The 72,089-nt window shown below is 44.3% G+C and overlaps 2 protein-coding genes across 4 annotated transcripts in view; both read left to right on the top strand.

Moving 5' to 3' along the window:
* Positions 1–16,690: 16,690 nt before the first annotated feature.
* Positions 16,691–55,886, top strand: PAQR8 (progestin and adipoQ receptor family member 8). Of its 3 annotated transcripts, none has more exons than XM_043450512.1 (2): positions 16,691–16,783; positions 51,167–55,886. In XM_043450512.1, the coding sequence occupies exon 2, from the start codon at positions 51,186–51,188 to the stop codon at positions 52,248–52,250; it is 1,065 nt and encodes a 354-aa protein (XP_043306447.1). In that variant the 5' UTR covers positions 16,691–16,783; positions 51,167–51,185; the 3' UTR covers positions 52,251–55,886. The 3 variants fall into 3 exon arrangements, 2 of the variants coding, with proteins under 2 accessions (XP_043306447.1, XP_043306446.1); XR_006266160.1 differs by lacking the exon at positions 51,167–55,886 and adding an exon at positions 48,323–49,387 and having other exon boundaries at positions 16,708–17,024; XM_043450511.1 differs by having other exon boundaries at positions 16,758–17,024.
* An 11,867-nt stretch (positions 55,887–67,753) lies between these two features.
* The window catches only part of EFHC1 (EF-hand domain containing 1), a 43,816-nt gene continuing 39,480 nt past the window's right edge, over positions 67,754–72,089 (top strand). The window contains exons 1-2 of the mRNA XM_043450627.1: positions 67,754–67,947; positions 70,277–70,498. Of these exons, the coding sequence (XP_043306562.1) occupies positions 67,885–67,947; positions 70,277–70,498 (285 nt within the window). The 5' untranslated portion in view covers positions 67,754–67,884. The remainder of the gene's footprint in view (positions 67,948–70,276; positions 70,499–72,089) is intronic.

Genomic DNA, 72,089 nt, shown 5'->3' with positions numbered 1-72,089 from the left:
CAACAGAGTTGTGTAGCATGCTATGGAAGCACAAAGAGGGAACACATAAATTGTCTCAGGGAATTGTGGAAGGCTTTTCAGGGGGGTATAATCTACATGGAGACTCAAAGGATACATAACCAGGCAGTGATGGTGGGGAAGGATAAAGAATGTTTCTTGTAATGGAAAATAGTAAGCAAAGGCTCAAAGAAAATAGCACAGAGTATTTCGGAGACTTGTAGAGAGTACATTAGAGTTCTAGGGAGAGGGGCTATCAAAAGTGTAGAGAGATAGACAAGCTAAACCACAAAAGACTTTGCAAGTGTAAGGAGTGTGAGTGGAAATATGAAAGGCTTTTAGCACAGAAGTGTGTGAACCTTGTCACCAACCTGGTTTGTGACCCATCCATTCCCATATATGTACATGTCCTCTTCTTCTGGGTTGATGATATTGAAATCTAAGTCTCAGACATCTGTCCTGAGCTCCAGATACACAGTTCCATGTGGATATCCTATGGGAACTCCAGATGAATATCTTCATCTTCCTTCTGTCTTGTTCTGAGTCCCCAGATTCAGTCATAGCACCATCCTCTTTCCAGTCACTGGCTCTCAAGTCCTGAGTCACTTGTCTCTCTTCCATTTCCTGCAGCATTGTGCCATACTCGGTGGTTGCCAAATCTCAGCAATTCCATTTTCAGAATCTCTTTCATATTCATGTGAACTGAAAGAGCCCAGCAAGCTTTCCCATCCCCCTTCTTCTGGTGACTGAGTGGGTATATGACCCAGGCCTGGCTACTCATGATTCCTATGGCAAACAGATGCCAAGGTAACCTCTCATAGTCCCCCCTTCCTTGTGCTCATGCCCCTGGGTGGCCCCCTCTCTTTGAGTGTGGGTGGGACCTGTGACTTGCTTCTAGCCAGTAGACTATGACAAAGTTTATGGGCTGTGTATTCATTATGTTATATAAGACTTGTCTTGCTATAAGACTTGCTCTAGAGATTCTTCTGGCTGGCTTGATGACTAAGTGGCCGTGTTGGGGAAAGCCCACTTCACAGGGAACTGTGGGTGGCCTTTAGGAGCTGAGGGCAGCCTCCAGCCAGTAGCCAGCTAGCAAGCAGGGACCTCAGTCCCACAATAGCAAGATGTAAATTTAGCCACTCATTCACCCTGAGTGAGCTTAAAAGCGGACCTTGCACAAGTTTAACCTCTAGATGAGAACCTAGTGCTGTCTGACTCCTCGACCGAACATTTCCAAAGAACCCAGTGATGATGTTTTGCCCAAACTCTTGACCTATAGAAACTGCGAGATAAGACATGTGTCTTATTTTAAGCCACTACGTTGGTGGTAAATTTTTTATTTTATTTATTTAGGGCAGCAGTGAGTCTTCTTTGCTGTATGTGGGCTTTCTCTAGTTGCAGCAAGCAGGGGCTGCTCTTTAGTTGTGGTGCGCAGGCTTTTCATTGAGGAGGTTTCTCTAGTTGCAGAGCACAGGCTCTAGGTACGCAGGCTTCAGTCGTTGCAGTGCATGGGCTTAGTTGCCCCCAGGCATGTGGAATCCTCCCAGACCAGAGATCGAACACATATCCCCTGCCCTGGCAGCTGGAGTCTTAACCACTGGACCACCACGAAAGTCCTGGAGGTAAATTTTTGTGCAGCCCTTGAAAACTAATACAGTATCCCATTCTCTGTAGCATGGCAGATACGTTGGTTGCTTATCAGCCATTTCCCCCCTATATTCCTTCTGTCAGAACACTGACTGTGTTTTAGGTTTTGAGCACCCATGTGCTTTATGGGTCCCTCTCCAACCCTTTGAGGTATAGGTCGTTTGGTCTAAGCCGGTCTTTTTTATTCCATTTGCCTCAGCAAAGATTGACTGAACGTGCATCTATGACACAATCTTAACCAATGAGACTGAAGATGGCACTTCTGGAAGCTTTCTTCATCCTAAATATAGATTCAAGTCAAGGACTTGCTTCTTCTTGCCCGGGAGCTTGTTATATGAGGAGATGATTCTTAGAAAGTCAAAGGACAGCAGAGAAGCCCATCTGGGACCCTGTCATCATAGAATCACTGATCATAATCACTTAATCAAAGGTAACCAACCTCAGAAGTTCATGTGAGTAAAATGTTATATTATCCTCAACAGTTAAGCCACCTAAAAATGGATATTCTACAGCTCCCAGCCCAAAGCCCTCTAACTGAAATCTCGTAATAGGTTCAGAACAAGGAATGGGCAGGCGACCAAAGCAGAGCCTCTCGGAGTCATTTACTGGGATTGATGACCTGATTCTGGACAAAGTCCTGTAGGCTTGCTAAGCTGGAGAGGGAAATGAATCCAGCCTGCTTGGGAGCTGTCTTCACCACCACATTGCGAGGGCCTCTGTGCACGGGAGAACGAGGTCAAGCTCAGAGAGAGAGGAGAGGCTTACCAGCAAGGAGTCCCCACACCAGGAGTCACCAAAGCTCCGCTTTCCTGCAGCTTATAACGTTTAACTCTCTGAAACCCCTCGTGTTCTTCTCAGCTGTGCCAGCAATAAATAGACTCAGCTTCTCTGAGTTGAATTTCTGTCACCTTCACAGAAAGAACAACTTCTACACTCTCTTTTCTGCCTTCTGGTACCTGCTGTATCCTTTCGGAATTCACTGCCCACCAAGGGGTCTCTCGCCCCCTCAAACTCTTGTTTCCATGTATCTGGTTACACCATCTCCTTCCTGAAAAGTCCCCAGGGTGCCACATAGAAGGCAGCTGTAAGCCAGAATTCCTCAGACTGACATGCACAGTCTAGCCCCAGCCAACTTTTTCACCATTACAGTTTCTTAAACTCTTTACTTTTTATCATCACCCATAGTAAGAAAGATTATAATATATAATACTACCAACTATATATAAAATATAGAATATATAAAAAGAAGAGAATGTAGTATATTACACATAGTAAGGGTAAATACTGTTTTGTAAAACATTTGTTTTTGTTATATGTATGTTTATATATATATATACTCAAAATGTTTAAAATGCACATATTATACATGTCTTTATATACCATATAATGTATAACCATGTATTATATCTTATATATACTAATTATGCTTGTATATATACACTAATATATAGTGTATTCATTATACATTATATATTATAAAATATGCATTATATGTATAATATAATATAATTTATAATTATATAGTATATATAATCTAAGTGAATATATATGTGTATTTATTACATTATAACCCTATAATATATGTATATACACACATATAACTAAAGATAAGTTTTACAAAATAATGCTTACCATTACTATGTATAATACATTACCTTTTCTTTTATATTCCATTCATTCTTTTTAAAAATGCTGGTTGTAGTAAAAATGTTCCTTTATCACAAGAGTGAGAAATGAGATTGCTTCACTGCCTTGAGCTACAGTCTTTGTAGGTATAGGGGATTTGAGATGTTCCATGCCATGAGGAGGGCAGATGAGGGACCAAGGACAGAGAAGGATGCCCTGGCTTGGTCTCCACACAGTTCATGGTGCCTCAGAGGCATAGGAACGCGAAGTTGGCATGAGGGCTGTAGTTTTCCAACTCCTTATTACAGTAAGGTAGTTGCTATATACTGTTTGGGTGGCTTGAAGATGAGAAGACTGATGTTGCTATGATGCTCTTTGTCTTTCCCTTACGGTCTCAAGGTGACTGAGTCAGCTCCAGCCATAGCCCATGTATTCAGGTCAGAAGAGAGGAAAATAAAAGGGATCCTGACTTTGTCCTGTACTAATAGAAGTTTTTCCAGAGCCAAGTCCAGCAGATTTTCTTTAAGTTGCATCACTCTCAGGCAAAGTCTTTCAAAATGGTGGTGATGATCCCAATGGCAGCATTCAGTTTACATGGTTCTCAATAAGCAGATGATGCAGAAAAAAAGTGTGTCTCTTTATTAGTGATTCTTGCTAGTCCCAGAGACAACACCCAATGGTCCATTTTGGGTTATATATTCATCCCTGCTGCCAAGGGGTTAAGAAACTCTGATTGGCCAGTCTGGATCCATTCCTGACCCACAGGCCAGGAAAAGGGAAGGAATGTGACTGTCAGCACTGCCATTTGAGGGAGGCTGAGCTTCTGAAGGAAAAGATGCCAGTAGAAACCATCACCAATACAGAAGGGAGTTGATATATTATTGCTAAATTGAATTGAGGTATCATTAAGAAGTAGTGCTTGGGAATTCCCTGGTGGTTCAGTAATTGGGACTCGGCGTTTTCATTGCCGAGGGCCAGGGTTTGATCCCTGGTTGGGGAACTAAGATTCTATAAGCTATGCCATGTGGCAAAAAAAAAAAAAAAAAATAGTAGGAAATAGTCTACTCAAGATTTTGCTTGATTTTTAAATGCTTTTATTTTTTGACAGGGTACAAAAATTTGATAGTATTTGCTTTTAAGAAATTTATAGCCTAGGGTGGACAATTTATAGCAGGGTGGACAATTTATAGCCTAGGCTAAATAGAATTCTTTTGGTGACAAATAAAAAAGTATTTAATGAAATACATAGTGTAGACAAAGAAATGAGATTCTGAAGAACAGGGACTCAGAAGTAAGTTAATGGTGTCATTTGCATAAACAAATTGAAACCAAAGATTTAAATGATGTACTTACAGTTGCACTGAACGTTGTAACCCAAGTGGGGTCAAAATACAGGATATTTACCTTGAGGGGGTCAACTAAACCTCTTGAGTCTATCCGGCTTGCTATTTTAGATATGCCCTTAGGTGAGAGGTACTCCAACCTGGCAGACATGGGGAGTGTCTACAGCCTGTAATCGTGTTTCACCTTGGCATGCTCAGAGCACCTGGCTAGACCTCAGACATTATACTGTGTCTGGTATTCCATATGCTGCCTGCAGCCTGGCTGGGACTCAACCAATCAAAGAACTGTGTCACAGCCAGTGATAGATGATGCGAGATATTCTAGGTTTCCTCACTTTCCTCTGATGAGCTTAGACTAAGACAGAGGCTGCAGAAAGTGGAAGTGGAAATCATAATGAGAAGACAGTTGCTGGGCATGGAGTTATCAGGTGGGGAGGCTCAGATGGCTTGGCAGTTGGCAAAGTGAGGCAGGAAAACCTCTTAAAACCAGTTCAGTGTTGCCTTGATTTGATCAAGTATTAAACCACCTTTCCACAGTGTGCATCAATTCTTGCTTGCCTGCAAGACTCAAATTTCCTAGCAATTCGACAGATAGGTTCAAAGTGGCTGTGCACCCCCTAAAATGCAGTCATATCTCCCTATGAGTGATATTTATTAGGGTAAGTAGTATAAGCATTAATTAATATTTCTCTCATCATTAAATAATGTGTCTTTCATATTTGCCTGAAACCACAGGTGTGAGATTGAGAAGGCGAGAGAATGCTAAAGCAAAGACAACTGAAGGGAAACTGAGGCCACAGCCTCCACTCAGACATACCTGTGTGATATCACTCACGTATCTTTAGCTTTCTGGACCTGAGTATTCTCATCCATCAAATCATGGAGTGATTCCTAAAGTCTCTTCCAATTCTATTCCTAATGTCTCTATTAAAATCATTCTCGATTTAGAAGTCTTTTTGTGACCAATAACGGAAATTCATAACTTTTATTTCTTGGAGGTCTTACAAAAGTGAAGACAAGAGAAGGGGACATGAGAGGATGAGATGGTTGGATGGCATCAGCAGCTCGATGGACATGAGTTTGAGTAAGCTCTGGGAGGTGGTGATGGAGAGGGAAGCCTGGTGTGCTGCTGTCCATGGAGTTGCAAAGAGTCGTACATGACTGAGCAACTGAACTGAACTGAACAGAAATTCGCATGAGCTAGCGAAAGCTAAAAAGAGATATTTATCAAAACACCAGGGTGTAACAGATGGAACCTTGGTAAATTTTCTTTGATTCAAACAGAAACCTGGTTCGGATCCTCCATTCCATTGTGCTTGCAGGAACTGAAGGATAGGGTGTGTGTAGGTGCAGGAATGTGAGTTTGAAAAGCAAAGATGATATTAAAAATATCTAACAGCTGCTAGAGCCACAAAGGTACATGCCAGCTGATCACAGGCCTGCCTGAAAGGGTGGGAGTTGGTGGGATGGAGGGGGTGGGGGAGAGAGAATAAATAAAAGAATAAAACACAATCTCTTTTCCTTTCCCCACCCCCAAACAAGAATAATAGTACCTCAATAAATTAACTCAACACATAAAGATACACAGACATTTAAGGGAACCCAAGGGAAAAGATGCAACCAGCCTGCAAGAATGAATTAGAACCAGGGGCTTGTTGGGCAGCAAGACTCTAGATCCTTCTCTTGTGGGCTCTTCTCTGTAGGACTCCCTCACTGGTTTGTTTTCTCTTTCATCTGTTCAGAGTGTCTTTGTCTGGTTTTCCAGTCTATATGCTCCTATATTTACCTTTTGTGGTCCTTCTAAATATCACACAGACTCAAGATGAACCAGATCCAAATTCCTCTTGAAAGGGGTCTAATTGGCAAAGCTTGGGTCAAGTTCCTTTTCCTGACCTACCCATGACCGGGATGATTTTGTCATATTGGGGGAAAAAAAGTAGCTGCTGGGAGCCTATTACTGTCAATGTGGGTGGTAGTGCAGGAACAATGTTGAAAATACTTAACTGGTGTGAGATGGGCTTCAATCACTGAGAATGGACACCAGCCCTAAACAACCAGCACCTGGACCAGTCTAGTCTGGAATGGGGAAAGAAGAGGACCAGTTCCCAGCAGATGGAACATAATCATGAATTGGGCTTTTAATCTAAGAGTGATCTGTCCAAAGTCCATGAAAAAACAGTCAAAGCCCATGTTAAAAGCAGAGTGTTCTTGAAAACTTTTTTTTTTTTTTAAGCAATTAGAGGGATTATTTAAGTGCCATTTTGGTTTCTATCAGTACAACTATGTGCTAAATGCTGCAAACAATAAAAGGAAGATACAGCACAGAACACTCCCTGCCCTCTGCCTCCAGGAGCTTTCACACTGATTTGAGAAGTGAGACAGGAAGAACTTACAGAACCAGGCACTGATTATAGAGGGCACCCAGTGAGTGCCCTGTGAGACAGGGGGAGAAGAGCTTCCTGCGGACTGGAGAGTCAGGGACACTGACAGAGGGTGGCTGAGAATGCTTTCTGCGTCTCCTCTCAACATAAAGATTTTCTAAATTCTGTGAATTAATGAAGGGACCCATCACCTGGACTTTGAAGGATGTATTCAAAAGGTCCAAGGGCTTTTTTGAAGTCAAGGATGGGACTGCAAGAAACTTTGCTCAAGCTTAAACACCAGCCTCCAGAATGAGGTACTGACACATGCCACAATATGCATGAACCTCGAAAACATTATGCTGAGTGAAAGAAGCCAGACACAAAGTCACATATTGTATGATTTCACTTATATGAAATAACCACAGTAGGAAAACCCATGGAAATCGAAAGAGATTTGGTGGTTGCCGAGGGCTGGAGGGAACAGGGAATGGGGAGTAACTCCTAACACGTACAGGATTTCTTTTGAGGATGAGGAAAATGTTCTGGAGTTAGTTGTGACTATTGCACAACCTTGCGAGTATACAATAAAGTATAACTATACTTCAAATGGGTGGATTTTATGGTATGTGAATTTTATCTCAACAAAACAAAAACAATAGCAAAGACACATTAAAAAAAAAAATCAGCCTTCTGGTTAGAAAAAGTTTCTTTCTCTTCTTTGCTTCTACACTTGGGTGTGAATGTTTCTTTTATTCACTGACAGTTCCCTAATCTGTTACACCAGCCTAGGACTCCCCTGCAGCTGAAACCTTCCCGGAGGTTCCCCATAGGTACCTCAAACCCAACATAATGAAAATAAAATTGCAATGTTGGACCCTAACTTTCTCTTCTTCCTGTATTTCCTCCTTCAGTTGATGGGTTTGCTGACCATTCAGTCATGTAAAGCATCCATGTGTGAGTCATTCTTTATGTCATTCGATCATTTGTTCATCCATTCAGCAAATCTTTAAAGACCTGTCACATATCGGGCACAGGCTTGTGCTAGACATGTAGCTGGGAACGAGACACATATGGTTCCAGCCCTTGTGGAGGACCGTGGAAGATAGATCAATCATTCAGACACAGTGAGATGAGAACAGTGGCCTGGGGGATACAGGGAGCCAACTCCTACCTGTGATTATTCACCAAATGCTATTGATTTTGCCTCCTAAATACCTCTCGAATCCGGTGTTTGCTCCTCATTCAAAATACTCCTGTCTTCCTTCAAGCCCATCTACATGACCTCAGTTGCTTACTAACTGGTCTCCTTGTCCCAATTTATCATGCCAACCAGCCTTGCTAGTCTCAAATCCCTCTCCCACCCTGTTGCTAGAAAGAACATTCAAAAACAAAACACCTCCTCATGCAATTTTCTTGTTTATAGTATTTTGTCTCCTACAGTGTTCTAACACACCTGAAGGCTATAATATGCTCCCACCAGAAGAGGGGCTGCGGTGACTGATGATGGGGGTTGGCCCTCTTCCTAACTTGGATGGAGAATCACTGTGTAGTTCAAATTCCTTCCGGACATACCATATCCTTCATAAAATGACCCCTGTTTACCTCTTCAATCTCACCACCATGGCTCCTCCCATGTGGTCAGAGGATGGATTTTCTTTCTCCAGTTTCTCCCAATCCCCATAGTCTACTCAACACCAAGTTGAACATGCTTCCCAAGGCAGATGCATTGACAGACTTCATTTTAAAATTCACCAGTGCTCTGTTGCCAGGTAGCTGAACTAAGGCACATTAAAGTTCTGAAGACCTTTCAGGTATTTGACCCTGAAGCCCATTCATAGCCCCTGTCAGCCACCCACTTGACTGAAGCCCTCATTCAGTCCAGCAACAGAAATGGATGGAACTGAGTGATTGACAACCTCCCTAAGCCTCTGTGCAAGACGAAGAGGGACCCTAGGCAATGCAGAGAGAGGAGGGAAAAAAAGAGTTTAAATGGACCAAAGAAATGAGACAGAAGAGAAGAGACAGAGTACCAGAGAGGAGAGATGGCTCCCCGCCCCTGCTTCCTCTGGGTGTGGACCATGTTGCCACTGGGCGTGCTGACACTGAGTCTTGTGATGTGAGTTAGAGGAACTGGTTGGGTAAGAAGAGCCGCCCCCCAGTGTCTCTTCCTGTGAGGGTTTTATACAAGTTGGAACATGCCCAAAACCAAGAGCCGCTTTTACTTTCTTTTATATCCCATAAGTGCTGACAGCTGTGCATGCATGCTGAGTCGGTTCAGTCATATTCGACTCTTTGCGACCCTACGGACGATAACCCACCAGGCTTCTCTGTCCATGGGATCCTCCAGGCAAGAATACTGGAGTGGGTTGCCATGTTCTCCTCCAGGAGGTCTTCCCAACCCAGGATAGAAGCCATGTCTCTTATTGGCAAGTGGGTTATTTACCACTAGCATCACCTGGGGAGCCCGTGCTGATAGCTACAAACAATAAAAAACTACTTGGTTGGTTTGGTACCATCACATGAACGATCAGGTACCATGGCATCCTTCCATTGAGGAGTGCGACCATGGCATCCTTCCACTGAGGAGCGTGACCGTGGCATCCTTCCACTGAGGAGCGTGACCGTGGCATCCTTCCACTGAGGAGCGTGACCGTGGCATCCTTCCACTGAGGAGCGTGACCGTGGCATCCTTCCACGGAGGAGCGTGACCGTGGCATCCTTCCACTGAGGAGTGTGACCATGGCATCCTTCCATGGAGGAGCGTGACCGTGGCATCCTTCCACGGAGGAGTGTGAGCAGGGGTTGCACCCATGTGTGCCCACACACTAGCCATTGCCATTCCCTCAACAGTCGAGCTGCTGAGCCTCTGCTCTCTTTCCTGCTGTCCCCTCAGGCTAGAATGCTTCTGTCCCGTCTTATCAGTTCGTTCAACCTCATACTTCATGGCTCACCTTGGAGCTTTTACTGATCCTCTTAACACAAAAAGTTACTGACTGGGGGCTAGGTGTCTGTCTGCTGCTTTTTCCATCACATTCGGGGCACCTCTCCTACAGCCTTTGTGATGCTGGAGGGCAATTATTGGCTTAAGTGTGTCCTCACCGCTAGATGGAGGGTGACGGCTATATCATGCTCATCTCTTTATCTTTAGGTCTTACCAAAGTGCTTAGCGCCTAGGTAGTTTTCAATAAATCACTTCTGAATAGTTGAAGGAATGAAGAATAGAATGCTGCATATTGAAAAATTGCCACACATCCCTTTGACCCAGACTAAATCTTATTCAGTATCCTCAGGGCATCCTAATAAGGTGCTTCCCTTCTCACCTGAACAATTTGCTGGCCCCCTTCTTGGAAATGTAGAAGGGTTGGGCTAATTGGTTTTGTCTAAAGAGAAGAGAAGGAGAATGATGGGAGAGAAAGACTTAAACAGCCAAGGCTCATCTCGCTGCAAAGTTCACTGGACTCAATCTCGGTAAAATTGAATCAGTTGGCACCATTGTCCTCCAGCCCTGATTTAATGGTGGGACGAGAGCTGTTGAATGCACTATTAAAAGGAAATGCAGGAGGAAGGGATCCAAAGGAGCTGGTCAGAAGAAACAGTCCTGCCCGTTAGTGGCTGTGAAGAGAAGGGACACGTTGTCCATTGCACTCGTGTTCCCCGCAAGAACCTCGGGTTCCTGGAATCTGAGATTGAAGAGACTGACCTCCCTGCCGCCTGTTCCTATCATACCACTGATGAGGGAGTGATTCTGATAAGGTTTATGACTGCCTTGAGCAAGTTACCTCTTTTAACATCTATTTTAAAAAGAGAATAAAGATTCTTGTTTGTTGTTGTTATAAGCTCAGAAGCACAATGCCCACACAGCACCCTACAATTGCTATAATTAACTTTATTATATTTCCATCCTGTAATAATCTACTATAAATTATAGCCCATGAGAATTATACTCAGGTCCAGAATAATGAGCAACAGCCATTCATTTGTGTATTTATTTTATTAAGGCTATTTTCGAAAAATATTGAGAACTGTGAAAAGGAAAATTAAGTTTTCTGGCAAAACCACCATTCAGAAAAATCATTATGAGGGTTTTTGTTGCTGTAAAGTCGCTCAGTTGTGTCCAACTCTCTGTGACCCCATGGTGTATAGCCAGCCAGGCTCCTCTGTCCAGGGGATTTTCCAGGCGAGAATACTGGAGTGGGTTACCAGTTCCTTCTCCAGGGGATCTTCCAGACCCAGGGGTGGAACCTGGGTCTCCCACATTGGAGGCAGATTCTTTACTGTCCTAGCCACTGCAGAAGCCCCATTAGGAGGATACAACTTTCATTTTCTTTTCTTTTCCCCTTTTGTAGTGCATATTTCTGTTTTACTAAGCCACAGAACTGCAGGCACGTGTTTCTCTGATGTCCCTGCGATTTTTGAAGACTGTGCAGTATTCTGTCTCATGCACGGACCCTTGTTAATTTGGTCAGGCCTCCCTCAGCCATTATATCTTACCCACGGACTACTTACCTTGTAAACTTCCTGCTAGAAATTTTGGTTGGCATTACCAAGACTCCATCATTCTTGTAGTCTCTCAAGAGTGTTTAGAGAGACAGGCCTGATGAAGTTGGGTCCCGCACCTGAGTGGCTTTCAGGTTCCTCCCTGTTGTCCTCAGAGCTGAAGGATTCCAGGCTGGTAGGAAGAGAAATGAGAGAAATTCAACTTAGTTGGGAGGGCACGAAGGAGGAGATTTTTGTTTTAGTTGGAATTCTTCTGGATGTTCCTTCCAAAGGCTACATGCCTACATGTCACTTTACTTCAGTTCCATTCGACACTTGAAAAAAAAAAAAAAGAGCTGTCTTTTCTGTAGCACATCCTACTAAGTATTCAGAATTAACTCTGTTAATCCTTTGTCCTTCTTTCTCCCTCTCTCCTAGATAGGAACGTGTTTCTCCTCAATTGTTTTTTTCATGCCTGGGGCACTTGCTCTTCTAGTTCATTCCTAGATTGTTTTAGCATCCTCTAAGAGTTCTGGAGTAAATGATCATGGACTGAATTCCAGATATGCTAAGTATTCATGTTATATGGCTTCCCAGGTGGTTCTAGTGGTAAAGAACCCACCTGCCAGTGCAGGAGACATAAGAGACATGGGTTCCATTCCTGAGTTGGGAATTGCAACCCATTCCAGTATTCTTGCCTAGAGAATCCCATGGACAGAGAAGTCTGGCGGGTTACAGTCCATGGAGTCCACAGAGTCGGACACGACTGAAGTGACATAGCACATATGTTAGTTCATTTATTCAGCAATATTTTTCAAGCCTGTACTATGTGTTAGGTAACATGAGTTTGGAAATTAATAGCATGTCCATAAACCTTGTTCTCTAGAAACTTACATTCCAGTGGAGGAGCTAAAGAAGTAGATAGGGAATTAAAAAATGAGGTAGCAAAGTAAGAAGTCAGCTCAAGATGCTATGTCTCAAAAAAAGAAAAAGATGCTATGTCTCATTAGACCAAAGGTCACCCTCAACCAAACTGAAAGCTTTAAACCTGGCCCAACACCCAGGTCCCTGAGCTCTTTCAGAGAGGCATAAATATGGAGAAGATTCCAAATTATCTGCCCCATACCAGTCTCATCTGGACAGGTCAGTTCTTCCCTCTAGCTTCCCGCTAAGATGTAAAAAGAGATTCAGTAAACACCAGCTGAATTAAACTGGTCAATTGATGTATTGACTTTGTTTTTCTTTATTAAATCATTAAAACTCTGAAACCAAGCCAGAATCAAGTATGAATAATGCAATTGTTACCATGCTTGTCCAAGATTGCCCTTTTCATCTTTCATCCTATTTGAAGGAACTGAGAGCCAGGATAAGTCCTCCAGACAGAAATCAGCTAAAATGTTATGGACTGAACACACTGCCACAGCACGGGACTCTGAGTCTCAGCTGTTCAACAGAGGATGCTGCATGGCTTTGCTCATCAGCCTAATTTAGATGATAGATGATTGACCGAAATGAGCTATGAGAGGGTGTGTATTAATACCTTCCCTAGCAACACACCAATGAGGGAGTGGCAAAGTCCAAAGGTTCAACATCAGTTTTCCATCCTGGGTAAGTTCACATGGCTTTCCTTTTCTAGCCATAAATTCTGAGAAATTTCCCTCCAAAATCTTCCTTCAGAACCCAGTCTGGATTGAATCAGAGTTGGATAGACTGGAAAACATTTACTTCTCAAAATTTTTGACATCAGTCTTTGAAGTTCAATTGTTCTGACTTTCCCATCCCCCCTCCCCTACCTCCCTTCCCAGGATAAAATGATTAAGAATTAGGAGCAAAGTGAATGGAAGAAACACAATTTTCAGGACCTTTGAAGAGGGGAACCAGCTGGGCCATTTACTTTAAGCCTTCTTAGATGCAACTTTCTTTCTTTCTTTTTTAAATATTTATTTATTTAGCTGCTCTGGGTCTTAGTTGTGGCATGAAGGAATTTTTGGCTGAGGCATGTGGGATCTAGTTCCCTGACCAGGGATCGAACCAGTTCCCATGCATTGGAAGTACAGAGTCTTAGCGACGGGACTACCAGGGAAGTCCCTTTAGTTACAAATTTCTGCTGAAGAGTGAGAGAAGGCTTCGTATTTTAATACCCACAGGTTAATTTGCCATTTAATTACCATGATTCAACTATATACAATCCAATTACATACATTCAAGTCTCATTTCAGAACAAATGTTAAAATCAACATGTGTACACATCCAATATTGCTGGGGTTTAGCAATTCATATCCTGTTATTAATAATATGAACTTTTCCTGCTTGGTCACTTTATCATTTTTTTAAGTTTGCCATTGGTAACTCTTCAATCAGGAACTATTAATATTTACCTAGAAGAGAGATTGGGCCTTTCTGGGTGGCACTAGTGGTAAAGAACCCATCTACCAATGCAATAGACATAAGAAACACGAGTTCAATCCTTAGGTCGAAAAGATCCCCTGGAGAAGGGAATGGCAACCCACTCCAGTATTCTTGCCTGGAGAATCTCATGGACAGAGGAGCCTGGTGGGCTACAGAGTCTATGGGGTCACAAAGAGTGAAGTCACTTCACTCGTGTCCAACTCTGTGTGACCCTATGGACTATAACCCACCAGGCTTCTCTCTCCATGGGATTCTCCAAGCAGGAATACTGGAGTGGGTTGCCATGTCCTTCTTCAGGGGATCCTCCCAACCCAGGGATGGAACACACATCTCTTATGTCTTCTATTCTATACAACAAGCGCCCCATGGGAAGCCCCTCCCTACATCTAGAGTATAAAACTGTATCTTTGATCAGTCATTTGAAGTCAGCTAATCATCATTACACACCTAGTAATGCAAGAAACAATCATCTTGTACAGTGTGCTGTGCTAAGTCACTCTGTCGTGTCCAACTCTTTGTGACCGCATGGACCGTAGCCCACCAGGCTCCTCAATAAGCAGAATAAAAGTAATATAGTTAGTAGTATTGATAAGGTCATAAATAAGTATTTAAGTGAAGAGCTTCCAGTAGGTGTGGCCCAGTATCCCCCCAGATCGCTTACCAGTCTGTTTTGCATCCATCACTACCTTTAAGGGAAATTATATGTTGTTATCATACTCAAAGTTCACCAAAGATGTCTGCAGGTACGAGGTGAGTGGTAGATTATGATGACCCCTGAAGGACTGACAAAGGAATGTTATCTTCTGAGGACTTATGTGGTTGGCATCCAAAGAAGAACAATTGATGTTTATGTTTGAGCAGGTATTTCTGCCATTGGACAGTCTGGCTAATGCAGAATGCCATAGCCCAATGAATGGTAGAGGGGAGGGAGGAGGCCAAAGGGCAGAGAAAAAGTTTTATGTTTAAAGTTTTCTTGGCTTAACATATGAATTTTATGTCATCCCTTTTATGAAAGATCCAAGAGCCTCTTATAATGATTCAAAAATAATAAGGTCATTCTTTTTTCCAGAGTTACAAAAGTGTCACTTGTACTGCCCAAATCGAAGTGAGTCATCATCTCAGAGTAGGAAATGAAAGGAGCCAGTATGAGATGCAAGTAGTTTTTTAGTATTTATGTGTTTTATTTATCTGGCTGGGTGGGATCTTCGCTTGTAGTGCAGGGACTCTAGTTGCGGTGCTCGGCCTCCAGAGTACGTAGACTCCAGAGTACAGGGGCTTCAGTAGCTGTGGCTGGCGGGCTTACTCGCTCCATGGCATACGGGCTCTTAGTTCCCCAACCAAGTGTGGAAGCCATGGCCCCTGCGTTGCAACGTGGATTCTTAGCCACTGGACCACCAGGGAAGTCCTGAAAGTACTTAACAGTAATGAACTGTACATTTAAAAAATGATTAAGGTGGTTAATTTTATATCATGCATGAGGTGTTAAGTCGATTCAGTCCTGTCTGACTCTGCAACCCTATGGACTGGAGCCCTCCAGGTTCCTCTGCCTCTGGAATTCTCCAGGTGAGAATACTGGAGTGGGTTGCCAGTCCCTCCTCCAGGGATATTATGCATATTTTACCACAGTTAAAATGTTTTAAATTTAATGTTATGTGTATTTAGGAAAGCAAGTTTTATTATTTCTTTTTAGATTGACCTCAATTTTTTAAACTGAAGTACAGTTGATTTACAATATTACATTTGTTTCAGGGGTACAGCATAGTGATTAAGTATCTTTGCAGAATTTATTCCGTTGTAAGTTATTATAAGATAATGGCTATAATTTCCTGTGCTATACAGCATATCTTTATTGCTTATCTGTTTTTACACACAGTAGTTTGACTCCCTTAATCCCATAGCCTATCCAGAACAAGTCTGTTCTCTATGCCTGTGAGTCTGTTTCTGTTTTGCAAATACTTTGTATTTTTTTTTTTTTAGATTCCACATATAGGTCGTTTCATAGGGTATATAATGGAAAAGTGCCAGGTTTCAACAAACAGGAGTTGGGCCTGCCTGTCTCAAAAGAGTAATGAAGTGAATTAAAGGAATCTCTTAGAGTAACACTAATGCAGGTCATCTTCCCAGGATCTGAAGAGTCTCTATTTCTTTTGTCCAGATAATGATAATGAAGGCTGATTTTTTAACAGCAAAGCCAATATGATTTGTTAATTGATGTTCCTATATCTTTTCTTTCTTTCTTCTTTTTTTGGCTGCACCAGGTCTTAGCTGTGGCATGTGGGATCTAGTTTCCTGACCAGGGATGTATCCCGCTCCCCTGCATTGGGAGCAAGGGGTCTTAACCACCGGACCACCAAGCTCCCCAGTGCTCCAATATCTCAAGTGCATTTTCCTTATGGTAAAATGTGGACAGCAATGCGGGGACGGGACAAGTCCGAGGAGGACCAAATGTGGAAATTCCTTTCCTGACCACCTCCACTCCATCCCTTGTGTACGTAGGTCATGATTATCGCAACCTGCTAGAGGAGATGGGGGTATAGAAGTGGGTGACGTCCTGTCAGGGTAAGAGGTGTGTTTGTATGTTGCGTAAGTCACAGGGGAGTCCTTAGAGGATGGATCTCAGGGGTGTGAAAGTGTGTGTCGACAGTCGCCCTCCTTGGCAAGTCATAACATGATTTCATGGGCAGAATGACCCTGAATGTGCAGATCTGGGTGGTTAAGAGTAGACTGGATTCTGTCTTAAAAGATGAAGTTTGTTGCTTTTCCCTCTCCGGAAAGACTTCTGCAGTGCCCCCCCCCCGCCCCACCCCACCCCCGGAAAGAACAGGACAGCGGCTGACTAGTGTCTTTTTCTCCTGTCCCCTCGGGCCTTCAGCCGCCGAAAGGGGGCCTTGCGGGCCTGACCCCCGGCTGGAAGGAAGAGGCGTAAGTCAACTTCCTCGCCCGCGGCACCCGCGGCGGCGGTGGGTGCGCGGGTCTGCGCATCCCGCCCCCGGGCCGGGAAGGGGCGGAGCCGGGCGGAGCCCGCCCCCGGCTGGCCCCTCTTCCCCGCCGCTCCTCCGACCCGCGCTGGCCGCAGTCACCGCCGCCTGCAGGAAGCTGGGAGCGGGATCTTGGGCCGGGAGTGCGGGCTGGGCTGCGTGCACGGGCTCGGCCGCCGCTGCCGGTGAGTCCCTGGGCTGGCGGCGCGGTGCGCGGAGGGAGGCGGGTCAGGACCCGGCTGTTGGGGAGCCCCCGGGCGCAAGCGCCGGGATGTCAAGATCGCGACCGTGGGGGCCCCCGGAGGAGCATCGCGAGGTAGGGGAGGAGCCCGGGGGCCGGGAGTCAACATGCCCCCGGTGCTGGGGAGCCCAGGAGCCCTGCAGGCGAGGCAGAGGGTCAGGAACTCGAAGTTGGGCGTCCCGAAACCCGATCCTGGAGGACTACAGGGTTAGGATCCTGAGGTTGGAGAGGTCCCCAGGGGTGCGGAATGAAGGCTGCCCAGTCGGCCTTCTCGGGGCGCCCTCCGCAGGGCGGAGGGGAGCAGAACCCGGGAAGGGAGTGCGGAGAGAGGAAGCCCGAGGCGGGCGGGGCGGGAGAGAAGCCCCAGGGAGGGGAGCCCCGGACAGGGGAGGGTGGGGCGACGCGAGTGACTTCTCCCGGGAAGGATGGAGGGGGTTTCGCCGAAAGGGCGGGCGCGGGGAGCGGAGCTGTGCGGAGAACCGGGGTTCTGTTCTGGAGGATGGGGGACTGGAGAGCTAGAATGCCGCGGCGGGGGTCCGAGGTGGCCGGAGGAGCTGTAGGGCGGGCACTCAGGGAACATCTCGGCCTAGGGGACGCAGCCCACTCGGTGGGGTCATGGCCATCTCAAGAGGACACCCACTCGAGGGAGCAAGAAAGGCCACCCTGGACGGGGCTGGGTTGGGACCCTCCACCTAGCGAGCTCGGGCAGTGTTGGCAACTTCGGCAGGGAGACCAGAGAGGGGCGCACCTGGCAGACCTGCGTGGGCACCGCAGTGCCCTAAGTATCTGTGGGCCCTCAGGCACAGACTCACAAAAGGGAGACCCCTGGACTGGACAGGCTTAGGGTTGCATCTCATATGTCTGAGCTGGGTTGGAAGTGATTTTGCCCAGGGATCCAATGAGAAGAGTCTGGGCTTATAGCTCAGAATAGCTCTGGAGTGAGTTTTCAAATTGTATGGGTAAGCTCTACCTCTGTGTGTGTGTGTGCAACTCATAATAAAAGTGTGTGTAATTTTTAGATCCACATGTGCTGCTTGCTTCCTCCTCTTCTGTACTTTGTGAGAGGTTGTTTCTGAGTAAAAACTGGAGGAAAATCAGGAAGGTTCCGGCGTACACACATACACACGAACCGCCCACAAATGCATTGCATTCCACAGTCTAGTAAACACGAGTATTATACTTTTGGATTGCTTCTGTTGGCAGGGCTCCCTTTAGTGGAGTGAATAGGAGTTAACCTGCATGGAAGGTGGACTGCCCTTGACTACCCTCTTAGGATATCCACAGCCTGGACCCACCCCTGAGTTGCTGCACCCTTGACCAGGTCACCTGGTGGGGCGCTAGCCTGCTCAGGACCTCAGGGAATGGGCATTCTAGAGTCTGGTGAATATAAACAAATGACCAAAGCACTGTCTGGTTTATCTTTTCTTTTTTTTTTCCCGTTTGATGTAGGTGTCTGGCTCTCTTTTACTAGTTAAATAATATTGACATCTTATATTAATGTATTCTATATGGTTAATTATGTGTGGTAATTAGCTTAATTATTAGATATAACAACTAAATCAGGAAGACCTAGGGCCTTGGGAATCCTGTTAAGTAGATTTCTCCCTGCGGAGGTTCCTGGGCTTTAAGGGGCAGTGGAAGGGGGAGAGAATGCACTCTACTCCTTTTCTTTTCTGCTGTAGATATAGGTCCATTTTCTAATATACGCTGAGATTTGAGCTTCCTGGGAGGACCAACGACTTTTGGCATCTAGTATTTGGCTCAGATGGTAAAGAATCTGCCTGCAATGCAGGAGATCTGGGTTTGATCCCTGAGTGAGGAAGATTCCCTAGAGAAAAGGATAGCTACCCACTCCATTATTCTTGCCTGGGAAATCCCATCGACAGAGGAGCCTGACGCTACAGTCCATGAGTTCACAAAGAGTTGTACACAGTACACAACTTAGTGAATAACACTTTTCACTTTTTAATATGTTGGGCCTATTTTTTTTTTTCCTTCATCAAGAGGAAAGCTCATCAATAAGTATGCAAGTTAACGGTAAAGTGATCTATTCAATTTCACAGGTATCATTTCAGGACAAGTTTTTTTTTCCATTAGGGAGTGGTCAGAACCTTGCACCAAAATCTGCATTATCATTATTGCGGTAGCATATTTATTCACTTGGACATAGAGCTAGCTGATTCTTCCAATTCTTTATCCAAATGTTAGAATAAGTACCTAAGTATTTATACATTCAAATAAATTCGTGTTTCACCCTTTCTTCCTCACCCCTCATCATGGCAAGCTGTGTACTAATTCTAGTGATGCTGTCATTGCCGAGAATAATTTTGGAGCCCTGCTTTGGAGTTGCCTTCAGAGTTGGCAACACGTTGACTGAATTGCCTCTGTGATGGCAAACCTTCCGCAGTTGGGAAACAGCCAAACGCTTGTGTGGAGCCAACTTTGGTGGAGAATTGGGGTTGTTATAGGAAGTATGTCCATTAAAGTAATGAAAGTCCTCTTGAAGGACTGGCAGTTCTACAGGGGTCATCCAGTAAAGAGTATGTGTTTAGGATTGTAAAGTAGTTGCTTTGAAATGCAGCCTTCATTTGGTTGTTTGTGCTCTGGTGCATGTGTTAAAAAAAAAAAAAAAACTGGTCCTAGAGGAGGAAATGGCAACCCACTCCAGTATTCTTGCTTGGAGAATCCCATGAACAGAGGAGCGTGGCGGGCTAAAGTCCATAGGGTTGCAGAGTCAGACACAACTGAGGTGACTTAACATGCACCAACACCTTCTAGCTTATGGGGCTGGAGAAAATAAGCCTTTCTTTTCCCCTTCCATGCCCTCTGTACCAGGCAGTTTCCATCCCCTTGCATTTCTTACCGAAAGCAAAATGAGCAAAAGACTTGTTTCTTCCAGCAAAAAAGGTAGTCAGAAAGTCACTTACCCTGTTGGTCATTAAATGCCTGATACCTAAGTTTTTATGTGAAAAGATCTATATAGAGTCAAGGGGAAGAGAATGATTTCTGAAAATCCATTTTAGTTTTGGGATTCCATAGCACATTGCATGAAAAATTAACATATCCCTTTTCTACCTTTGTTTCCCTAAATTCCATTTTTCCCCCTCAGGTTGTATAACCTAAACTTTCAGTACAGCCATAGCTTGAATCTTGATTTAACTATGATCTTGGACAAATTATTCATCTCTTTTGGCCTCCATTTTCTTACCCTAACATGAAGATATGATGAGCAGGTATCTCATGGGGCTGTGATGAAGATGAAGTAAGATTTGTGTGTGTCCCTTCACTGATCCCTGAGGTCAGTGTCCCTTACATAATCAGTGCTCCATAGAGTCTAGCTCTTTGTGTTATTAAGAGTGCTTATTGATCGTATTGTATTAAAATTCATTTTAAACCATGTAAAAATTTATAATTTCCATGTAATGATAGTCCCTTTGGCTGGGCTTTGCAAATGAACCTGTCCTCTCAGGAGATTTTTAGGAGCGACCTTAACAGCAACCATAGCTAGCTACTTTATTTTGAGTTCCTATTGGGCTTCCCAGAGGTAAAGGATCCACCTGCCAAGCAGGAGACTCCAGTTCAATCCCTGGGTCAGAAAGATCCCCTGGAGAAGGAAATGGCAACCCACTCCAGTATTCTTGCCTAGAAAATCCCTTGGACAGAGGAACCTGGCAGGCTATAGTCCATGGGGTTGCAAAGAGTCTGACACGACTTAGCAACTGAGCATGCATGTATTTTAAAATACAAAAAGTCCAGTTTTGATTGTGTGTTAGGTGTACAGTTTGGTAAAAAGCTGAAGGAAAATTGTTTAAAAGCTTCTCCTATAATTTTCTCCCTGATCCAATGAAACATTTTTCTAACAACATAGCTCTAGTTCTCATATATTGAAAGGGATGATTCTGGGGAACGTTTGTTTCAATTAAATTGGAGTTTTTTGTTTTTTTTTTTAAGTGATTGAGAGGAAGAACCTGGCACTGCATTCTCAGCCCTTTCGTAAATACCAACAGTCAGTTTTTGCAAATTTATGAATTTTATTATATACAGTTAATTTTAGCTTAATTTTAATGAAATAATTTATGGTTACTATGCAATAGCTGTTTCATAAAATGTTCAACATTTAGTGAGAATTCTCTGTGTTTCAGTGAAGTATGTGCAGGAGACGAGGTATAAGGAACAGATTTTTTCCTCCAGAAGTTCACATAATGTGCCCTTTTGCTTAGGACAATGCATTAGCAAGAGTTGTTTTTTGTTTTTTTTTCTCCTGATGGCTTACAGGGCTAAGGATTAATATGAATTTCACTACATGTTCCTTTTCCTCAATTTCTTGGAGAAGGCTAAATATATGGATCTCTCAATAGTGTTTATATTTTTTGATGTGGATTAATTCTTTCAGGATTAGATCCTGCTATGTACTCAGATGCCATAAAGGGAAGTAAGGGCTCTAAAATTACTTAGTGAATTGTAAAGTGATAGTCTGCCTTCTCTACGGGGGCTGGCGTGGGGAGATGGAGTCTACATCCTCAGGTTCAACCAATCAAGGATGGAAATTTCAATGAAAAAATTAATCCATAGTCAATCTAAGAAAGAAATGGAACATTTTATTCAATCAACCTGAGGATTATAACCTGGGAGACAGTCTCTCAGAGAGGTCTGAGAATTATTCCGAAGAGGTAAAGGTTGTGGCCAGTCTAGATGTGACTTTGGACAAGGGGGTACATGTAATCAAGCACACATATTGGTAGAGTTATTGCTATCTGCAAGGAACAGGTGTCTTAGTTGATGGTTTTAGTGCCTCTGTAAATATGGGAAGATTCTAGAAACTGGATTCATAAAATTTTCTCCTGAAAATATCTTAACCATTTGAGGGCCAATTTCTGTTTTCCTGTAGCACAAAATGCCTCATCTTGATCTTTGCCCTGAATTCCTTTCAAGGTGTACTGCATAGGTCAGTGACCACAGTGGCTGATGACTTAATCCTTGTAGAATTGATGGTAGGCAACCTTCTTTATTTTTACAATCCCCTCCTTTTCAGTCTTAATTTTGACCAGGATTTGGGAGGCATTTTGTGACCGCTTTGTCTCGTGATGCTAGGAAGGCTCCTTCCCAGGTTGGGCAAGGATTTCTTTAATAGGCTTCTCAATGTGCTCTTAGTGGACAAGACTCTGTTAAGTAGCCAGATCCTCTGGCCAGCCTGTAATATGGTCTGGGAAATGGTTCCCTCTTGTTGCTTCTTCCCACATCTAGAGTTACACTATTATAGTCATTAATCTTATAGAATCATATATTTCATCAATCATTTCAAGTCACCTAATCATCATTAATTTTACCAGAGCCTTGGCCACACATTTGGTCATGCAAGAAACAATCATCTTCTTCAATAGGAGGAATACAAGTAATGCAGCTAGTGGCATTAATAAGGTCATAAGTAAGTATTTAAGTGAAGAGCTTCCATTAGGTGTGACCCAGTATCTCCCCAGGTTCTCTGACCAGTCTATTCTATAGCAGTTGCTATATTTAAGGGAAATGATATATTGGTATTGTACATAAAGCTCACCAAAGATGTCTACAGGTAGAAGATGAAGGTGAGTTATCATGACTTCTTAAGGATTGACAAAGGAATTTTATCCTCTAAAGAGTTATGTGATTGCCAGAAGAAGCACAAGTGATCTTTCTGATTGAGCAGGTATTTCTGCCATTGGAGAATCTGGTTAATGCATAATGCAGATGTACAATGACAAGTGGATGGGAGGGAGGAGGCCAAAGGGCAGAGAAAAATTTTATGTTTAAATTTTTCTTGTCTAGCCTTAAAATGTCAGTTGAAATAAATGTCAGAAAATAGTTAGGGAAAAAAATATCCCAGGGGAATTTTGGGGGAGCATGAATACATGTAATGTATGGCTAAATCCCTTCTCAGTTCACCTGAAACTATCACATATATCTATCATATATAGACTATAATAGTCTATATCCCAATATAAAACAAAAAAGTTAAAAAATCCCAGAAAATTCCAGAAAACAAAGCTTGAACTTGTCATGCCCAGGCAAGTACTTACACAGCATTTATTTTACACAAAACAGTTACATTGTATTTACAGCTATTCACATAACATTTACATTGTATTAGGTAATATAAGTAATCTAGAGATGTTTTAAAGTATGTGGATGAATGTGGGTAGGTTACATGTAAATACTATGCCACTGTATATAAAGGACTTGAGCATCCACAGATTTTGGTATGCCAGGAGGATCCTGGAAGCAATCCCCATAGACACTGAGGGGCCACTGTATCAGTGTAGGATGGGGCTATTTTTGTTGTTTACCCTTCTATAGTGGCATTTGGCCTTTGCTCCGCCTCTGTTCTGAATGGTAGTTTACACCCAGGAAACAGTACAGCAGGGTGCTTGAGACTAGAGCAGGTGTTCTTAATAAGGAGCAGGGGCAATGATTTTACATCCCTTTCACCCCCAGGCCACCAGGATATTTGGCAATGTCTGGAGATATTTTTGATTTTCAAAGTTGGAAAGGAGAGAGATGTTACTGGCATCTAATGGGAAGAGGCCAGAAATGCTGCTAGATGTTGTATAATGCATGGGATAGCCCTTCACAGCAAAGAATTTCCCAGGTAGCTTAGCTGGTAAAGAAGCCCCCTGCAGTGCAGGAGACCCCAGTTCAATTCCTGGGTTGGGAAGATCCACTGGAGAAGGGATAGGCTACCTACTCCAGTATTCTTGGGCTTCCCTGGTGGCTTAACTGGTAAAGAATCCGCCTGCAATGTGGGAGACCTGGGTTTGATCCCTGGGTTGGGAAGATCCCCTGGAGGAGGGAACCCACTCCAGTATTCTGGTGTGGACAGTTCCATGGACTATATAGTTCTTGGGGTCACAAATATTTGGACATGACTGAGCGACTTTCATTTTCATTTCAAATGGCAGGAGTGCTGAGAGATCCTGAACTGGATTAAGGGATCTGGGGTGGGGACCAACCCATGTTAGCATTCTAGAATGACCCTGGATGAGCTCCTTAAAAGTGCAGGTCTGAAGTGCTGTTGTGCAATTAGATGGGATAGTGTATATAAAATACTTAGCTCACAGAGTTGCCCAGTAAATGGTAACTAGTAGTAGAATGTCTGGTTAGTCAGTCCTGGGACTATGCATCTAAGACACAGCTTTGGCTTTTGAACCCATGGTGCACAGATCCAGGTCAGGTTTCCTGATCCCATCCATGTGTCCAAGAGTAGGTAGGGCAGGGACACAGAACCACCATGTCTGTGGTTCCTTCTGCATTCTGGTTCTGCTGGCCGTGGGCTGCAGTTGCTTCTAACCAGATGAGCAGGGCAGTGCTGCAGACCCGTTTTCTAGAGGGCAGAGACCAGCTGAGGCTGGAGGAGCTCTCTGTTACCTCCTCCACACTTGGAAGGAGGAGAAGGCTAGGTGGCAAAGTCCTCCCCCAACCCTACACCCCCCAACATGTCTTCTGGGCTCTACTGGGACCCCTATCTCTGCATGGGCACAACTTCCTCTACTGTGTGAGCAAGCAGGCCTGGTGTCTGGCAGTTTCTCTTTACTTTCTCTTAGCCTCTTCTACTCAAGCAAACGTTCTTGGAGAGTCCCTTCACTTTTTAATGAAACACTCCAAGTCCGCTGCAGGTTTTGCTCTTTGTGGGCCTTCTTGGCCATCTGGGGAGGACAAAGGAGGCCGCCCATGAAGCTCAGGCCCCGCTTGGACCTTCCTGCTTTGCTATGTTTTTGCTGGTGCACTTTGAGCCAGAGCAGTGAGTGGTCCGTTCAAGCAACCAGAGGCGCCTCAGCGGGATGGGGGTGGGATGACATTCCGAGAGAGTTTAGCAGACCCAGATGTAAACAATGGAGTGGTTTTTCAGCTGTGAGCTGGAAACCATCAGTTCTGTGGTTCTCAGTCCTGGCTGTACAATTTAGAAGCACCTGGGGCTTTCTAAGAGTGCAGATGCCCAGGCCCCACCCAAGACAGTTGATTCAGAATCTCAGTGGGCAGGGCCTGGGCATCAGATTTTTTAAGATGCTCCTGAGATTCCGAACCATGCCTTGTGAAATTAATGACCTGCATTTAAGAGAAAGGAAGAAAGAAGAAAACGAAAGAAAAGAGAGCCAAACTAAATATGAGAGTAACATAAGTACTGTTTTGTTAAATGTTTGTCTTATGATGAATGTATCACCTGCTTGTGATGTAAAATATGTTCTTTCCGAAGGGCTGTAATCGAAAAAGTTTGAAAAACTTTATTTTAAAGCCTTAGAAGTATTCAATTAATGTTGGCAAATTGTCTCTTGAAATATTTCTGTATGTATTTCTGCTAGACAGTTTTCTAAGTGCTTTTATATAGCTTGTCAAATACAACTTTCACTGTCAATACAGTGATTCTGTCAATTCTGCAATTCTGTCAATACAACTTCTGTGAGCCATGGAAAGCAGATATCATTATATTGATTTCTTTCATACAGATGAAGGAAACCTGGGGCTGGAGATAAGAGAAATTTGTCAAAGTCACAGTGAGAAAAGGGGCAAAATGGACTCAAACCCAGGGCTTCTGATTACTGCTACAGGGCTCTGTCCATCACATCTTTCTGTCTCTTCTGATGTAGTTGGAGCATGGCCTTGATGTAACTTCAAATAATGCATCGAAATAATATTGACTGAACACCTACTGATATCAGGAAACATAGAGTTGACCCTTGAGCAACCTGTGGGTTAGGCCATCCTTGGGTCTGGCCTGGTAGTCCTGGCTGAGAAGGGACCTGAACACTGACCCTGTGGAGTGAGATTGGAGAGACTTCGCAGTAGTCTGGGAAGCAAAGGCTATTTTGTTCATCTGTTCATTTATCCACTCACTCATTTATCAGTATTAATGCCTTGCCAGGGCTGGGGTCTATGCTGAACATGGGTAAAGATGGAGTGTTGAACTCAAATGCAGTTCCCGCCCTTGCGAAGGTTACAGTTTGGAGGTGAGTACATAAGGGAGGATGCTCTGCTTCAGAAGCAGGTGGGGAAAGGATTCCTCAAGGCTTTCTCATACCTGTGCACAGAGCTGAAGCAAAGCTCAGGCCATGTGTAAACAAAAGTACAAACAGTTGGTTGTACTCAGGAGCTTAGCATGGAAGAACAAGACCTCACGTTAGCCCACGTGACATTCAGAACCCCACTTCCCCAAAGGTGGGGAACCACATTCTGCTGGAAGTCACCTGGGTTGGATGATCAGGTTGAGTTAAGCCTGGGGCTTAGGGTGTATCCTCGGAGTGTCTGGGAGGGTGCAAGCTCCAAGCCATCTAGATAACTAATTAACTGTCCCTATTCTCTTATGTGAGAAGGACTCTGTACCTCAACAGACCAGTGTTTGTTGAATGCGTGAATTAATAATGATTATAAAGAATGTTCATCTATTATAAAGGTAATGGAAGATGTCAAGATTTCAAGACAAGCACACCCAGAGAAGAGTCAAGTTCTCCCCACTTTCCAGGATGAGCTGGTTCCTGGCACTGTAAGAACCTAAAGGCAATCAGAGCTAGGATTATTGATTTAAGAGTTTTTGGTTGGTCTTGAGATATTAGCATTAAGGGCAGTGACATTTATTTCTGCTTATGATGATGTAGTCCAGGATTAAGAAAAGCAAGCAAGAAAAAACTCAATTCTTTTTTAAAAGTATTTTTATTTATTTATTTGGCATTTATGGGTCCTAGTTTCGGCATGCAGGATCTTTAATCAGCATGTGGGATCTACTTCCCTGTCCAGGGATTCAACCCAGGCCCCCTGTATCAGAAGCGCAGAGTCTTAGCCACTGGACCACCAAGGAAGCTTCCTTCCCCACCCCCCATCCTAATTTTTAAGGAACAGGTAATTTGTTGCTTTTCACCAGTAACTGGAAGCTATGTATTTGCCCTATTCTTAGTACCTGCTCTCTGGAGGCTAAGAGAATTTCCCAAGAGGTTCAAGATCAATCCATAGTACAGAAACTGGGAGAGGGCTACTGTTCCCCAAACCACTTGAAGATGGGATAGAAATACTCTGCTAAATGTTGCCTGTAGGTCATACTTTTTGTGAGAAATAAAACTTTATTGGTGAAATCTCATTTTCCTTTTAGACTTAAATTGCTTGTATAAAATATGGAAGAAAAAAAAGAGGAGGATGTAAAAATCAATGTTGAGTGTAATGGCTCTTGAATTAGAAAATTTAAATTCTCCATGGTGTATTTCACCCTGTCCAAAGGATTCATTCCAGGAGTTCAATCTTAGCTTTGCGATCCCTGCACTTAAGCAAGATGAGGGCATCAATATTGTTCTCTTGAGTTGCCAGGAACCCTAAGAACTTTATAAAGTGGCATTAATTAGTTACATGCATGGACTCATGCTGGGATTGGAATTGGCTGCAGTTGTAGAATGTCACCCAGACAAACAGGTTCAGGTATAAAGTGCCAAGAATTTCATTGAAACTGGGCAGCATTTCAGGCAGGTAGAAACTGATTCATCAGATCTCATTGTGGTGAAGAGGTTCAGATTAATTCAGGAAGTGCATGCACAATTTTGTCCCATGAAAGAAAAAGAAAATATTAGACTGTTTGTAATTATGTGGCTGTGATATGTCTCATGGCCTGGAGGACCATTGTGTCTAGATACATTAACCTAATCCAAAGGACGTAATAATAATAATACACCCATTTGTGCGTGAAGGCATACTGAAACACAAAATACCTACTGTTTTGAAGAATACGTACTATATAGAAGACTCCTATGTGCCAGGCATTGTGCAGTGCGGTGTTTCTTTACATTGTCTCTACTCCTTGAAACAAATTTAGGAGAGAGAGATCCCAGTTTACCAGTGAGAACAAGAAATAAAGTGGCTCACCGAAGGTCACTATAGTTAGGAAGTGTCAGAGCTGGTTATAGATTTTTTATTTGTGAAAGGGCCTGTGGCAGATGAGTTTGTGTTTAATTCAGGGCTCCTTTACAAAGCGTCTATAGCCTGGAATGGGTCCAGGGTGGGATTTCCTGTCTGCTCAGCTCATCACCCTATATAAGGGATTCTAGAAGGTGGGAGTTGCTAAATTTATATATGTGGTTCCTGAACCTACGGGAAGCATTGGCTCTGGGGGCAGGGGGCAGGGTCTTGAGGTGGTGCATCGAGCTTTTTTTCATGATTTCCTTTGCCTACAAAACCACATATGTGTGTGTCAAATAGCTGCACAGACCATCAAAACTTGGCAATCCTTTGCTTTTAGCTCAGGTGATAGTAGCTTCATTTCGAGCCACCTGCCAGCTCTTCTAAACTCTAACCTGAGATTAGGTGTAACTGACTAAATGATCCAGGGTCATGAATCATTGAATGGATGTGGTTCACTTAGAAAACTTTCAAAGCATGGAAGACTAATAATGATCACTTTAAAACAGGTTTGATGGGACTTCCCTGGTGGTTGGGCTTCCCTCATAGCTCAGTTGGTAAATCATCTGCCTGCAATGCAGGAGACCTGGGTTCAATTCCTGGGTTGGGAAGGTCCCCGGGAGAAGGAAATGGCAACCCACTCCAGTATTCTTGCCTGGAGAATCCCATGGACAGAGGAGCCTGGCAGGCACAGTCCATGGGATCGCAAAAGTCGGACACGGCTTAACAACTAAGACACATACAACACATCCTCGATGGTTAAGACTCTGCGCTTCCACGGCAGGCGGTAGGGAACTAAGATCCCACACGCTTCACAGTGCAGCCAAAAAAAAACAGGTTTGATGATGAAGATGCTGGGCAATAATGGATAGCCTAGAGTGACAGTGAAGATCTCAGCTGCAACCCCCTGACCCGCCACCGTGCTTGCCCCAAGCCCACCCATGTCTATAGAAAGGCAGGCATCCCTGTCTTTTGGACCTGGAAACGACAGCCTCAAGGCTTTCTCTGATCTAGGACAGATCGCATTAATTGAGCACATGTTGTATGCTAGCAGTTTTACCTGTACTATCATCTCTGTCTCTTAAACTTACTATTATAGAACATTTCAGACAGAGGCGGATAGAATGGTAGAATATACCTCCATGTGCAACCAGCCTGCAACTTCAACAGTTACCAACTCATGACCAACTTCTCTGCATACACCTTACCTTCAGACGATTTTGAGGCAAACCCCAACCCTCATATCATGATCTGTGAGCATTTCAGAATGAATTTCTGAAAGAAGAGGGCTCTTCTATTGTAATTCTTTAAATGTCAACAACCCTGTTAGTCAGGCACCTCCTTATCCTTATTTTATAGGTGAAGACAGTGAGGCACAAGGAGGTTAAATTATATGCCCAAGATCATCCAAGGCAGAGTCAGGATTCAAATCCAAGTTGCCTAACTCCAGAGCCTGTCCTATTAAACACCATATCCTGTTAGGGTAGCAATTAGACCCCTCTGCTGTAGCTAATCCTCCACTATAGAATTGGATTTTGGAAGCAGAAAAATAGACCCCCAGGGACAACACTATTGATTTCTAAATGAATTCAATCACCCAGTCATTGTTACAGGTAGGGTCTATTTAGGTACACTGGGACAGAAGATTGTGAAAGTCTTACAGTTGTCATTTCCAGGTATGAAAGGATCGACCTGAAATATTCGTGGATTCTCTTTAGGCAGCAAAATTGATAAAGCAGTCAAAAACCTTGATTGTGCTAGTGTTTGAAAGGGTGGAAAAGCCCATAATGAAAAAGACTTCACAGAAAATATGATTGTCATGGTGCTCTGGCTGCCAAGGGGAAGAAAAAGGTTTCTTTTAAAATGAATTTTCCTTTGGTTTTCTCTCTTGGCAGAAGGAATCATAGTCTTCCCACTGAGTCTTTTCAGTTTGTTTCTAGCATAGCTAATTGTGTTTATTTGTCTCCAGAATCACATGCCTGCCTCTCCTCCCTTGCCTTTTCTTAAGGTCTCTTGCCTGCTGTGTACTACGGTTGCTGCCAAAAACGTTCCTCTCACCTGGGAGCAGTTGGCTGAGTAGATGTTGGGCGGTTGGGAGGCCAGCTGTCTCTCCAGAGGCCTGACCTGGCCTCTGGCATCCAAACCCACCTCAGGGGAGAGGCAGGGAGATTATATAAGCTTGCGGGGAAGGAACCATGTCATTTGCCTTGTGTGTGCCCATTTGGTCCATCACTGTTAGGAACAGAGCAGAAAACATGTGAATACTACTGACTGACTGATCTAAGAGCTTTGCTAGCTCAAGTTCAAGAAATTGATTTTCCATTTTTTTCCCCATCAAAATGAACATCACATTGATTTTTCTGTTTAATATTTTTCTTTGGCTTTGGGAATCACTGACTTGTTTTTTGACACCTTTTAAAAAATTTTTTATTTATTTTTGGTTGCACTGGGTTTTCATTGCTGTGTGGGCTTCTCTCTAGTTGCGGCGAGCGGGGACTACTCTTCATTGCGGTGCGCGGGCGTCTCATTGTGGTGGCCTCTCTTGTTGCAGAGCACAGGCTCTAGGCGCGCTGGCTTCAGTAGTTGCAGCACTCAGCCTCAGTAACTGTGATGTGAGCAGGCCTTAGTTGCTCCATGACATGTGGAATCTTCCCAGACCAGGGATCGAACCCATGTCCCTACACTGACAGGCGGATTCTTATCCACTGTACCCCCAGGGAGGTCCAGGAATTGCTCCCTTTTAAGTGATTCTCAAACCTGTTCCTTTTCTTTCCCGGTTCCCTGTGAAGTCTAATCGCAGAAGCCATATAACCATAGCAAAACCACCCAGTCCTCCTCAGTCCTCTCACCTATGAAGCTCTAAATGGTGGTGCTTGTCAGGGTGTAGTGAAGATGTGCCTAGAAATTCTGCCTTTGACTGTCTCTGGGAACACCAGTGAGGACCTCTGCCAGTGTCTTTTTCAGGGAACATCTATTTTCCTTAAAACTGTTGTTGCAAAAACATCAAAATTCGTTTTTTTTTTTTTCTTTTTTTATGACTGCTGTGGCTTCTACTTTTTGAAAAACTAAATTAAGGAAAACAGTAGACTGGGAATTGCTAGCTCTTCATCATACAGTCAGCTCAGGGAGGGCAAATACATGGCTTTGTGCCCTGGCCCCCTCCTGAGCCCAGGGTTGGTGGCAGACTTGTGCATGGATCACAGCAGCTTCCCTGGAGCTCACTGGTGAGGTGGGGGGGAGGGGTGCCTCTCAGCGCAGGACCCCAGGAAGCCAGTTACCGAGGGTTGACACCTATTTGCCCTTTCCTAAGTAAGTGATCTTTAAAGCCCTTCCCAGATGTACAGAACAGAATTTTGGACTCTGTGGGAGAAGGCGAGGGTGGGATGTTTTGAGAGAACAGCATTGAAACATGTAGATTATCTAGGGTGAAACAGATCACCAGCCCAGGCTGGATGCATGAGACAAGTGCTCGGGCCTGGTGTGCTGGGAAGACCCAGAGGAATAGGGTAGAGAGGGAGGTGGGAGGGGGGATCGGGATGGGGAATACATGTAAATCCATGGCTGATTCATGTCAATGTATGACAAATACCACTACAATATTGTAAAGTAATTAGCCTCCAACTAATAAAAATAAATGAAATAAATAAATAAATAAATAAAGCCCTTCCCAGACTAAAATGGGTCACATTAGGTCCTTAACAGCTAGGGACCAGCTCTTCTCTTTTCCCAGGAATCAGATCAAAGGGAGGGAATGTGTTACCACTCAAGAACACTAAACCCTTTCTGGAAAGCAGATGACGGGGAAACGTTTTAACCCTGATGGTTCACTGAGGAATTGGAGGTGGTGACTCTCCCTTTCCAACCCGTGGTGGGCTTGTGCATTGGGTTTGTAGTTTGGTTGGTGAGTCAGTGAGACTAACTAAAGTCATCCTTTTTATGGAGAACCAGAATGTTTAATGCCCACCAGGGAATATAAAGGAAATGGGAGCCCACAGCCTGTCATTTAGGAGTTCCTAATCCAATAGAGCAGTTGTATTAATATTAAGCTGAATTGAGATTTCGTGTAGTTTAATGAGATGCAAGAAGGAGAAACTTCGTGCCTATTTATAATTAACTCACTCTCAGCTGACTAACATCCTTTTGAAGACATTTGGAGGGTGTTAAGATAATGCCTATGAAGCAACGGGACTTCTTTGACAGAAGATGTGATAAGTATTTATGATCACATTATAGATAATGGACTGGCCTACCGCTGCAGACCTGGCTATCTCCAGGAAGATTAACAGAGGAGGCCAAGCTGCTCTCTGGGTGGTTAGGATCAGGCTGGTGTGCACAAGTGTGGTTTTCTCTTGTTTTAATCCACAACACATTCTTTTACAAGAAAAAGTCAAGAAAGTCTTTTTTGCAAGAAAGAGCTCATTCTGGCATGCTCTGATCTACCAGCAAGGACCAGCAGAGGTACTTCTCCATTTCAGAAGTCTCAGCTGGCTACTGAGAGCAAAGGAAGGGAAAGGGGGGAAACCTTATAGATCAAAGAAAGCATTACACTGGCTAAGTATTTCTCAAAAAATCAGGTTAGATTTAGAATCCTCTCAAGTGTGTACTTTTATCTGGCAATGCTTATCTAAAAATCATACTTAAGCTGAAATCTCTCCTAGCTTACTATTTTGGGCTTCCCAGGTGGCACAATGGTAAAGAGCCTGCCTGCCAATGCAGGAGGCGCAAGAGACACAGGTTCAATCTCTGGGTTAGGAAGATCCCCTGTAGAAGGAAATGGCAACCCACTACAGTATTCTTGCCTGGAAAATTCTGTAAACAGAGGAGCCTGGCATGCTATAGCCCATGGGGTCACAAAAGAATCAGACACAAGTGAGCACACACACACTATTATTTTTTACTTTCTCCATCTTTTGTTGGTTGGTGGTTTAGTCACTAAGTCGCGTCCGACTCTTTGAGATCCCATGAACTGTAGCCCACCAGTCTCCTCTGTCCTTGGGATTTCCCAGGGAAGAATACTGGAGTGGGTTGCCAGTTCCTTCTCCAGAAGATCTTCCCAACCCAAGAATCGAACCCATGTGTCTTCTGCATTGCAGGTGTTCTCCTGCATTACAAGTGGATTCTTTACTAGCCACCAGGGAAGCCTTTTCCATCTTTTAGGATGTCATATGAAAGTAAGCCAGAAAACATTATTTGGGGTTGTTATTCAGGAATGTCCAAACTAGCCGAATTCTCTGGAGTGGGAGAAGTGGCCTGGAAGGCTGAAACAGCGAGCTGGGGAATAATTGCAACTTTTCAGTAGATACTAGGATCTTTTGTGGAAGGGAGCACTGGGGCAGTGGAACTGCAAGTACTGTACTGACCTTGAGTTTTCTCACAACAATAAGTGCTTGTCTCTTGCCAAGACCATATGATCTGTGGAACTTGCTCGAATAGCTTCTGGCTGGTACTGTGGCTTTTGTTTTCTACTGGCACCCTGGGACTTGAGAACGCACTCCTTGGAGTTTAAAATCATCTTATTTGAATGCTGACCGGATGGTGGGCTTATATAATTGGTTATTAGATACTGGAGAAACTTAAAACTTGAAAGTGACACTTTTTAGAACTGTATTTATCTTGTCTTAGGCTTATAATGACATTCATTTTTTTTTTCTTTTCAACTTTAATTCAGAAATATCAAGTCATTGGCCTTTAGCATTCTCAGTTTACAGATGGCGCTACTAGTGCCAGAAGGATCGTGGTTTATTTTTAAGTATGTGATTCATTTAATTTGAGGAGAGGAGGATTTGGGCCTTCTGCCTTCCAGCTTACTTTGCCTCCAAGATCAATACAGCCTCCAAGGGGGAAGAGTTGTCTGTTTCTTATTGGTGTTTATAATGGAAGTGCCTTGTTGGTATTAATGACAGTGTATCTACTTCCATGTAGCTTTGATTAATCAAGTCTTCAAATATTAAACTAATATTTACTGACATATTCCTCTTTGAAGGGAAAAACATCAAAACACAGGTAAATTAAGTCCTGTTAGAACTTTTATTTAAGAACAACCTCCCAGTAAAGCCCTAGGTTCACTGCAGACATGGTCCAATCTTCTTGACCATCGGTACTTCCGTTACCCAAGCTGCACTGTGACCACTGGCATCCAGAAGATGAAGAATCTGGACAGTTCTGATGATCAAAATTATTGCTTCCACATTTAGGAACTAATGCATTTTAGAAGGCTCAGACGGTAAAGCGTCTGCCTACAATGCGGGAGGCCTGGGTTCGATCCCTGGGTCAGGAAGATCCCCTGGAGAAGGAAATGGCAACCTACTCCAGTACTCTTGCCTGGAAAATCCCATGGATGGAGGATCCTGGTAGGCTATGGTCCATGGGGTTGCAAAGAGTCGGACACGGCTGAGTGACTTCACTTTCACTTTCAATTTCAATAAATGAAGTTGAGACAGAAATCATTTCCTGAAGAGTGCAGACATTCAGGACATGACCTCTTGAGTGAGCCTGCCTGGTTCTGGGTTCTGGCTCCGCCACTTCCTGCCTGGGTGATCTTGGGCAAGACTCTCAACCTCTTTTGTCATCTGTACAATAGGTAGAAAGAACAGATCCCATTTCACAGAGGGGTAAGGAGTGATTGTGAGCTAATAATATGCAAAGAACTTAGAATGGTGCCCAGCATAGAATAGATGCTCCATATATGTGAGTCATATTATTGTTGTTCAGTCACTGAGTCATGTCCAACTCTTTGAGACTTTATGGACTGCAGCACACCGGGCTTCCCTGTCCTTCACTATCTCCCAGAGTTTGTTCAAACTTATGTCCACTGAATCAGTGATGCTATCCCACCATTTCAACCTCTGTCACCCCATTCTCCTCCTACCCTCAATAATAATTATTGGCAACTAGATAAAGAGGAGTGAGATGAGGAAAAATATATATCTCTGGTTTCTGGCTTGAGCACCTGGTGAAGCTATTTACTGAACAGGAACAAGGAACATGGGACAGAAATAGGTTTCGTGAAGAAACTAAACCTATTGTTGGTTGTGTTCATTTTGTTGGTTGTGTTCATTTTGAGGTATATTTGTTATAACTGAGCAGAGATATCATATGGACATTGAATAGTTAATGACTAAGTTTTCTGTGTACTAGGGTTCCCTCCTTGATTTTCTTACGGATTTCTTGTGATTTGTCAAAAACAAAACAAATTCTAGGTGCTTCGGAAAATAGCAGACACGAACAACAGACTTGTGGGCATAGCAGGGGAAGAAGGAGATGGCGGGATGAATTGAGAGAGTAGCATTGAAACATAAATTGCTGCTGCTGCTGCTAAGTCACTTCAGCCGTGTCCGACTCTGTGCGACCCCATAGACGGCAGCCCACCAGGCTCCCCCGTCCCTGGGATTCTCCAGCGCAAGAACACTGGAGGGGGTTGCCATTTCCTTCTCTAATGCCTGAAAGTGAAGTCGCTCAGTCGTGTCCAACTCTTCGCGACCCCATGGACTGCAGCCCACCAGGCTCCTCCGTCCATGGGATTTTCCGGGCAAGAGTACTGGAGTGGGTGCCATTGCCTTCTCCGGAAACATACATTACCATGTATAAAATAGATAGCTAGTGAGTGGGAAGCTGCTCTGTAACATAGGAAGCTCGACCTCGTGTTCTGTGACAACCTAGAGGGATGGAATGGCGGTGGGTAGGAGGGAGGTTCAAGAGGGAGGGGACCTATGTATACTGATGGCTCATTCACACTGTTGTTCGGCAAAAACCAACAACACTGTAGAGCAATTATCCTCTAATTAAAAATAAATTTTAAAAAATAACAGCACATTAAAATTTTTAAATTAAAAAAAAAAATCTTAAAAAGCACAGCACTCAGCAAATGCTTTCAAAAGGTCCTAAGGGGGAATTCCCTGGAGCCAGGCTATATAGTTCTTGCTGAAAACATAACATGTGATTGAACATCAAAGGTTACTGTTAGTCACAGAAAACAGACATCTAGAGTTAATGATTTTAGTGCTTTTCTATCTATGGGAAGAGACAAGACCCTTTGCTCTCACTGGAACTATTCCTTAGATGTGCATCTTAAACTCTTCAGGGCCAGTAACCTGTTCTCTCCACCCTGAGTTCCCCTCGGGATGCACCGTTGTGGGCAGCTGCAGTGGCTGTTGGCTTGATGGTGGCAGCATTCATTGTTTACTGGAATGGCAGGCAATATTTTTTTATTTGCACCTCCCTAAGAAGATGAGATTTGAGCGAGGCCTGGAAGGAGTTGTCTGTCTCTCAGCTGTGATACAATGGATGTTTAAATCATCCAAGGCCCACAGGTGGTGTGTGGCAAGACCCAGGCAATGATCACCTGCTGTGTGTCTGTAAAATTCACGAGGGGTGGGCAGCTGATGCAGAAACTGTGGACATGCGCATTTCAACTCAATTGGAAAAACAGGCACTCAGGTAGCAGTTTGCACAGATTATAATCAGATGTCATCTGAGACTTGAGGTTATATTACAGTAAAGAGAAATGGTTGTTCTTGGGCCTTTCTACAAACTCCATAACCTACAAACAACAGTCAGGAGTTTGATTTTTTATAGTTACACCTAAGTTTGCATGTTGTTGCTTAGCCCGTTTCTGAGCTTTAACTCCGTAAGACTCGGATTTTCAGAGCTTCAGCTGACATTTCTGTCAATCCAAATAGAAGCAGGTCGGCTTGAGAGTACTTGTTCTGTTTTTCTCTGTTTGGTAGGTCATATGGCATGGAATAGCGAGCTGTTTATAAAAATCCTGGTGAGCTGGACATGTTATATTACTAATTTATGAGGCTGGTATACACAGGTGTCAACTTGCCATCACATAAGCCACTACTTTGAACTTCTGAAAAAAATGGAAAGAGGCTTGCAGCATTGGATTCTTGAACTGATTTTTTCACATCTCCTGTTTTAACCTTTTCCATGCCTGATCGAGGAGAAGTATCATGAGCATGAGTCTCTATTTTGGAATCAGGAGGAAGTCTGTTACTACACCCTCCCCTCCACCGCACTGAACTTGGAGGGATGAGGGGCTGATGAACGTCTTGCAGGGGGACTGGCACCTTTGCCCCCACAATCCTGGCCCTGGCCGAGGATTCTGAAGCCACGCCAGTGGCCACTGAAAACACACCTGCTGTTTGTGACCCTCTCCCCAGCCTAACGTTGCAGGACCGTTGCTAAGGTCACAGGGGCCAGGTGAAGGAAAGAGGAGCAGACATCCTGTATTAACTGCTGCCTCCACTAATGGCAGTGAGCATCGGTTGACTAAAAAGGCGCAGCACCAAGCTCAGAAACTGACCCCTGCTAAGCCCCACCCTGTGTTTTGGTAACAATCTTATCTGCCCTCAGTTCGCTTTGAGTTCTGAACAAAATAATTTTTTTTTTTTGGCCACACTGTGTGGCTTACAGGATCTCAGTTCTCCAACCAGGTATTGAACTCGGGTCATGGCAATGAAAGCCTGGAATCCTAACTACTGCCACCAGGGAACTCCCTGAACAAAATTCTTACAAAAATTTTTGGCATAAATGTAATATCTTGGGTACTTTGGAGAGCAGGAAGATTTCTCCCCTTGATCTTTCTGCAGAAGCAGCTGTCTACAGAGGGCTTCCCTGATGGTTCAGTGGTAAAGGATCTGCCTGCAGTGCAGGTTCGATCCTTGGGTCAAGAAGATCCCCCGGAGAAGGAATGGTAACCCACTCCAGTATTCTTGCCTGGAGAATTCCACAGACAGAGGAGCCTGGTGGGCTGCATTCCATGGGGTCATAAAGAGTCAGACATGACTGAGTGACTGAGTGCACTCGAGCAGGCATGCAGAGCTGCCTACAGGCATCTGCCCCCAGGTGGTTACCAAGCTGAGAGTGCCCAGCTTCTCCCAATGCAGCATGTAGAAAGAGACAGGCTCCTCTTTGCCCTTGTGGGGAAAGGCACAGGAACACAGCAGACTTTATTGTATCCTGTTGTCATTAGATATATGTCATCCCACCCTGAGAGCAGTTGTTGTTTAGCCACTAAGTGATGTCCAACTCTTGCTACCCCATGGACTGTGGCCCGCCAGGCTCCTCTGTCCCTAGGATTTCCCAGGCAAGAATACTGGAGTGAGTTGCCATTTCCTTCTCTAGGGGATCCTCCCGACCCAGATCAAACCTGCATATCCTGCATCAGCACGCGGATTCTTTACCATTTAGCCACCTGGGAAGTGCTGAGAGCAGTACTTAGTACGAAAAGAAGGAAAACAAGCTCGGTGGACTCCGTGTTCATTCACGGAGGGTTCACTCCAGGCAGATCTATGTGCCAGGCTCTAAGTGAGGGAAATGGATTTAAGGTCACGTGAGACAGTGCTTGTTCATAAGGCCTGCTGGGGATATAGGAGAAGTACCCAAACCACCCCAGGACAAGTATGTGATGGCATCATTTTGTGACACAAACTGCGGGTGGCAGAAGGGGTTTTGCTTTGACTCGGTGGATCGGAAGGACGTGGGAGGAATCAGCCTCTGAGAAGTGACTTCAGGGATGAGTGAGGTTTTCAGAGGTAGAGATAGGGAGGAGGCCCTTCCAGGCAAAGGGAACAGTCTGGCCCAAGACCTGAAGTTGTTGTTCGGTCGCTCAGTCGTGTCCAATCTTTGCAACCCCATGGACTGCAGCATGCCAGGCTTCCCTGTCCTTCACTATCTCCTGCAATTTGTTCAAACTCATGTCCGTCGAGTCAGTGATGCCATCCAACCATCTCATCCTCTGTCAACCCCTTCTCCTCCTGCCTTCAATCTTTCCCAGCATCAGGGTCTTTTCCAATGAGTCAGTTCCTTGCATCAGGTGACCAAAGTATTGGAGCTTCAGCATCAGTCCTTCCAGTGAATATTCAGGGTTGATCTCCTTTCGGATGGACTGAAGAGAAATCCCCTTCTAGGCACGCAGCCTAGAAGACCACACTGCAGCCTTATTTGTCACAGCAAATAAATAACCTGTATGTCTGTCCATAGGAGGAGGGACAAATACATTGGAAAATACTCAGCAGAGAAAATGAATCGGAGAATCACATAGCAATTAATGTGGGAAAAACACAAAACATTAAATTAAGAAAGAAGGCTGCAGAATATTAGGCGCAAAGTTTATATAAAGATTTAAAACATCCCTATATATATATATATAATTTATGGACTTTTAATTTCATGTTTTTAAAATTAATCACTACAGGTAGTTATGTACTTTTATAATCTCATAATATTTTCATATGAAAACATTAGTGGGAATGAAAAACACCACATTTAGTGTATAGTGGCTGCTGCTGGGGAGGGAGGAAAGGAGGAAAGGAATGAGTGATTACAGGAGGCTAGATCTCAGTTACCTGTTTTATAGACATAGATGATATATTTGTTGTTGTTCAGTCACTCAGTTGTATCCAACTCTTCGCGACCCCATGGACTGCAGCACACCAGGCTTCCCTGTCAGATGTGTATACACAGTCATCTGTATATATGTATATATGCACACACACACAAAACACATGTACATAGTGACATATTTATATACATACAAATATATATTTAATTGAAGTATAATTGATTTACAATGTTGTGTTAGTTTCTGCTGTATAGCAAAGTAATTTATATATATATATATATACACACACATACACACACACACATATTCCTTTTTATATTCTTTTCCATTATGGTTTATTACAGGATATTGAATGTAGTTCCCCATGCTATACATTAAGACTTTGCTTTTATTTCATATGTAGTAGTTTGTATCTGCTAATCCCAAACTCTAATTTATCCTTCACCTACCCCTTTTCCCCTTTGGTGACCATAAATTTGTTTCTATGTCTGGGTGTCTGTGTCATAAATAAGCTCATTTTAGATTCCACCTATAAGTAATATTGTAGGGTATTTGTCTTTCTCCTGACTTACTTAGTATATCTCTAGGTCTACCTCTGTTGATGCAAATGGCATTATTTCTTTTTTTTTATGGCTGAGTAGTATTCCATTATATATGTGTACCACATCTTCTTTATCCATTTGTCTGTTGATGGACACTTAGGTTGCTTCCAGCTATTGTAAATAGTTTTTGCTGCTATGAACATTGGGGTGAAAGTATTCTTTCAAAGTAGAGTTTTCTCTGGATCATGCGTATATATTTTTGAATCTTAATATGACACAAGATTTGACAAGCAATTGTTTGTCGTATCACCCTTTATACTTTTCTCTTGTACGCAAAGCATTTTGTAATTTCAAAATGAAAGAGGAAATCACAGGGCATGTTTGGGAATGGCTAATGGTACAGATATCAGTGGTTTTCAAACATTAGCCTGACCCTTCATGAGAGATTATATTAGGAACCAGGAGCTTCATGGCAGTATTTATCCTTAATGTGTGGGGTGCACTCTGACAGGTTCTGTTCTCTTCACTCTGTTTCATTCTGCGTGAAATCAGCAGTGGATAGTGTTGAGGGTGCAGATCAAGGCAGGGAAGATTTTGACTGACTGCCTTATGGATGTGAGCTTTATTTGGCAGAGAATAAAGCTGGTGGCTTTGTGGGCATAGAAGTTTAGCCAAATTAAATAAGATGAAACTGTGGCCGGAGGTTGGAGGACATAAGAAGATCAGTTAGGAGGTTATCACAGGAATCTAACTGGGACAGTGTACCAGCCTGCAGGGGAGTGAGAGAAGGAATAGACTGCGGTTAAAAAAAAAAAGAGGATTTGATGACTGGAATGTGAGCGGAGGAGGAAAAGAAGAAATTTCTCTTTGATTTCAAGGCTTGGTGACCAGGAGATTGGTCACACCAGTCACAGAACTAGACATAGCAGAGGTCTGGTTTTAAACACACAAATTTTAAAGTGCTGATGGGACCTCAAGAGACAGTGATGTCTCGTGGAGTGAAAAGGCATGAATTCAACATGGTCTTGTAATGTTCGATGACCTTCTCTAGTACTACCCAGAACCTGCTGAGGGAAAAAGAGAAACTAGAAGTCACCAGGGTGCGGCTGGATGGAGGGCATAGAATGCTCCAGAGGAGAAGCCAAGTGGCTAATACGAAGAAAGCATTTAAACAACTACAAGGAAGTACTGAAGATGAAGCTATGGCATCTTCTGGACAGACTGATTGATTAGAGTGTCTCAAAGAACTTAACTTAGATTAGCTGTTAACTTCCCTGGAGTGAAACTAAGATCAAAAATATCGCTCTTGTCTTACGGGAGCCAAGAACTGTTTTTGTCTAGTTGTTCAGGAGAGTGCAGTCCTGTGCCTACGAGTACACTTCCAAGAAGAGGGTTTGTAAATGGAAGCAGAGAAAGTCCTGGTTAATTAGAAGAACTTGAAAAAGAGAGATGGCTTCCTGCTGACCTTGACAAAGAAGAAAAGGAAGAAGACCGATACTATGCTCAACTTGAGAATCTCACTAAAAGGATAGAATAGTCTTCCTTTTACTGAGAGTTTTTCAGTTAAAAATGGGATGTTGGGATGGCAGTGGGGCCAAGTGAGGTGGACAAACTAAGAGAAGATGGAAAAAAAAAAAGAAGATGGGTCGGAGGTTCCGAGGAGCCCAGAGCCCGTGAGCTGGTGGGAGGAAATAGTCTAGCCGGAAGTAAGGAAGGTTGTGATCAGGAGGAAGGCACGTCACATCAGAGACCCTGGAGTTCAAGTAACCCTGAGTGAGAAACCTCCGCCACCTTGTAGAAACTGCCGACAAGGCGGGCAAGTGGTTGTAAAATGATGGCGATGAAGACCAGGGTGTGGCCCTGTTCACAGCTGTTGATCTGAACCGATCACCTTTTCCAATGAAACTCATCTGCGGAATGACTAAGAGTTTTTAACCAGATCAGCTACTGATTGTGAGTTTCTACTTCAACTGTGGAAAAGCCCATAGAGGAAAGGGGTTCCCTTAGGAGAGCCTCCTGGGATGCCTGGGAAGGGACTCTGGACCGCACGGGCAGATGTCCTGGCCAGAATCCAGATTTTTTCCTAGGTTGCCATCAGCTCACAGGCAGACAGGCTCCCATGACTTATCCAGCTCTTCCTATTCCACTCGTGTTTGATGGGTGGAACACAGAAAGCAGTGCCCATACCTCAGGGCAGATTCAGTTCAGAGCTTCGATTAAGTCACTTCAATTCTCTATGTCTCAGCAGGGAAGGGCTGAGGCATAAATTCTCTATACCTCAGTTATTCTCGTGATGAAGTAACACAAACTAAAAAAATGTTTTAAATGACTTCCTTGTGCAACTCATTGAATTTCACAGTTTAATGTAAAGAAGACGCAAGTACAACCAGTTACAACATAAGACTAAGGGGATATAACAGGGTGCAATTAATTCTGCTTGAGGCTGTTGCTGAACTTCCCAGAGAACATTCTATCTGAGCCTGGACTCGAGAGAGAAGCAGGGTTTGCCAGGCATAGATGGAGGCTTGGCAATCTAAGTGTGTGGCTTGTTCAGGGAACCGGGACAGTCTGTTCTGCTTTTCTATGCAATAAGAATAAAAAACTAGGTCTCCTAACTCCTGCTCCAGTGTTCTTTGACTTTATTTTTCTTCTACCTGGCCTCTCTTCCCTGCATCTTTGCTTAGGCATTCTTGGGCACAAAAGTACCAATGATAGGAGGAAATGGACCAAAAGTCATCTGGTGATTGGAAACCCCGTGAACAATTTAAATATTGTTATGGACACCTCCCAAGTGGATGAACTACACCCAGATAAACAACATCTACGTCAAATGTTTCCTGCTGAAAAAAATCCCTTATGTGTTCCTTATCCAAAATCTCACTGGTTTTACCTTTAGAAGCAAAGAGGGCCAAAGGAGAGTCTTCTTTCACTTTGGTTTTGAACAAACATCCATTGACGCATTCTGGGCCTCCTTTCCTCTGATAATTGCTAAGAAGAGGAATAAAGGATGGGTAAGCCCGTGTTTCTGTCTCAAAGAACTTGCAACCCAGTAACTGACCGTCTGCACACAGAGCAGGCAAGTAGCATGTAAATCCAGACGTCCTGCTAACCAAAACATGTAAGATAGGTGGGTAGGCAAGGGTTCTGGGAGGAAAGAAATCAAGATAACCTGGAGAAAACTCCATGGCCAGTGTAGAATTTTACTAAGCTCTTGAGGATGTCTGGGCTTCCCAGGTGGCTCAGTGGTAAAGAATCCACCTGCCAATGTAGGTGATACAAGAGACGGGGGTTTGATCCCTGAGTTGGGAAGATCCCCTGGAGGAGGAAATGGCAACCCACTCCAGTATTCTTGCTGCGTTAATCCCATGGACAATGGAGCCTGGCAGGCCACAGTCCATGGGGTCACAAAGAGTTGGACATGACTGAGCAACTGATCAGGAAGGCACGCTTGAGGATGTCTATAGAGAAAACTGTGAATGAAATGATGTGCTAGAAAATTGAAAAACCCATCTTGGAACCACCGGTAGAGTGTATGGCATTAGTTGCAAAAGGGTTAACTCTGAATTGCTAGGAAACACCTAACTCATTGCGCCAACCCAGCCTTCCTTTGTTATCAGATTCTTCTGCTGTGGAAAGTACATTTCCAGGATTGATTTCCTGCCAGTGACAATCTGTGGCTCTCTTTGGGGTTCACCTGGGCTGGCCCAGGTCCCAGCAGGTTTGCGGAACCTGGGTAATGAAGCTTCCTGCAGGCGAGAGATTGCATAGCTGAAGCCAGACCGTGCCGAATGAAGCCAGTGATTCCACTCTTGTGGAAAGTCCTAAGAGGCTCCCTGTCCCTAGGCTTTAATTAACAGGTGGTTCAGACAGTAGAGCTCACCTTTACCCAAACAAGCAGTCTCTGAAGGAAAAGGATCGTCACATCCAGCCAAGCTGGCTATTTACCTTAGACGGCCCAATGCATTCTAAACTGTTCCCAGCTCCTCCACATTCTACCACTAGAATGAAACACAGATGCTACTTATTGCATGTGGAAGGTGCATTCTGGGTCTGTAATGAGGTGTTTTGAAAACAGTACCTGCTCAAGAGAGAAGAGGGCTCTCTTGGTGGCTCAGCTGTAAAGAATCCACATGCCAATGCAGGAGACGCAGGTTTGATCCCTGGGTCGGGAAGATCCCCTGGAGAAGGGAATGGCAACCCACTCCAGTGATGCTGCCTGGGAAATCCCATGGACAGAAGAGCCTGGCAGACTCCAGTTCATGGGGTTGCAGAGAGTCAGACACAACTGAGCGACTGACACTTTCTTTCTCCTATCCATATTAAGGAGAGCCACAGAGGGAGAGATTCAGACGTGGGGATCATTGAGCCCAAGTGACATGTGTTCCTGGCAAACAGGTGTACCTCACCTTTTTTATAGGCAGGATTCAGCCGTGCCAGGGCCTACAAGGTCAGAGATGGACTCGATTATCAAGGCGCTTTGGATTTATGTGCTGCAAGAAAAGTCTTTTGACAATATTATATATACAATATTATCTATACTGTACTGGCTTTCCTAAGCTCAGAGAACATGCTTGCAGCCTTACCAGCAGATGTTACACAATTTTTCTCCTTTAACCCCTTTACTCCCCCACCCGCATGACCCTTAGCTTACATTGTGGCAAGTATAGCTACTCCTGCTTACTCCTGCAGCAAAAATGTTGCCTGTCATTCCACAAACAGAGAATGTTTTCCACCATCAAACCCTCATCCACTGCAGCTACCCCTAAGGTGAGTCCTGGGGGTGAATTCAGGGTGGAGAAAAACTGAATACTGATCCTAGACAGTTTAAGATATATATCTAAGGAATAATTTCAATAAACTCAGACTCTTCCAATTTCCCAAGCTCCTTTACCAAGGAGCTAATACGCAAAGCATTAACATCATTAACTTGAGATGACTGGTTTTTATTTTTATTTATTTTTGTTTTTTAAATAAGCAGTTGATCTTTTGATGTTCCACTACATTTTTCTCCCCAAGGAAATCTCCTAATATATCCAGGCCCCTTCCTTTTATCTTTGGAGCAGATGCTCAGAGTGTCTGAGAGACTGACTCCTCAGTAAGTTCTGCTAATAAAACATAATTCACAACTTTTAGGTTGTATATTTTTTCTCCAGTCGACACTTCTGACAAGAAGGTCATTATCATGATATACTAACTAGCTGAGCTTGAAATCCACAGGATAATACAAGTAAGTATATATTCCTTTATATTGCTGGACTGTTTTGGCAGGTGGGGAGAAGGATGTACTAATTAAATATACTGATTAATCGTTTTACCAGTTTTTGTAGATTTGTGTCAAATATTCCTATTTGTAAAATAACAATAACTCCATTTTCCCAGTTATAAAAGTAGTAACTACTCACTGTCAAAAATATAATAGTATTGACTCATCCATTACTTTGCAATATCTGTATTGGTGTTCTGATTATATATCATTCTTTCTCTGTGCCATAGGTATATCTTTACAAAAATGGGATGCATACTTCTAATTTGCTTCTTTTGTAATAATGTCTTTCATTCATGTATTTATTCAAGTCTTTGTTGAGCATCTACTCGGTGCTGTTCTAAGTGCCAGAACAGCGAGAAACAACGGAGCACACATTTATGTCACATGAATCTCTCTATAGCAATAAGTGCAATATATCTACCTAATTATCTTAATGGGTGTCTAGTATTCCATTGTATAGGTTTATCGTCATTAAATCAGAGCTCCCAGTTTTGGATGCTGAAATGCTATTTGTTTGCTGCTGGTGGTGGTGGTGGTTTGGTTATTAAGTCGTGTCTGACTCTGCGACCCCATGGACTGTGGCCCACCAGGCTCCTCAGTTCATGGGATTTCCCAGGCAAGAATACTGGAGTGGGTTGCCATTCCCTCCTCCAGGGGATCTTCCTAACCCAGGGATCAAACCCGCATGTCCTGCTTGGCAGGCAGATTCTTTACCAAGGAGCTGCCAGGGAAGCCCCTATTTGTTTTTTCAGGTTTTCTTAAATATGGAGTGGATATGCATTAACAGCTGGTAAATCTGAACCCATGTTAAAATTGTTTCTGCTAATAATAGAATTCTGCTGGTACTGCCGCCTTTTAAAATATGACTTTATAAACAGTGGTCTGATCCTTGGCAGATGCGGTTGCCAAGTTCAGTGTGCGCCCAGCGGCCCCTTACTTGATGGATGGCTGTGGAGGTCCTGGGGTTTTCTGAGGCTGTTGCAAGTCCACTTCAGTCTCTGGTCAGACCAAAGCCTGCTCACAGCAGGGTTCCCTGCCTTATAAATGGACATCAAGCTGGCATTTTGGCCACTGTTCTTCCTCGGTCATTTATGGTTTTGTAGCATTGTGTGAGGCTAGGTATCTATGGATTCTGGGAGCATTTCTTCTTCCCTCTTTGATGGAAATCGCTGCTCTTTTGTTCTCTGTCCAACAACCAGCAGGCCACCTTCCTGCCATCTGTGTGAGCCTCCCCCCGACAGTGACACGAGGTGATGTCACTGGGTCTGTTGGTTGGTGACTTCAGCTCACTGCTGGACCTTCAGCACATTCAAAACATAGCCCAGATGAATGATAGACTTTCATAGCATTAGAACATGTAGAGACTGTACCTTCATTTTTATGGACAAAGACACAAGTATAGAGAATTTGAATGATGTGCCTAAAATCCTATATGAATGGTAGGGCTGGAATTGCTAATTCCTCATCCAGACTTCTCCAGGGAATTGGCTATTCCAAGTCTGTAGTCAGTTCCCCTAGGGCCCTTGTAATTAGTCAGGGAACATCATTGCCTTAGAGTCCTCTCTTTGGCCTCTAGATAAAATATCATCAATGCCAAACTATGTCCATTTCCCAAATGTGCAGCTTTTAATTTTTTTTAGATGGCATACTCTAGCTGTAAAACCATTAGCTTTATTAATAGTTTTAAAGGAGTACCTGAGATAAACTTTAAGATTGGACTCCTAAATAGTCCAAAGTATGATGTAATATTTTACAGTACTTTCTTATAAATTTGAACTGAATTCATGGTGCGGATATTGTACTCAAGAAACAGAACTTTTGATTCCAATCCCATTACAATCTAAATCTTATTAAACTCTATATAAAGCAGTTGGGGAAAGTATTATGAAGAATCCAGAAATGTATCCAAAATTATTAAATTCCAATTCTGTTTTCAAAGATTGCATTAAAATCAATCATAAAGTACAAAATATGTATGTTACTAATTGTAACCTGTCTATGTGTTCTTTAGCTCAGATCTTGCTGATACTTCAGTGTGCATGGTTTGACTTTTCAAAATACTGTTCAGCTACTGCTCATTTTTCCTTATTGACTCTTTTTTCTAAGATGTAGAGAGACAGGGAAAACATCTCCCACCCACTCTTATTTATGAGGAGATTGACCTTGAGTAGTTAAACATCTTGGGCATGGCCACATAGCTCATTGTGTAGAGCAAATATTAACAGCCAGACTTCCCAACTTACAAACCATGATTTTTTTTTTTTTCTTCAACCTGGCAGAACAGAATGAAATTGGTGCTGTATGTCTGGGCCTAAAGAACTGTTTCTTCAGTAAATCATGATTAAGTGTATGATTATTTTATACGCTGCAAACCGTTTTAGCCTGGGAACTTGCACACCACCATGTCCCTGCCCTTAAAGGGGCTGGCTGTTGGTGGGGAAGTGAGTACATCACCAGGGGTCAGGGCCTGGGAGAGAAGTGTGATGGGGAGGTGAGACCAGGGTGGGTGGGAGCCAGGGCACCTTGGGGGTGGAGGTGGGGAGTCAGGAGGGGCCTCAGGGAAAGCTGGGGGTGTGTGTGTCTGCACCAACATCATGATGGCAAGATGTGGTTTCCTCCAAAGCGTGCTCTCAGACTTTACAGCTGGCCCCCCTTTTACAAGATTTTTGTTTATTTGGCTGCACTGGGTCTTAGTTGTGGCATGTGAGATCTTGTTCCCCAACCAGGGATTGAATCCAGGCCCTGGGAGTGGAGACCACTGGGCCACCAGGGAAGTCCCTACAGCTGGCCCTTTGATGCCTGTTTCTGGAAGCGGTGGCCACTCTGTCTTGGTGAAGTTAAGCCTGTCTAAGGGGGTAGTAGGGTGTTTTCCTGATGGCTCAGCAGGTGAAGAATCTACCTGCAATACAGGAGATGCAGCAGATGTGGGTTCGATTCCTGGGTCGGGAAGATACCCCGGAGGAGGAAATGGCAACCCACTCCAGTATTCTTGCCCAGAGAATGCCCATGGACAGAGGAGCCTGGCGGGCTACAGCCCATGGGGTTGCAGAGTCAGACACGACTGAGCGACTCAGCACACAGCACTCAGTGGGCAATGCGGGCGGGGCGTAGCAAGGAGCTTCTTCCGGGATTCCTTCTCCCACAGCTCATACCCCCCGTGACTCATCTCTTTTTTTTTTCAACAGTAAAACCAGACTGATAACTTTCATCTGATCTCCCTCCGTGCTTCACCAGACATGGTAGAAACCTGTGTGTAAAGAATAGAGCCCTTTAGCGCCCCAGGGCCCCCGCGAGCCCTGCTTCCCCATCAGAGCTGCTCAGCCAACGCAGATCTTAGCTTCAGTGCCGTCCCCTGTCCCAGGCCGAGCCCTGCAGTGGATCCACCGACCCCAGGGCCAGGGCACCCCACCCATCCCGCACCTCCCCTGCTGGGCTCTGTCACCAACCGCCGCGGAGGTCAGTTGGAGGCGAGGCTGTGCCGAACTTAAACCTCCGGGCTCTTGGATCCCTCTGCTGGCTGATAGCGGAAGCACTGCTTAGCTTTTCCTCTCTCTATTTTCTTGTTTTTAAATGAATTAAGGTATTCAAATGATACCTTTTTGTTTTTTCCTGCTTCCCCTCCTTCTGTCTTTCTGACTGACTCTGTAATGCTTAGTTAGTTTCTCTTGGTGTCTTTAATTCCTCTATGGGCACAGTTCACAGCCGGATCCTGCCGGGGGATCCATGGTGGGTGCTGGCTGAACAGATGTCTCAGGACCCGGTACAGAGCGGGCATTGGGCCCTCTGCTCATCAATGCCCCCTGCCTCTCGCACCAACCACCAACCTTGTCATAATAATGGCAACATTTTGCCAGTTGAGGATTTGGGACCAAGCCCGGTGTCGAATGCTTTACAGGCAATAAATACATCATAAAGTCCTGTGTCGTCAGCTCTGCTTCCCAGATGACAACGCCCAGGCTGGCGCTGCAGGCATGTTGACGGGACTGCAGGTTGGAGCTCAGATCTCTGGAGCCAGCGTCGTCCTTCCAGCCACACAAGTGCCACCTCCTTGGGAGCCTGGGTTCGACCTTGCTCTCTGCCTGGACATCTTCTACCCCCACACCCCAACCCAAACCCACTTCCCTATTGTCTCTTGGAAATTCTGACTTTTCCTTAAAAGTTACTTCAGGGGTCGCTTGGAAAAGCCCGCTTACCCACCCCCTTCCACCTTCTGTTTTTGTTGTTTACAGAGACCTTGTGGCCTGTGGGCAACAAATATCTCTCTCTTATTCAAATTGTTTGGATGTGTGTTCTCTGTTCTATTCAGGTATCATTTATAGGTGGCCCCTGTACTGTCCTTAAATAAATATATATTATCAATTGTTAAAACACAAGAAACAGTGAACCGCCCTCGCCTCTCATGGGGCACTCATCCCAGGTTTCTGTCATGATTTACCTGTGTGTCTGTCTGTCCTGTAAATCTGACCTCCTCCAAGGCAGGGAGCAGATCTAATCAGTCTCCAGCACAGAGCCCAGCTCCCAGTCATAGCATAGCAGCAGGATTTGACACTCGAGCACCCAACTGGGCCAGGAAGAGTGCTCCTCACTTTATCTAGAGTCTCTCATTTAACCATCAAAACATCCCACCCAATATGGACAATGATCATCCCATTTTACAGATGAAGAGACTGAAGCTTAGCGAGGTCTGTGACTGGCCCAAGGTCACCCAGGGAGCAGCCACCCAAACGCTTGACTCCAGGTCTCCCTAGACTTTGTTTTTTTACATTTTATTAATTTTCATGCCCTACATTTTTGACCCAGTGAGGTATTTTTTGCCCTTTTAATATTGATTAAGAAGTGTGTATGGGAAAATTACATTTGCTTAGCTAAAATCTGCAGTGCCCTGAGAAACACGGGCTGTATCCTTTGCTAAAGGACTCTGAAGAAACACAGGCCATTTGAATCAATCAGGTTTTGAACTTTTATGAAGAAAAGAGTTTGAGGAATATGAAGGTATCTATAGATAGATTGAAAATCCATTGCTTTATTCAGTAACTTCATCTGAAATTTTGCAGCTCTTTTATGAAATAATCACCATGCTCATCTGGTTCTTGTATCACCTAAAAATTCCAAGTGCAAGTTAAATATTTTTGAAGGCTCAAACTTATCACATACAGATTTGGGTACTCAGGAAAGGTGAGTCCAAAACTACTTGCTTTCCAGAGCATAATTTAAACACACACACACAATCTTTGCAATTAGATTTCATGTTAAATTTAGGCCACATGTTAATTTTGTTCAACTGTTAAAATTTCCCAGAATATTCCTTGGTCTTTACCACCCTACGGATGACCTTGAGTTTCAAGTTACTATTGCTTATCTCAGATTTTCAGGTTCTCAGTGAAATTAGTGGATGATTTAAGATTAGTGCTCAAGAAATGTAGACACTCATTCATCGTATCAACATTGATCATTTTTGTATTTCAATAAAAATACTTTGTACTTTTAGAGCCTGTCTGATTACATTTTAATATTGTCTTGTTTAAGGGTATGTGCTCAGTTGTGTTCAACTCTTTGTGACCCCAGAGACTGTAGCCTACCAGGCTCCTCTGTCCATGGGATTTTCCAGGCAAGAACACTGGAGTGGGTTGCTATTTCCTTCTCCAGGGGATCTTTCCAGCCCAGGGATCGAACCTGCATATCTTGAGTCTCCTGCATTGGCAGGCAGATTCTTTACCACTGAGCCATCTAGCAAATATCATCTAGCAAAGCTTTAAAGGTACCCTTAGTTACTTGGTAGATGTCATAAAAATAAGGTTGCTAACATTCCCTTTTACAGGATGCGACTTGGCCTCACACTGTAGAGGGTAGAAGAGATGTCAAAGTCAGAATGTCAGGACAGTAAGGGACCTTGGTCCAACTCTATTATTCTACGTATGAAAAAAGAATGAGGCTCAAAGAAGCTGCCTACAGTCCCCGCCTGCCCAGCTACACGAGAAAACCTGCCCCTCTCTCACGGTATCTTTGCCCATCTTCACTGTTTCTTGTAGGTAGCATCCCGGGGCAGCCATGACGACCGCCATCCTGGAGCGTCTGAGCACCCTGTCCGTGAGCGGGCAGCATCTGCGACGCCTGCCCAAGATCCTGGAGGATGGGCTGCCCAAGATGCCCGGCACGGTCCCCGAGACTGACGTGCCCCAGCTCTTCCGGGAGCCTTACATCCGCGCCGGGTACCGCCCCACCGGCCACGAGTGGCGCTACTACTTCTTCAGCCTCTTTCAGAAACACAACGAGGTGGTCAACGTCTGGACCCACCTGCTGGCGGCGCTGGCCGTCCTCCTGCGGTTCTGGGCCTTCGTGGAGGCCGAGGGCCTGCCGTGGACCTCTGCCTACGCGCTGCCCCTGCTCGTCTACGTCCTGTCCTCCATCACATACCTCACCTTCAGCCTCCTGGCCCACCTGCTGCAGTCCAAGTCGGAGCTCTCGCACTACACCTTCTACTTCGTGGACTACGTGGGCGTGAGCGTTTATCAGTACGGCAGCGCCCTGGTCCACTTCTTCTACACCTCCGACCAGGCCTGGTACGAGCACTTCTGGCTCCTCTTCCTGCCGGCCGCCGCCTTCTGTGGCTGGTTATCGTGCGCCGGCTGCTGCTACGCTAAGTACCGGTACCGCAGGCCCTACCCGGTCATGAGGAAGATCTGCCAGGTGGTGCCCTCCGGGCTGGCCTACATCCTGGACATCAGCCCCGTGGTCCATCGCGTGGTTCTCTGCCACCTGTCTGGCTGCCAGGACCCAGCGGCCTGGTACCATACCCTCCAGATCATCTTTTTCCTGGTCAGTGCCTACTTCTTCTCCTGCCCGGTCCCGGAGAAGTACTTCCCTGGTTCCTGTGACATCGTGGGCCACGGGCACCAGATCTTCCACACCTTTCTGTCTGTCTGCACGCTCTCCCAGCTGGAGGCCATCCTCCTGGACTACAAGGGGCGACAGGACATCTACCTGCCACGCCACAGCCCCCTGTCCATCTACCTGGCCTGCCTCTCCTTCTTCTTCGTGGTGGCCTGCAGTGCGGGCACTGCAGCCTTCTTGAGACAAAAAATCAAGGCCAGACTGACCAAGAAAGATTCCTGAGACTGCTTGGGGGGTGCGGTGTGGAGGCGGCCTGTCGTGATTTAGGGAGAACTTGAGCCTACAGTAGGAGGTGACTTTGTGTTTTTAAGAGTGGGCTTTTAAATGAGTCCTATATTTCCAAGGGTGGCTATGGCTATGGCGTTGGGAAGCCAAAGGTTCCAAGAGTTCTGTTATCACTGTCGTGAATGAAAGGTTTATCTTTCATCCTCTGGGCTCTAGCCTTAAGAGATACAGGAAGGGAAGGGACCTTGGCTAAGGTTCATCGGACACTGAATTAAGAATCATCTTCATACCTGAACATTGAGTCGCGTTCTGACTATGGCCCCCGGGGGCCAGCCCTGGACTAAAGGGAAAATCTAATGGGACTGAAAAAATTACAAGGTGGCTGGACCACACTGTATTGAAATGGGCATTCTTTTGCGATGCTGGTCTTTGGTGATTGGATACTGGATTCGTCTGACTTCTGGTCCCTTCTCTAGCCGCTTTTCTCAGGATGACGTCTGCCTGGCTGTTTTCTCCAGAGTGCTGTTCATTCCCAGCTGTACCTTGGATGGGCATAGTGAGGATGATGAAGCAGCCATGCTTCCCGGAAATGCTTGGATCCAGGCAGGCATTCAGGATATTTACTCTCATACAATACTAATGGAAACGGTACTAGAAAATACAATGCCAAGAGCCATCAGGAGGCCCAGCCAGCAAGCATGGCTACTGTTTGGTGTCATGGGACCCTTCTGTTTTACCCCCGTGCACTGCAGGATTACTTGACATCTACTAGGGCTGCTTTACATGCCAGAAGATCTGGAGCTTTCTTCAGAGAATCTTCTCCAGATTTTGACCAGCATGTTCAAAAAGCCCCTGGTAGAGTGAATTGGTTCTAGGGATCTGATTGTTTGAAGCGGAACTCAAGGTCCAGCCTCTTAAATAGATGCTGCCCCATGAAGGACCCTTGTAACTCTCCTAGTTCACGGTCCTCGGGAAAGCATTGTACCTCAGCTTAGAGCAGCTTAAATCAAGCCCCAGGACAGGCACGTGTGTATACTCATGCAAGGTTGGTCCCCAAAGGCCTCTTTGGGTGAGGCTGGTGAACTGGGCACCCTGTAGACAGAATGTTCTGCTGGGACATCACTGCCCAGCAGCTTCTGTGGGATGGGGGGTGGGGGTGGGTACTTACAGTTGATGTGTCCTGGCTTCACAGCCCCCTGAGGACTGCCTTCTGCAGTGATCCAGTGAAGGGGGCTGCACTGAAACCCTCCCCAAAGACTGTATTTCCTATCAGTATAAGGTCTCTGTTTACTAAAAAGGGAGGTGGCTTTTCACTCCAGTTTGATGAACCTCCTCTCTTCCTAGGTTACTGTCTTCACATCTTTTTTTTTCCCCTTTCTCTTGAGAGATGTATAGGGTTTGTGCCTTATAAATGAAAATTTACAAACACTTCACTTAATACACGGACATGTGGAATTTTCAGCTTGAAGTTATTGGGATAAGAAAAGAGAATTCATTGCCTTTCAACCGGTAGATGAAAGAAATTCAGAATACTGGAATCGCTTGTCCATCAAAAGACTCTTTCAACCTGTGTTTTTTGGGGGAAAAAAGTTCAACTGAAGTTTTCCTGTAATCTTTATGTCAAGAAAGCATAGCAGGACTCCCATGGTGGTCCAGTGATTAGGACTCTACACTTCCACTGCAGAGGGTGTGGGTTCAATTCCTGGCTGGGGAACTAAGATCCCACATGCTATGGGCGGCCAAAAAAAAAAAAAAGAAAGCATATGTCTTGTCAGCTATGTTGTTTCCTCCTGGTGGATTCCTCCTGGGAATCCTCAAATATCTGAACTTCTGTGCTACCCACATGTCTTACACGAGCTTCTGGCATCCAGGCCAAATTCACCGCCAATAAAGTTAGTGACCCTGAACGGGATTGAACTGATAAACAAAGGAATAGAAAGTTGCATCAACATAGTGCAGGTAGAGGGTCAGTTTAAAATGGAGAAAAGAAAGCATCTGAAATGTTCATAATTATGGATTTGGAGACTCTCTTCTTGTAAAAGTTGAAAGAAAAGTGTAAGTCAAGCTCTTGAATGTAACCATGGTGGCCATGGTGGGCAGAGATCTTTAGGCCATATGCAAGTATTTTTAAAGAGAGACTAGAGGGGTGATTCTCTATGCCATCCACAGACCAATGCCAGTCTGCACACGAAACAGTCTGTGACAAGTACAGAGGGACACTAAATTTTTAGATATGAACATAAAATTCATAACATTTTGATTTTAATTTACCCAAGTATTGGTCCACCAAGTGATTGGAAATTTAAAAAGAAAAAAATTTTTTTTCACCAGAGATATTTGAAAAGCATTGAGGTAGGAGACTACTATCTCATTAGAAATTCCAGTATCTAAGGAGAAATACAGAAACGGGAAATGCAAGCATTTTTCACCATTCAGACTCTTAAGGGTTACACACTCCTTTTAAAACAATTTCATTAAAATGACTGAATCAGTAAGGAAGCAACCTTGTTTGTTTAAAAGGAATAATTAAGTATTTGATAAAGGAGATGGTTCTTCTTACTCTACCAAAGCCAACAATTGACATCTACTGGAAATTCTGCTATTATTTCTCTCTGTCTCTTTTTTTTCTTTTTTTTTTTTTTACTAAGACTTTCAATCTATTAAAATGTTAATGCCTCTAAAAAAAAACTTAACTATCAGTCAGTTATATCTTGGGAATAAAGTGGATATTGTGTGTACCCCTCTACTCAAGGTAAGGAGAGGGGACAGCAAGATGCAACAAACTGGGGAACTAGTTGCCTGATTGCCTCTTGCAAACACTTCCTGACCTGTATTTACTAAGAAGCTAATGTTACTGCTCTTCAAATGTTATGGTTTCATCTCCCACCTCGGCTGAAAGTACCTCACTCAGTAACACTACTCTCAATCCTCCGATGGAAGCTTGAAATAGTAGGAGCTGAAACCATTGAATGGAGGCAGTTCTTTCCTGCCTCTATTGTCCATCAGTTCCCCAGTTATACCGGGTTGCTTGGAAGCATTAGATTCTTCCGTTGCCATGCTGTAGTTTCAAGTGGGTCCTCCAGATGGCGCTCAAGTCTTACTCAAAGGAGGTACGGCCATTGTCCCCAAAGCCTTGGCCTAATTGTGTTGGTCCTAGAGTTTCGCTTGTTGACTTGGCAAAGAAAATATAGAACTATTTTCTGTTTATATAAATCGACTTACACAAATGACCATTAAACATTTTGTAAATGGGTTATTGTACTCTCAACAGCTACCTTGTGTCTTTGACAAGGCCCGTCTTAAAGAAAAGTTTTATCTAGACAAACTGTCAGAAGGAGACCAGGACACTTCATAGCCACCTAGAAATAGGAAAATATAAAAGCTTAAAAAAAGAAACCTCCCTACCCAAACTCCCAAAATACCTGCCCCTCCCCAAATCCCCACTTGGTAGTAGATCAAATTACACCTCCCTCCCCTCAAAAGCTATGGAGTTGATTTTTCTGAGGATTTCAATCTAATTGAATAAATATTTCTGATCTCATGGACAATGGTGTTAAATATTCCAAACTTTTGAATTGATGGATTACATTTCTTGAAACCTAAAAATTATGAATTATACTATTGTATACTGTATGTGCTTGAGTCACTCAGTTGTGTCAGATCCTTTGTGGCCCCTTGGACTGTAGCCCACCAGGCTCCTCTGCCCATAGCATTTTCCAGGCAAGAATACTGGAGTGGGCCATTTCCTACTCCAAAGGATCTTCCCAACCCAGGGATAAAACCCACATCCCTTATGTCTCCTACATTGGCAGGCAGATTGTTTACCACTAGTACCACCTGGGGAGCATTATATCATAATAGGTAACTGTGGTTTGAAATGTGTCACCCAACAGTCAAAGGATTCTGTGGCCTAACTATTAGATTTAAATAGCTGTGGAAAAGGTGATTCTGTTATTACAATAACAGGAAGAAAATAGCATTCTCTGACTAGAGGCTCTGTTACCAACCAGAGTTCTTTGCCTCCTTAATCAATAGAAATTGATCAGAGGCCAGATAAGAAATTCAGGCAAGTCTTTGCCTCATAAAAGAGGTATGCACACTCAGTAGGAATCCCCAGCCCCTCCCAAAGTCATTGGTTATTTCTCATTTTAAAGTAATACATGCTTTTTAAAGAAAATGCCAGGGATTTCCCTGGTGGTCCAGTAGTTAAGAATCTGCCTTCCAATGCAGGGGACGCAGGTTTGATCCCTGGTTAGGGAACTAGGATCCCACAAGCAGCGGAGCAACTAATCCTTTGCACCACAAGGAAGACCCAGCACAGCCAAAAAAAAAAAAAGCAAGCAGATAATTTAAAAAAAAATCTTTTTTTAATGAAAATGCCAGAAAATAGAGAAAAAAGATACTTCATTGACCCATCATTAAAATGAATCCTTTCAGAATAAGGATAAGTCTTGTCAAAATGTTGCCAATAAGTTAATGAGCAGTGTAATATAGAGCTTCCTAAAAACCAGAAATTAGGAACTCCTGGGCAACCTAATACTTTGATTCTGTAGAGTACAAAAAAATCAACAGCCTGGCTCAGTTCTCAGTCATATGACACTCCCTTCTGACATTTGTGATGGCACTGTGGCTGGGATACTGGCTTATGACACAAAGCCAAGGGTATATTATCTCTCATTGAAAGAACTCTGAAATGTGAATCAAGCCCTCAGAGAGTCCTTTGCTAGAAAGGCTTTGGCAGGAGCAGAGCCAGCCTATGGAACGTCCTGGATTCAGTGGCAGTCACTCCACAAACACTGAGCCCACAGATGCCAGGCCCTGTTCTAGGCACCAGGATGCAGCCATGGGCAAAACAAATCCCAGCCCTGATGGAGACTTACACTCAGCGAAAGGGAGTGTTAGTCACTCAGTCATGTCCGACTCTTTGTAACCCTGTGGACTGTAACCCGCCAGGCTCCTCTGTTCATGGAATTCTGCCTGCAAGAATACTGGAATGGGTAGCCATTCCCTTCTCCAGGGAATCTTCCCCACCCAGGGGTGGAACCCCGGTCTCCTGCATTGCAGGCAGGTTCTTTACTGTCTGAGCCACCAGACAGTATTCTGTCATGAATTCCCTGGTGGCCTAGTGGTTAGGACTCCGCGCTTATAGTGCCAAGGGCGCAGGTTCAATTGCTGGTCAGGGAACTAAGATCCCGCAAGCTGTGTGGCCATTAAAAAAAATTAGCTAATGTGTTAGAAGGTGATGGTGCCAAGGAGAAAGCAAGGCAGGAGGAGGCAAGGGGATAGGGTGAGTGTGCAGCTTTAACTGGGATCTGGGAATACTGCAGAAGGAGGTGGCGAGATAGCTGTGTTTTATTCTCGGGCAGAGGGAAGAATTTCAAAGATCCTGAGAACCTGTATGAATGGAGAGGTTGGAGGAGTCATCGGGCGAGGACAGACTGTGAAAGCCGTGTTAGGACTCGGTCTTCTACTGTGACTTCAGGTTGGAGAATACCAGGGGAGAATCCTATCTGACACAATTATAGAGGAGCCATTTACCTATGTGGATTCATTGCTAATTGCACATGAGCTTTGTGGGATGAACACAGAACAGATTCTGTGGCTTGCCAATGATAACACAAAACCAGGTTATCATTAAGTTATCCCACTTGTGGGCCTGGCTCAAAAGATTGCTTTCCTGTGGACGCACTCCCATGCTCACAGGATTCTTCCCAAATTCCCTGCCAATTTTTAGCGCCTAGAATGCTGAGGTCCATTCCCAGACAGGCTTTGACATTTCCTTAAGTTCTACTGACCCTGGTTTGTACCCATGTCTCCCCTGCTCTGGGTAATCCTCCAGGTAGAGGGGCAATGAAATGTCCAGGGCAGAGTCTGCAAATAAGGAATAATAATAACTTGAACAGTTTACATTATTTAGTGCTCACCCTGAGCCAAGTCCTTCACTCAGCTGTTTGCTTAAATTCTTGCCTTTAACCCTCATACAATCTCTGGGAGGTAGGTACTGTTATGGTCCCTACTTTATAAATGAGAAAACTGGCAGATTAAGTAAAAATTTCCCCAGGCTGTTTCCCCAGGCTGTTAAGTAATAGCATCTCACAGAAACTCAAGCCTTTGATCAAGAGTCCATATTCTTAGGCACAAAAATAAAGTAAATGTAGAAGGCCCTTTGGTCTAACTTTCTTGTTGCCAATTGGATGAACTGGAAAGAGTATAGAACTGAAAGGGAAATATCATGAGGATCTTTTTTTTTTTTTTTTCATGATAAATGAAATAAAGGCAGTTCTTATTTCATTTCTGGACACTTTGGTCAAGAAAAGTCCCTAGGCTGTGATTGTTGGTGTAATACCAATGGTGAGATTCTTTAAAAAAAATTTTTTTTTAATTTAAACTTTTTATTTTATATTCGGTTATAGCCAATTAACAATATTGTGATAGTTTCAGGTGAATAGTGAAGGGACTCAGTCATACATATACATGTATCCCTTCTCCCCTGAACTCCCTTCCCATCCAGGCTGCCACCATGGTGAGATTCTTAAATATTCTTTGTGCTAGAATCCCCTGCATACCTGGTCACATGAGTCTCAGAGGCTGTAACCACTGGGTAACCTCCAAGGACTGCAGGCAGCTCAAAGAACAACTGGGCCTGCTCGTGTCAATTCCCTATGCTTCTGTGAAGCTTTCCTCAACTTCAGTTCAGTCGCTCAGTTGTGTCTAACTCTTTGTGACCCCATGGACTGCAGTACGCCAGGCTTCCCTGTCCATCACCAACTCCCGGAGCTTACTCAAACTCATGTCCATCCAGTTGGTGATGCCATCCAACCATCTCATCCTCTGTCGTCCCCTTCTCCTCCCGCCTTCAATCTTTGCCAGCATCAGGGTCTTTTCCAAGGAGTCAGTTCTCTTTGCATCAGGTGGCCAAAGTATTGGAGTTTCAGCTTCAGCATCAGTCCTTCCAATGAATATTCAGGACTGATTTCCTTTCGGATTGACTGGTTTGATCTCCTTGCAGTCCAAGGGACTCTCAAGAGTCTTCTCCAACACCACAGTTCAAAAGCATCAACTTTTCGGTGCTCAGCTTTCTTTATAGTCCAACTCTCACATCCATACATGACTACTGGGACTAGAGGAACCAGAGATCAAATTGTCAACATCTGCTGGATCATCCTCGACTTCAGGACCTATTAAAATTACCCTAGTCCTCAGAGTCACTCAGATCACTATTCTGGCTAAAACAGTTTCTTAAAGGCAACTTAACAGCAAACATCTACATTCAGCGTTTTTCTTCAATCAAGAACAAATGAGCCCAAAATTTGACTAATTTTGCTGTAGGAGGGAGCAAACAGCATAAACGTTGTGCTTAATCAGTGCAAGTGGCGATTGTTGTCATAACCATTATGATTTCTATCACTCCCCCCCAAACAGGAGGCTGTGGATTCTATCTAAACTTGCCCACCCTCCCCGTGGGTTCCTGAAATTTCTCACCAGAGTGGAAGCTCACTGCCTTGGAGAGCAGTCGTTCTCCACCCATCACAGACTAAGATGTATGTAATTACCCCCATGGTTCTGTGGGTGTTTTGGTGAGAGTTCCTCCTTCCACCCTCTGCACATCATAGACCATCACCGGCGTTGATGGAGAAACGTCCTGCAGTGCTCAGACCCAACCCGATAGGCTGGAAGCCTGATCCTTTCATGTATGTGGTCCCCAGGTTCTCAGCCTGTGGGGGAAACCCCACTGCTCCACCCACTCGTTTATTGCTTCTTTTTTATTGGCATATCATTGATTTATAATGTTCTGTTAGTTTCAGGAGTACAGCAAAGTGAATCAGTTAGACATAATCCACTCTTTTTCAGGTTCTTTTCCCATCTAGGCCCTTACAGAGTATGAGTACAGCTCCCTGTGCTATATAAGAGGTCCTTAGTGGAAGTCACTCAGTCGTGTCCTACTCTTTGTGACCCCATGGACTATACAGTCTGTGGAATTCTCCAGGCCAGAATACTGGAGTAGGTAGCCTTTCCTTTCTCCAGGGGATCTGCCCAACCCAGGGATTGAATCCAGGTCTCCCACACTGCAGGCGGATTCTTTACCATCTGAACAACCAGGGAAGCCCTGGTCCTTATTAGTTATCTATTTTATATATAGCAGTGTGTATATGTCAACCCCAATCCCCCAGTTTATCCCCCTCTTCGTTTTTACTTCTTGATTCACATCTATTACAGCTGGAATTATGTCTCCCCCAAAGATACATTGATGTCCTAATCCCCAGGATCTCAGAAAGCGACCTTCTTTGGAAACGGCAGCTGCAGATGGGAGTGATTAGGAGGTGATACTGAAGTAGGGTGACCCCTTAGCCCAGTGTGACCAATGTGCTTATAAGAGGAGAGAGAGACGGAGAGAAGGTGAGGATGCAGGGCCCCGGGATGGCGCACAGAGACACGCGGGAAGAACCTCTGTGATGATGGAGGCCGAGGCTGGAGGGGTGGCGGGAACAGCCGGAGGCCAGGAGGGGAGCGGTGACCCTGCCGGGACCTTGATGTCTGATTTCCGGCCTCCAGAAAGGTTGGAGCCTAATGTGTGAGGTCTAAGCCCCTCGGTTCTGCTGCTGCGTGATGGCTGCCTTAGGATGGTAACACCTGTTCCAGGCGATCTCAGCTTTTACCTCCATCAGCTGACACAGTCTGGCTGCCCGTTGGCGTGGATCTCTCAGCTCAGCAGGCTCGGGAGGGGCTGGGGGAGACGAGAACTCGGAGACCCCACCCTTGCCACCCACACCCACTAAAGGGAGGCGTGGATCTGTGGTCTCATGTGTAAACTCAGTGGAAATACTCCCGGAAGCTTATCACACGTGTGGTGGGAGGTTAAATACAGAGAAGACATTTCGAACAGCTGGTCTCAGGGTCGCTAAAGGTGTTCCCACACATCCGACCCCTCCCCGGTGAAGCCGGGGCGCCTGGGCCACCTTAGCAAGTTCCCTCTGGGGTCCTGGCCTCTCCTCATCTCCACAGCAACACATCCACCTGCCGCAGCTGCAAAGTCACAGTCTGCTGTCTGTCCCCATGGTGACGAAAGGAGATGGTGACCCTGGGAACCGGGTCCAGGGCGATGAGGGAAACCCTGATCCCCAGCCTCCTCCACAGCACACAGGGGAAACGGGGTTCCTTTCCGTGACCCAGACTCAGAGTTTGGAGCCCCTCCCACCCTCTAAAGGGATGTGGGGGGGGAGGGCGTGTGTGTTTGTGTGTATGTCTGTGTCTCTGTGTGTGTCTTTGTGTCTGTTCTGTGTGCGTCTATGTGTGTGTCTGTGTGTCTTATCTGTGAGATGTTTTTTGAGAGTTTGGAGAGTCCAAGAGGAAAGCAGACAGAAAGACTTAAGTGATAGGCGCCAAGCTTCCTAAATGTTACATATGCTTTAAATTGCCTAACCCACTTGCCCCTTTCCCTGACTTCAGTTGATCATCCATCATTTTTCCAGTTCCCTGTCTCTCTCTAAACCAACCATTACAGAAGAGTCCCCCAGACCACACCAAAGGCAGTTGCTGGGTGCTTCCCACAGGTCACAGAGCTGGTAGGTGGTAGAATCAGGGCCCAGCCCCAGGCCATCTGGCTCTGAAGTCCATACTTTTTTTTTAGATTTTAACTTTTCATTATAGAAAATTTCAATATATTCAAAAGTAGAAGTATTTAGTGAAGTGTTTAATCATGTCAACAAGGGGCAACTAATGGGTAATCTGGCTTCATCTACCCTGACTCACTTCTAATATTATTTTAAAGCAAATACCAGACATGTTATTATTTTCTCCATCATACACACTTGGGTATGTATCTCTAAAAGTTTTTAGAGAAGATGAAGACATTCTTGCAAAACCACCATACCGATCATTTCTAAAATATTGAAGAACAATTCCTTAACATTCTCATGTTCAAATTCCCAGCAGTCTCATTAATGGCATCGTTATTTTTAAAGTGTATTTGTTTAAATCAGAATCTCAACAGGGCCCACACATTGCAGCTGGTTGATTTGTTACTGAAGATTTTTAATCTATTGGTTTCCCTTCCACTTCACTCTTTGTCCCCTTCCCTGCAATTCATTTGTTGACAAAAAAGTGTTGTCTGTCCTGAAGAGCTTTCTACAGTCAATACTTTCAACCAACACGTCATTCTGCTTCTGGGGAGCTATGATACGGACTCCTCCTTAAGTAAGATTTCAGAGAGGGGACAGCTCTAGACCTGACACCCACTTGGGGTCCCTAACTCCATAAAGTCATAGCTGAAATCTATACCTGTGAGTATGTGCTTTGGGGGAAGGCAGGACAGCTTTCACTAGGTTTTCAAAGCAATTAATGATCACTAATTCTGGCCCAGACTTCTCAATGTAGAGATGAAAAAACCAAAAACACATAACATATGTAAGGAAAAAAAACTCATGTAAGTTGTCCAAGTTCATAGAAATATTCATGACTCAGGGTGGACATGAGCACGGCCCTCAGGACTCTCAACATGGCTTGTTACTTTCTGTCTCATGCTGCTTATGTTCTGTTCCACGCTGTGTACATTCTGTTCCATGCCACACATACGAGAAGAGAGAAGGATGAAGAATGGATCAAGATGTTGAGCAGGAGAAGAGGAACCAAAGACATCTCCCCATGTTCAAGGTCGCCATTTACCTGAATCAGCAGATTCACGTCCTGTCTGCATTTGGAATTTAAACCTGTAATCAACATTACTGTCACATCACTCTAACACATCTCTTTCTCCATCCTGTGAAATAACAAGGCAGAGAGATCTCAAAAACACAGTGCTAGAATCAATGATCCCTCACGTGCTGAAGGAGGAATATCTTTCCCAGCTGTGCGAGGATTGGGATTAAGTGTAAGAAATACCCAATTAGTAACCAGTCGTTCACCCATGTTTCCTTAATCTCTTTTGACCTGGGGATTTTGCATCAGTAAAATGAGGGGCTGGGTTGTGTTAATCACTTTCCAAGTTTTTTGACTCTGACCGCAGTAATACCCACAAACCAATGGGTGTATTTGAATACATCTTAAAATGTTCTTTCACTGAATTTCACCCATTCAACATTTGATGCATCCTGATAATCAATATTCTATTTTTTTAAATAAATTCTGTTTGTCATGATCATTAAGATGATTTAAAGACCTAGTAAAGGGGATACACTGGCAGTTTGAAAAGTACTGGGTGATTTTCAAGTTATCATTTATTCATTTACTTGGTCAATCATTTTATAACTGTTTACTGAGTATTTATGAGGTGCCGGACACTGTGATGGAAGCTGAGAAAATGGCACTGAAAGGACTTATCTTTGGGAAACTTACATACTGTGGAATCTCTAATTCTGTGAGGTCGTGTTTGATAGAATTTTTCAGAGCGAAGGGAATTCCAAGTGAGTCAGTTAAGATAATAGAATGGGTTTGACTTAGAGGAAAAAGCATCAGAAACACCATTTTTTTCAACCCTCTAGAAGGAACCCACTGCAAGACTAAAATAGTCTAAAGTTGTGTGATTTTTGTGTCAAATGAAGATTTCCTGTGTGTCCTAAACCTTCAGAATCTGCTTGGAAATCACTGTGGGTGCTTCACTCTTCTTTTTTCATTCTTAGCAAAGATCAGAGTGGCTGATCAGCATGTTTTGATAGATTCCAGAGACCATGGAGTAATAGAAATGAAGGACAGAGAGCATCTGACCAAGGTACATGCCCTATCAAGGTGTCACCTCCATCAGTTTAGTTCAGTGCAGTCACTCAGTCATGTCCGACTCTTTTGACCCCATGGACTGCAGCATGCCAGGCCTCCCTGTCCATCACCAATTCCCGGAGCTTGCTCAAACTCATGTCCATTGCATCGGTGATGCCATCCAACCATCTCATCCTCTGTCATCCCCTTCTCCTCCTGCCTTCAAACTTTCCTAGCATCAGGGTTTTTTCCAAACAGTTCTAAGCATCAGGTGGCCAAGGTATTGGAGCTTCAGCTTCAGCATCAGTCCTTCCAATGAATATTCAGGACTGATTTCCTTAGAATTGATTGGTTTGATCTCCTTGCAGTCCAAGGGACTCTCAAGAGTCTTCTCCAACACCACAGTTCAAAAGCATCAATTCTTTGGCGCTCAGCCTTCTTTATAGTCCAACTCTCACGTCCATACATGACTATTGGAAAAACCATAGCTTTGACTAGACGGAAACTTGTTGGCAAAGTAGCGTCTCTGCTTTTTAATATGCTGTCTAGGTTGGTCATAGCTTTTCTTCCAAGGAGCAAGCGTCTTTTAATTTCATGCCTGCAGTCACCATCTGAAGTGATTTTGGAGCCCAAGTCACCTCCATGGCCACTCACTAGCAACACCACCAGTACTTCCAAACCTCATTGAGTTTGCTTTACACAAACCATGCTGTACCACTTTTATCCAGCAGAGGGCTGTAGTGCATCACAGTTATTGCAGAAAGCCGGCTGGATATTAATTCTGTGATGTTAAGGTACTAAAAAATAACGATGTCCCAGAATTGTAAACAAACTCTGGGTAAAAGCCAACTCTGGCCAAAATGCTGGAAAAGGAGATTTATTTAGGCAACTGCTTTCAGGCTCTGCTGTCCGACCTCTCCCATCAAGAGTCCCTGAGAGATGTCATCCTGCCCAAGAGGCCCTCTATCAGCTTCGGCATCCTGGAAGTCTGATATTCCCTAATTTTTCCATCCCCCAAGTTTCATAGCACCCTCTAAGGTCATGCAACGTCCCTATGGCCTTCTGAGTCCAGGCTTTATGTTCAGCCTTCCTAACACGGCACTTTCCACTTTAGCTGCCTGGGATGGTCAGGCTCCGGCCCTCTCCTGTATATTCCACAAGGTGAGAAATGGTGAATGCAATCCATGCTGATTCATCATGTTTAGGAGAAACGGGATGTAAACTCTTAATCACACACACCCCCCCCCCCTTTCTCAGGTTTCATGCAGTTTTCTGAAGCCCTGTGTTACCTACTCCCCCCAACCTTCTTCACAGACATGGACCTGTGCTTAACGCAGCTGCAATACTGCCTGGCTTCACCTCCTCAGAGGTGAAGTCATTTTTATGAGGCCACAGACCAAGAGAAGTTTCCTTCACCATGCATGTCTAGGTCTGAAAGTAGTTAAAACACTCTATTAAGGGTATCATAGTGTGCCCTTCTGGGAAAGAAAGGCATTTGACCAGAAGACACTGCCCCAATAGATGCCATAAAGGACAAGAAACTTAGGAAGGACTCACCGTTTCCAAGTCTGCGGGCTCTTTTCCTATCAGCCCAGGGAATACAGACCCAGGGGCAACTCTACACTGAGTCCAGAGGGGCTCTTGCAAGTGTATCCTAATGCCATGGATTTACTTTAATTAAGAGAAAGGGTGGGGGCGGGTGGTGGGGATGGATCGTATAACTAGGAACAGTGTAAGTTTATCATGAAGAGTCAGCAAGGATCATAGTGTCCAGTGACTCTGAGGCTGAACTTGCCATCTTGAAATATTCTCCCAGTGGCTGACTTCTGTCAAATGAAAAAAAAAGCAAAACCTAAAAGTTGAGAATTATGTTTTATTCAGTGGGCTTTATGAGGACTCAAACCAGGAAGACAGTCTCTCAGCTCCAAGCAACTACCATAAAGAGGTAAGGGAGGAGGCAGGAGCTTTTGCAACAAAAAACAGGTAGTCAGAACACAAAAAAAATTACTGTTAGTTAAAGAAAACCAGACATCTCAAGTTAATGAATGAGTGATTTTCTTTGTATGAGAAGATGCAAGAGTCTGGGCTCACTGAACTCATTCCTTTGATAGGCACGTTACCATCCAAGACTAGTATTCTGCTTTTCTCCATCCTAAATCCCCTCAGCATGCACAGTTCTGTGACTGATGGCTTAATGGCTGCAACATCTTTTTATTTACTGATATGGTGACATCCTTTGTCCACACTGCCCTTCTAGGTCAGTGGCTAAGGTAAAATGTAATGGACAGATACTTTTAAAGTCTTTAGTATCATTACAATGCATTGATTCAAAAAATGTATTAAACACCTACATTAGGGCACTACACCAATAAAAAATAAAAAATCTGGAAAGGTGAAAAAAGGAGTGGGGGACAAAAATGGGAAATAGAAGTAGTTAGGGGAGAGCAAGTGTTATCAGAAAAGAAACTCTTTGGGCAAGGTGTGGAGACAGCCACCAATAACTACTTCGTGTGCCATTAGTGGATTGATGTCCTGGGCCCCCTGAGGTGTATGCCTGTTAGTGAAACCCATCAGAGGGATTTGCTCTGACAAGCAGCAGTAAAACTAAAGCCTTTGTCTGTACTGGCAGTAAACCACCCATGACATGGATGCCTTTGGCGTGAAGCTTCCTACTCTATCGCACTCCGTTAAACTGGCTCATTCTCAGAAACAGCTGTTATAAAAATCCGATGCCTGGGCCCCATTTCAAACCCAGTGAATCCAATGTCCAGGCATCTGGGTTTTGTTTTTCTTTTTAAGCTCCTTAGCGCTGCTGATAGCTTGTTTTTTCTTTCTTGAAGATGTTTCAAGAACAGTATTACATTTTTTAAGGGATAATAATGTGAACAAGTTTTGTAAAAAGAGTACCGACGGTTTTGACAATTTATCACCGCACTTATTTGCTTTTCTCCTATGACAAATTTTTCTTGGAATATGTATTTTCCCTCGTGGGTCTTAACTTTTTATTGCAACTGTAGGGAGTGGATACTAGAGACTCGGAGAATCGACAGGAGCGCCTTGTAGCTCTCCAGTCAACAAATATTGAGTGTCCTGCGGTGAATGTGTGAGATGGATGGGGCGGGGGTGGGGGGGGCGGTGGGGGCGGTGGTCCATCCACCAAGGCCAGTGAAGGAGGATGTAGAAGTACATGTGCTGCGCTTAGTCGCTCAGTCGTGTCCGACTCTTGGCGCCCCCAGGGACTGTATGTAGCCCACCAGGCCCCTCTGTCCATGGGATTCTCCAGGCAAGAATACTGGAGTGGATTGCCATTTCCTTCAGAAAGGTAAAGTAGGAAAAAACTTGAATGCGGTAGTTGGAGGATTAGGCACCAGTCAGTTGCTTTTGTTTATTGAACATCCTTGAACAACAGAAATACAGTCATGAATAATTCTCAGTCCCTGGGCCCAGAGAAGCACGGGTTCGGGAGAAGTAACACTTTCAACCGGAACCAACCAGTGACACTTCCGTGTGAACTGGGACAAGAGCCTTTTTCCCACAGGTGGGAGAAGAGCTAGCGGGCGGGGCGAGGTGAGGACTGGGGTGGAGCGAAGGAAGGACCGCCCCTTCCCCTGTAACTGATCTAAGGCCCCGCCCGGAACCCAGGCCCTCAAGGGGAGAACCATCACGTCATCCTACAACCACCTCCTCCCGCCTCGCGTTCTCACGTGACTGCGCGGGGCGGGGCTAGCTCCCCTCGCCCACACTCCCGCGAGAACGTCTAGTCCACGGGCTGCGCACGCGCGGGCCGGGCACGCCCGCGTCTCAGGCCCCGCCCCTCTTCCGCGAGCGCTCGGTGTGTTTGGCGTTACCATGGAGCTGCCGGGCCGCCCGGAATGCCGCTGGTCCCCCTGGCAACGCGGGAGGACCAAACCCGACCCGGGTGGCGGCGGCGAGAGCGGCCGCAATGGTGTCTAACCCAGTGCATGGCCTGCCTTTTCTCCCAGGCACGTCCTTTAAGGACTTAACGGTGAGGACTTCTCCGGCCAACCCCCTGACCCCACCTCCTGGCAGCCTCGGAGGGCTCGCAGCAGGTTGCGTCTCTTCTCGTCCACGCGAGTTTGTCCTTTTCCCCTTCAAACCCTGTCTCTGCCCCCAACTCTGTTCTCCCGCCCACCACCCCACCCGACCTCACCCTCTTTCTCCAGTTTGCTCCCAGCCCATCCCTCTCTGGTTTTTCCACTCTATCCTGGCAGTCTGTTGGCCTCCCAGCGTTCTTCCTTGCTGCGCTGCTCTTGCTGGTTTTCCCCACCTGGTTCCCGAGCTCCCTCGGCCTTCTCCCTAGCTCATTCTCCCTTCTGCATACCTCTCCTGCCCAGTTCCATCCTTAAACTCTTCTTCCCTCAACCTGGGCCTCTTCCCCGACTCAACCTCTACACGCCTTCGTCCTTATTTCCACAGCCCGATCCCACCCACTCTCCCCAAGCCCATCATTGCCGCCCGCATTTTTCCTCTTCTGAATCCTAGACCCAGTAATCGCTCCCACTCCCAACTCCATTTCCACCTGTTGGCTTCTTTCTGCCAAGTCCTTTCCCGCGGTCTCATTTATGCTTCTACGAAGCCCTATCTCCTTTTCTGTCCAGCACTTCGACTTTTTCTGCAGTCTTGTTTAATCTGTTTTCCCCCAAATGCTCTTGCTCGTAAAGTTAAATTTTCAACACTTGGCCATCTTCCTCCCAAACCATCCTCAGGTGATTTGTGGGAGATAATTGCACTTTAGTTCCCTCTGCCACAATTGTGTGTTCTTGTTTTTTCTTCCTCTAGCCCTTTTCACTTTTAACATTTTTATAAAACATTGCTGTTTGGATTTTGTGTCACTCCTCCCCTACCTTAAGCGTTTTTAGTTGTATCCTCTAGACAAAACTGAAGAGAAAAAAAAAAAAAAAGACTCGTGTTTGTTTTTTTTCCCTCTGACACAGTTTAGCCCTTGACAAAATTATGATTTTAATACTGAAATTTCAGGGTGCTGAAATATGTGTTGGAAGGTCAGCATTAAGATTCAATAGACTGATTTTCAAAGATGAAACAATAATCATTTCTATTTATGTAGTTTAACAATTTAAACTATAAGTGCCTCTCCTTGGTCATAAAGGTAAGGTAAAAAAGACTGGAGACTGACTGCTCACTTGGCTCTTCCTTTCCTGTTGAGGGGAAGTTGTCTCCTGGCACTGAACAGTGCTGGTTTGGAGAATGGGATGATACAGACAAAATGAGGTAGTCTTCCTTCTCTTCCTGTATGAATATAATACTTGGTTTTTTTAATCCCACTGTGTTGCTGAAACCTCCTACATGGACCTCTTCCAGAGCTCTTGTTTGTGGATAGCTGTCCAACCACTGATCTTTGTGGAGTGGTGGGGAGGCTGGGTCTCCGTGCTACTGTTTTGATCTCCTTCCTTCAAAAATATTTCCTTTTCACTTTTTTCTTTTTTATATAATCTTTTGTTTTTTTCCAGTTATCAAAAAGAATGTGTTGATTGTAAAAAAGAACAACATAATTCAGAAATGTATAGAACAGAGAACATTCTCCAAAGCAGTCTTTTTGTGCACGTGTTTGCATGCTTGTAATTGTAGTACATGTATAATTTTATAAACTGCTTTTCTGGGCTTATTAGATCATAAACATTTCCCCCAGATTGCTACATGATCTTCAAAACCAGTATTTTAATAGCCGCATAATAGCCCATTAAGCGAGCTTTCTATCATTTGCTCCTGTTTGTCTTTTAGATTGCTTCTCATGTTTTGCTATATTGTAATTAACATTGTAATTGTCAGCCTTAGGCATATTATTCTTTCCCATGATTTGGATTATATCCTTAAAGGATGCAGGGTGGAATTATTGAGTTTGACTTTAAATCCATAATAATCCATTTGCTTTCCAAAGAGTTACATGAATATATTAGTGTCACTGTAGCAAGAGGGCCTTTCATTTCGGGTAAGAATTCATTTCACAGATTTGGATTGTTTTGGTTCCATGACTTATGACCACCAGATAAGATAGTACAAAATTAGGAGTCTACATAAAGATATTTTAGTTTTTTGTGGTAGGTGAGCTGATAATTAAAATTGGATGTTCAGTAACAGGGCTTTAAGTTTTATTTTAAGCTCAGGCTGCTGCCTCCCTCCTTGTTCCTGGCCACGGGTTTTAGCTTAAAATACAAGAACCTTCCCATGTAGGTAAAATTTTTGATACAGGGTTTGTGGATGTTTATAAGTAAAGGTTGAATCTGATACCTTTGGAAGTTAGCTCTTCTACCTAACAAATATTTGTTATATCACAACACACTTCTTTTTTCCTTCAGAAAACAGCATTTCATAGAAGCCAGACGCTGGGCTACAGGAATGGCTATGCAGTTGTTCGTCGTCCAACAGTTGGGATTGGCGGGGACAGGCTCCAGGTCAACCAGCTGTCCCAGGCTGATCTGGACGAGCTGGCCAGCAAGGTCCCAATCCTCACGTATGGCCAGCCCAGGCAGGCCCCACCCGCACAGTTTGTTCCTGCTCATGTGGCTTTCGACAAAAAGGTATCATCTGGGATCAAAGGGTACCCCTCAAATTCAGATTTCTGAGAGCCAGCTGTTTGCAGAAAAGTCAGTAGTAAACCACAGGCTTTCCAGATTCTCTGAGGAAAAAATTGTTCAAATGCCTCAACCCTTAGTCACAGACAGCTGGACTCAGGATTGAAAGACTCTTTCTTTACTCAGGAAGCTGATTACAGAAAATAATTCCCTGTAGATGTCACTGAAATATTTTCTAAATACTGTTTTAAAGTTGGATGAGTTCTGAATTCTTGAGTTCATATTGCTGTATTTACCTGTTTGATGTGTTTTCCACATTTTAAAAGTCCTGTATTCTGTAGTAATGACACATGCTTAATCTCTGTGAAATGCAAAAATATCATGAAAGTGACTTCATCTATCATCAGTTTTTGTCTAGGCTGTTTCCGTAAGTTTTTGTTTTTCAGGGAGCATTTCAGATTTGTCATAACGTAACCAAAGGGTAGTATAACATTTTTGTTTTATTTATTCCTATGCTTTTGTAATGTGAGTTTTATTTCCATCTGTTAACATTTCCACATCATTCTTGATTTTCCTTTGTCAGTGAGCTTTCTCTTTTCACTAAGGTGAGGTTGTCCTAACCCTGGCCATGCAGCAGAATTACTGACGGGACTTTTAAGAAACTTGGGTGTCAAGAGCCAATAAGTTTTAGAGCAAGACATACCACGCAAATTCTCCAGCAACACAGGAACATAGCCCCGAATGTCAACATACAGGCTGCCCAAGGTGACACCTAACACATAGACCCATCTCAAAACTCATTACTGGGCACTCCATTGCTCTCCAAAAAGAAGAAATCAAGTTCCACGCACCAGTACACTGACGCAAGCTTCCCTAACCAGGAAACCTTGACAAGCCAATCGTCTAACCCCACCCACTGGGTAAATCTTCCACAATAAAAAGGAACCACAGACCTCCAGAATACAGAAAGCCCACTCCAGATACAGCAATCTAAACAAGATGAAAAGGCAGAGAAATACCCAACAGGTAAAGGAACATGAAAAATGCCCACCAAGTCAAACAAAGAGGGAGGAGATAGGGAATCTACCTGAAAAAGAATTTAGAAATAATGATAAATAAAAATGATCCAAAATCTTGAAAACAAAATGGGAGTTACAGATAAATAGCCCTGGAGACCAAGAATTGAAAAGATAACAAGAATTGTTTAATAAAGACCTAGAAGAAATAAAAAAAGAGTCAATTAAAAATGAACAATGCAATGAATGAGATCAAAAACACTTTGGAGGGAACCAAGAGTAGAATAACGGAGGCAGAAGATAGATAAGTGAGGTAGAAGATTAAATGGTGGAAAATAAATGAAGCAGAGAGGAAAAAAAGAAAAAAAAAGAATCAAAAGAAATGAGGACAACCTCAGGGACCTCTGGGACAATGTGAAACACCCCAACATTCGAATCATAGGAGTCCCAGAAGAAGAAGACAAAAAGAAAGGCCATGAGAAAATACTCGAGGAGATAATAGCTGAAAACTTCCCTAAAATGGGGAAGGAAATAGCCACCCAAGTCCAAGAAACCCAGAGAGTCCCAAACAGGATAAACCC

The sequence above is a fragment of the Cervus canadensis genome, chromosome 28 (genome assembly GCF_019320065.1).
Source record: "Cervus canadensis isolate Bull #8, Minnesota chromosome 28, ASM1932006v1, whole genome shotgun sequence".
NCBI lineage: Eukaryota > Metazoa > Chordata > Mammalia > Artiodactyla > Cervidae > Cervus > Cervus canadensis.
The sequence above is the reverse complement of the archived record's forward strand: the minus strand, read 5'-3'. Positions and strand labels throughout refer to the sequence as shown.

Excerpts from the sequence above, each read along its gene's own strand:
- PAQR8 (XM_043450512.1), top strand. The coding sequence starts at position 51,186 with ATGACGACCGCCATCCTGGAGCGTCTGAGCACCCTGTCCGTGAGCGGG.